This window comes from Malania oleifera, chromosome 4, assembly GCF_029873635.1.
Source record: "Malania oleifera isolate guangnan ecotype guangnan chromosome 4, ASM2987363v1, whole genome shotgun sequence".
Lineage (NCBI taxonomy): Eukaryota > Viridiplantae > Streptophyta > Magnoliopsida > Santalales > Ximeniaceae > Malania > Malania oleifera.
The window spans coordinates 75,401,267-75,473,355 of record NC_080420.1 but is presented as its reverse complement, the minus strand read 5'-3'; the positions used below and the strand labels follow the sequence as shown (position 1 = coordinate 75,473,355).

General features: G+C 36.4%; 1 protein-coding gene across 2 annotated transcripts; it reads left to right on the top strand.

The window, feature by feature from the left end:
• Positions 1–21,648: 21,648 nt before the first annotated feature.
• On the top strand, positions 21,649–49,836 carry LOC131154254 (FAD synthetase 2, chloroplastic). 2 transcript variants are annotated; one of them, XM_058106908.1, is made up of 5 exons: positions 21,649–22,056; positions 34,216–34,268; positions 43,259–43,394; positions 49,037–49,212; positions 49,315–49,836. In XM_058106908.1, exons 1-5 carry the CDS (start codon positions 21,788–21,790, stop codon positions 49,824–49,826), a joined length of 1,146 nt encoding a protein of 381 aa, XP_057962891.1. In that variant the 5' UTR covers positions 21,649–21,787; the 3' UTR covers positions 49,827–49,836. The 2 variants fall into 2 exon arrangements, with proteins under 2 accessions (XP_057962891.1, XP_057962892.1); XM_058106909.1 differs by having other exon boundaries at positions 21,655–22,056; positions 49,342–49,836.
• The last annotated feature ends 22,253 nt before the right edge of the window (positions 49,837–72,089 follow it).

Sequence of the window (72,089 nt, the reverse complement as noted above, 5' to 3'; positions counted from 1 at the left end):
GGTGTGGTTTAGGTGGTAGTGCGGGTTGTAAGAGTGCCTTTTACGAGGTCAGGTGTTCAAACCCTCTTGGACTCGTTTCCGCCCCTGGACTCCTGAATTTACCGTCCCTTTGGAGTTGTGGGGTCAACTTCAAGGGGCGCAGGATTAGTCACGTGGACCGTAAAACGGACGCGTGGATACCCGGTGCGTAATCCAAAAAAAAAAAAAGAATGCTATATAAAACTATGTAAAGGAATAGGTTGTGTTAACATGAGTTACCTCATATAACATTTTTGTAATTTTAACTTTTAAAAAATAAAATTTTAAATTTAAGTTTATCTTTTTTTTTTAATACTATGTTTCATTAGTTACTTGAATTTAAAAATATTAAACTATATTTTATTTGTTTTATGATGTGTTTAGTTATCAAATTTTAATGAGAATTACATCTAACAAATATTTTTTTAATATTATAATTATTAGCCATTTTTATTATTTATTAGTAATTTTTATTTTTCATATATTTATTTTTTGAAATAAAAAAAATATCCTTTTTGTTATACTGAATGTCAATTGATTGATTTAAAGTGATTGGACTAAATAGACCAATTAATTTGAGAATCACTCACTTAGTAAGTTTTCAATACATTACGTTAATCAACTTTTTTCAATTTAATTTGTTAAACATGTATCATTTTATCATGACTAAAATTAATTTTGTTTACATACATAATGATTAACTAACGGTCAACTAATGGAATGTTTATTTTGTCAATAAAAATAAATTTCAGGGAGTTCTTTGATAATTTTTGAAAATATAGGTAATAGAAGGTCATTTAAAAAAAAAAAAAAACTTAAGAAGCGTTGTTTGACTTATCCTAAATTTTTTTTAAAAAAAAAAAAAATTAGTTTGGGGCATGTGCACACAACTAGTGCAAATTGAGGTAAGCCCTTCAAACCCACATAGGAGGCACCAAACTAGAGCAAAAATATTTAGTATTGTTATCTTTTCTAGTTGAAAGCACATTCCCCTTTCTTGATTAGGTTTTTAACATCCCAAAATATACATGTAACTGTCCATAAATACTTTTAAAAAAATCCATATAATTTCAATAATACCTTTATAGCTACCTATAAAAATTTTAAAATATTCCATAACTACCTATAATTATTTTAAAAATAATGTGTTTTTTAGAAATATACTTTATATATTAGTTTATTATGATTTCATTATCACTCAAAAGTTTTTTCATAATTTTTACTAGCCATGGTGTCATGAGCTAAGCTATTTTCCTATAACCACTTGTCTCGTATGCTTGAGATGAGTTTTCATCATGTAAATACTAGTGTAGGGTTATTTTTTAGTATTTGTTTCATTGTATGTCAAATAAGGCAATATGACTCCTCAGCCACTTTGATGTTTCTTAGTGCGGGGAAGAATTTTGTATGTAAAGCTCTTTAGGGGAGGGTGAGTGTTCATCAGTCTTGTAAAACTCACTAGCTATTGTCAACATGTTTAGTTTACTTTCCCCCCTAGCTAAACACACAAAGTCAACGGAGGTGTTGCTAATGAATTGCGTTGCTTCAATGTTTACTTCTTGCTTGTCACTACTTTTATGATTGCTTACTATTTCTACTGCTATTTGATTGAATGCCAATAAAAGTGTTTCATGAATGAATGTTGGTAAACGATAGTCTAGCTAGTTAAGCAAGAGTGTTTTAGCTAGTGCCGCACGACCCTTTCACAAAGGTGTGAAAATAGTCAGCTTGTGACACCTGGTATCAGAGCAAAGTTTAGTCGCTATGTGAATTCAGTTCCCTTCGTTATGGGATTTGGAAAGTTTTGGTAAGTGACTATGGCACCAAACAATGTTAAGAGAATCATCGTGGTGGAAGCATAGGCTGAGACAACAACCAACAATGTGGTCGCAGGAGGTGGCCCAACTGAGGGAACTTGTTGATGAAGTGATGGGATCATAAAAGCATCAAGAAAGTTTAATAGGTGAAATTTAGGAGGACGTTCACCATTCAATGGAAACTTTGCAATCGTGGAAAGCTGATAAGGATGCAAAGATGAATTTGATGGTTCTTGATATGGGGAACTCAACACTTCGGGAGTTAGCAAGACCAAGGTACTAGAACCCAAGACATATGGCAGTGCCCATGATGCCAAGGAGTTGGAGAACTTCTTGTTTGATATGGAGCAGTATTTTCGTGCTGTGAGGATGGTCTCAGATAATGTGAAAGTGGATACTGTGACCATGTACTTAATTAGTGACGCCAAATTGTGGTAGTGTACCAAGTATAATGAAATTGAACATGGAAGTTGTGTATTGGATAATTGGGCAGGCTTGAAGAGAGAGCTCAAGGCCCAATTCTTTCTTGAGAATGTTGAGTATAATGCCAGGAAGAAGTTGAGAGACCTCAAGCATAGTGGGTCAATCAAAGAATATGTGAAACAATTTTCTACTTTGATGTTGGATATGAGGGACATGTCGAAGAAGGATAAGCTGTAACGCCCCAAAAATAATCATTACAAGAGGATGTAGTGAATGTAAAAAAAAAAAAAATTTAACTAAATTAAATTAAAGTAAACGAAATTAATTAATTAATAGGTTAATTAGTTAATTGATTAATCAAATAAATAAAATTATCATAATAATAATAATAATAATAATAATAATTTAATATTATAATATACATAAGAATCCTCAAGAAGTTACCTGAGGATTCAATTGACTTGGAATTCCAATCTTCACTTTGCGCTCAGAAGCATCTCTCTCCCAGCGTCTCTCATGCCGTTCACTCATCTCTCAATCCTCCGTTCCTCCTTCCCTCTCTTCTCAATTTCTTCTCCAATACTCGATTGATCGAAAAATAGAAAATACCACTGAGATCATATCTCTGCCACCGACATTTTTACCGAAATGGATTTGTCATAGGAGCGATGTAGGCATCACTACTAGGGTAAGGTAACCTCTCACTCTCTCCTCAATTTTCCCCTAAATCTCCATCCAAATTGACCATTGAACACCACCACGGGGTCCTAACTCCGATCCTCGTCATGTTAGCTGGAACAGATTTTTAAATTGAGTTTCCTAGGCACCACTCCAATGCTAGGGTAGGATAGTGGAAATATATCCGTTAATTATTATTAAAGTTTAACTGGCTATTGGGAGTGTGTGGGCCTAGAAAATATTAAAATTATTATTATTTTGGGAGTTGAGTTGATTAATCTATGGAAAATGTGAATTTTAGGGTTTTGAGCGTCGAACGCCGCGGCGTAGAATTTGGGTATTTTAGTGAGATCTCAGTAAGCCAGGTAAGGGGAATAAATTATAGCAGTCTTTTCTAAAAATTACTTGTTGGGAAATATGAGAAATTGAAATATGATATTTTACTTGAAATTATTATGATATGAATATCAGATGAAAATTGCGTGGCATATGGTTTATACTGAAATGTATTTGAAATTTGGTTAAATGATTTACATTGAGAATAATGAGGTTATGAAATGTATATCGAAATATGAGATTTGAAATGTGGAAAATGATGAAAAATTAAGCAGAGATTTGTATACTGGAAAATGGAAGAAATATGAAATGTTGATATTTTTTTACTGAGATATGTGGAAAAACGTGAAATGAGATATATATATATATATATATATATATATATGCATGTATGTATGTATGTATGTATGTATGTATGTATGAGATGAAGTGTGTATTGAAATGTTAAGAATAAAATAGAAGAGGATAAGAATCTAATGTGAATACCAAACTGTGAATATTGATATATGAATATGGAAATGGAAATATTGCAATGTATATTCTGTAATATGAATATTGAGATGTGAAAATTGAAATGTGAATCCTGAAATGTATATACTGGACTGTGAATATTGAAAATGGGAATATTGCAATGTGAATACTACAATATGAATACTGGAAATGTGAATATTGTAATGTAAATGTTGTAATATGAATATTGAAATGTGAATAATGCAATGTGAATACTACATGGTGAATACTGATATGTAAAAGTGGAAAGGTGGAAATGAAAACCCTAATGGATGGATTGTGATAATGAGAATGGTATCGTTGTTAGTGGTGATTATATGCAACGATACGGACTCGTGGAGCGTGTGGCGTGATAGTCGAATGAGCCAGTGTGGAGGGTAGTTTTTGCCCCTTGGAGTTCGGACCAGGGTGAGAGAGGTCATTCATACTACAGATGGGTATATGGTATATTTATTTTGATCTAACCGGGTAGGCCATCCGTAGTTAAGATCCAATCTTCGAGCTGCACAACCTTGACCATAGGGGAAAGCATGATGTGGAGAAATATCCTCAGGGCAGCCATGAGTTACAAACACGATATGCACTGGTTACCGAGGGCACACATGGACTGGATGGTGAGATGTAAATGGGAAATGAAAGAATGATGAAAATGGGAAATCAAAGAGTGTGAGTTAATAACATAAATAATTAAAGTGAAGTAAAACACTCCGCTTTAGGGCTTACTGAGTAAGGTGAGTGCCCTAATAAGTATCAGTTGTAGTCGAACCCGAGTTAATCGAGAAAGAATACAAACGATATTAAAGCAAAAGGGAGCTACATGTATGGGCATACAATCTCCCCTATTCACGGGAACTTCACTAGTAAACATGGGTTGCATGTGAATGAATTTGAAAATGGAATTAAAAGCTTATGAAAGTTTGTATTTTATATCTATATGATTATGAGCATATATCAGTTTATTTTCGCAGATGATGTGATGATTTAAAAGAGTATGTCATGATATAATGAAACTCATTTTTCCAGACATTGTAAATAATTTATTCCTTTTTACTGAGATGTGTCTTACCCAAATATCTGAACATTTCAAGAAACCGAGATAGACCAGGTGATAGAGCTTTGAGATAGAGGGAAGCTGGTACCCTGATATATAGGGTGAGTGTATGAACTAGGGATGTATATTCCCCTAAAGTCTTATTGTTTTTGGGAATGCATTAGGCATGTATATATGGATGGGTTTGTAGAGTATGTGTATTCGTTGTGGCATGTAAGTATAATGACTTCCGCTGATAGGGTTGTTTGTATGACTACTTACCTGGTATCCTCTTTGGGTGGTGTTATGTAATTACGTTATCAGAGTTTCTGACGTGGTCGATGGTTGAGTATATGTGATTAATAATTATTATTTAATGGAAAAAAATTGTATGAAAAATTAGGGAATCACACAAGCTATTCTATTTTCTAGAGGGGATGAAACCATGGGCAAGAACTAATAGGAATGGTGTATTTCCAAGAGAGGGGTGAATTGGGTATTTAAAAATTTTTTCCTAGATTAACTTCAAATCACAATTAGTATAGCACAACTTAGGGTCTTTCTAAGAGATAACCAATTCGAATATTAATATTTGGAAGTATTTAAATCATGCACAACATTCACAATAAATCAAATTTCAACATACATGTGCGGGAAAGATAAATAGTAAAGAGAAAGAGAGACACAACATTCGTTATCGGGGTTCACCCAATCCTGCCTACATCCCCGCCTTGAGCCAGCAGCCCAAGGATTCCACTAATGCTCACTTAACAAGTGGAGCGACACCGATTACAACCAGGTCATTAGCACAGGGCTGACCTCAACCTTTACATCCAGGTCAATTAGCGGGGCTGACCTCAACCTACACCTTACCAAGATGGTGCACCTAACTTTCCTAACCAGATCTAAGCCAATCCATGACTTTCTTAACCGGGTCTAAGTCTATCTGGGACTCTTCATAGGGCGAGTCTCCCTCTTCAGGCCATGCTTGGAATACAAATATATTTAATAGAATTTTCATACAAACAAGTGCTTCTAAACTAAGCAGGGATGTATAACATTAAAATCTAATTTGCACTCTCATATGATTTTGAAATGAAGCTCATGTAGAGTATGAGTTTTCTCTCAAAATATTTTTCAAGTAAAACTTGAGAGTTTGAAATTGATTTTCTTTTCTTAAATGATTGACCTTTTCAAATTCAAATCAAAAAGGCTACCAAGAAAAAATGAAATATGCTTTAGCCTTTTTTCAAGAAGCTTTTCAAGCCAATATATATTACTGAATATATGCTCAAAGCTCTTGAATAATCCAAAGAGTTTCTTCAAAAATATACTTCAAGATAAGTAGGAGAAATTAGGATTTTGCTACCAAAATGATTGACCTTTATAAAATAAAAGAAGAAGCCTCTCAAGCAAGTATATATTAAATTGATATATGCTCAAGGCTCCCTCTTGTATAACCCAAAGAAATTCTCCAACAAATATATTTCAAGATAAGAGTAGGAGAATATTAGGGTTTTCTTCAAAATAATTAACCTTAGTAAAATTAATCCCAAGAAGGCATTCAAGCAAAATATATGAGTAAGAATATTAGCCCAAGCCTTCAAGACATTATTCATAAGAAATTTCTCCAAAAAAAATATTTTTTCCAAATAAAAGAATATGGGAGAAATTTAATCTTTGAAAACATGAAAAATAGAGAGGCCTTCAAGCAATATACATATAGAGAATGTTATATGTTCAAGCCTCTTCAAATATAATCCCAAAATATTTTCCCCAAAAATGGTTTTCAAAAGAAGAGTATAGGAGAAATTTTAATCTTCGAAAATATATCACAAATGAAAGAAGAATGCCATCAAACAATATATATGTATATAATATATGCTCAAGCCTCTTCACATAAAATCCCCAAGAATATTTTCTCCCAAAATGATTTTCAAATAAAAGAAGAATAGAAGAAAAATAAGAATTTAAAGAACAAATGGGGTATAGAAGTGTGGGAGAATTAAAGAATGATAAAATAAATTAACAAGGGGATTCTCCAACATTTTTTAAATTTTTTGGGGTTATATTTATAGGAAAAAACCCCTTATGACCGTTATATAGCCGTTGGGACCTTAAAATATTTTTTTTTATTTTAAAACTAGCCATTTTTCGGAAGTTTGGATGCTTTCCTGAGAAGGTCGGTCGACCAAGCTCAAGGTTCGGTCAACCAAGGCTTGAAATCCGCGAGCTTCGGTCGACCAGCCTTGAGTTTTCTACGCAAACACTATTCAATGTTTTAGCCATAACTTTTTCTATACAACTCTAAATTAGATGTTCTTGATATCAATATAAATCTAAAATAAAATCCCACAACTTTCATGTCTAACACATTTTAAGATAAGAAGTTTTGGATTGAGAAAAATGCCCATCAATGAGATAGAAGAAACATGAAGGGGGTTTTTCTATTATAGACACCTTTCAGTGTTTTAGCCATAACTTTTTTTGTGTAACTCCAATTTGGACATTCTATGTATCAAACGAAATCTAAGGGAAAATTTCACAATTTTCATGTTGAACATAGTTTGATATGAGATCGAATTGAGTGAGAAAATGGCTCATTTCTAACGTTCGGTCGACTGGCTAGTTGACCGACTCCTTTGAAAAATTTAGTTTTTGCCTTCTTTTTACTTTAAAACCATTAAAAAACCTTTTTATAAGTTAGAAATTTTATGAAAAGGGTTTTTCATGTTACTTGGAGGTCTTATGATCAATCTAAGGTCAGGTAGAGCTTCAATTTAAATCATGTAAGATGCATGCACATTCAACCCTAATTACTATTACAACCCAAAAAATAAATAAAGTCTTCGTGTCTTCTGCTCCTCAATGCTCTATGGAATATGCCGATTGGTGTTCTTCTCAGTGCTCTTTACGGCTTCCATTTTACATTCATCACTTGTACTTACAGAAATATAAACCTGTTCACACTGAGTTACACAAGTGGGATACTATGGTTTGTCATTATCAAAATAGTGATCAGACTCAAAAGGTCAACAGGAACTGAACTTCATAAACAAAGAGTTCAGGTCTTGTCTACTACACAAGCTACTGCAGAACGCTGGACTGACTATGTTGTGGATAACCCTGCTTCATCCAAAGGGTTTGGCAAAGAGGAAAATAGTGGAAAGTCTTTCAAAAAAGGCAAACCCAAGAGTGGGGGAGCCGACTATAAAGCATCAATCTTAAAGGAAGCTTTGTTGTCTAAAGGAATCAACACACCCAATGGAAAGGGGAAGATTAAAATTTCTTTCTACTTGCGTGGAGGCCCTCACAAAGTTAGTGAGTGCCCACACAAGGGTTTACCCAATGCCTTACAAGCTTCCACTTCAAGACAAGTGGTGGAAAGCGATGGGGAAGATGACGATACACCGAGGGGTGGGAGCAATGTGTCAGGTGAGTGCATTGGAAAAGCAAGTGAAAGCTTCAAAAGTTACACAAGAAAAAGGATTGATGTTTGTGTACTTGAGGATCAATGGGAAGAGTACCCGTGCTATGGTGGATACCGAACTCATAATTTTGTTTTGTAACTAGAAGCGTGGAAACTCAACTTATCTTTGGAGAAGGATAGACACATGAAAGTAGTCAATTATGTAGCCCAGTCTACTCTGGGAGTAGCCAAGTAAGTGATTGTGAAGCTTAGACAATGGAAAAGTCATGCGAATTTTACAGCGGTGTCATTGGATGACTTTCCAATCATTTTAGGAATAAAATTCTTAAGGGGGAAAAGGCAGTGCTAATGCCTTCTATTGGATTCCTATGTCTGATGGGAAATCACCCTTACATGGTGTAAATTGTTACAATGAAAGGAGACGATGGAAAGTCCCTTTCAGCCGTGCAACTCAAGAGGGGATTGAGAAAGGGTGAGCAAACATATCTAGCCATGGTGGTAGATGAACAAGTAGGCCAAGAGGTGATGCCTACAACCATCCAAGCGGTGTTGGATGAGTAAAAGGAGGTGACGCAGGATAAGATACCTCATAACTTGTCTCCACTATGGATTATGGAGCATAAGATCAAGTTGTTGCCAAGAGTGAAACCATCTGCTAAAAGGCCATATTGGATGGTGCGTCCAGAGTTAGCAGAGTAGAGGAAACAACTTGAGTTGTTGAAAGTGGGATATGTTCGCCCTTCCAAAGCACCATTATGAAGAGCATCTACATAAGGCGTTTGACAAGCTGAAGGGAAACAATTTGTATGTGAAGAAAGAGAAGTGCTCTTTCTCTCAGCGGAGCAGCAAATTCCTTGGTCATATGGTTGAGCAAGGTCATATACGGAGGGGTATGGAGAGAGCAATTCAAGAATAGAAGATCCCCATGACAATGAAGGAGTTGTGTTCCTTTCTTAGCCTTGCCAAATATTACAAGAAGTTCGTTGAGGGGTATTCGTGGAGAATGACTCCAATGACAAGACTACTGAAGGAGAGGTATTATTGGTCACATATGTGGGATGATGTGGTTCATTATACCTGAACTTGTCTCACTTGCCAACAAGACAAAATGGAGTGGAAGAAAAGTGCAGGGTTGCGGAAGCCTTTACCAATACCATCCAAACCATGGGAAAGTGTCTCACTAGACTTCATCACCAACTTTCCTAGAGTTGGAGATGCAAGGTTTATACTTGTGAGTCTAGACAGGTTTTCAAAGTATGGGGTACATTCATGGCCACACCAAAGTATTGTTTGGTAGAGGAGACAACACAATTGTTCCTTGTGAATATTGTGAAGTATTGGGGTGTTCCCCAAGACATTGTTTGTGACCGAGATTTAACATTCACTAACAACTTCTTAATAGAACTTTTCAGGATCCTCGGTTCACATCTTGACATCTCTTCGAGTTATCACCGACAGAAAAAGTGGTATGACTAAGAGATTCAATGGGCTACTAGAAGAGTACTTGCACCATTTCATCAACGACAACCAGAAGAATTGGGTGCAACTATTTGATATGGCTCTATTTTGTTTTAATGCCCAAAGGAGCTCAACAACCAACAAGAGCCCTTTTGAGCTTGTTATAGGTTAGCAGCCGCAATTACCTCACACACTAGGCAAGTCGCATAGAGGAAAGAGTCCTAGGGTATACATTTTCACTAGAGAATAGAGACAGAATGCAGAGATTACCCAAGTCAATCTGGAGAAAGCTTCTAAGCAGATGAAGAAGTGGGCAAATTAGGGGATAAGACCGCAACACTTTAACGTAGTGCATTATGTGTTTCATGTCAGCTACCTCAAGTTGTTCAATGACGATACTGACAATCCGAGCAAAAGTTAGTCAAACAAAGCAGAATTAAAGACAGTGCAACCTGATAGACGTGAAGTTAAAGATATCCTTACAGACAGAGAGTTCATATCCCTAATGAAGAACTAGCAGGAGTTCTTAGTGAAGTGGAAAGGTCATGGTGATGAAGAAATCGCTGAATTTCTGCGGAAGAAATGCAGCCGTTCGTGGAGAAAGTTGAAGCGTTCCTAGCACTAAAGTCTACAAGGATGTTAACCGCATAAGTGGAGGAGTGTCACAAGTTAAGCTTGTGACAAGGCATTATGCTTACTTGTGACTACTTGTCTCGTGTGCTTGGGATGTGTTTCCATCATGTAAATGCTAGTGTAGAGTTATTTTCTAGTATTTGTTTCATTGTATGCCAAATAAGGTAGTATGACTCCTCGGTCACTTTGATGCTTCCTAGTGTCAGGATTAATTTTGTACGTAAAGCTCTTTAGGGGAGGGTGCATGTTCATCTGTCTTGTAAAACTTACTAGTTATTGTCAATGTGTTTAGCCTACTTGCCTCCCTCACTAAACACACAATGTCAATGGAGGTGTTGTTAATGAATTGTGTTGCTTCAATGTTTACTGCTTGCTTGCCACTGTTTTTATGATTGCTTATTGTTTCTGCTGCTATTTGATTGAATGTTAATAAAAGTGTTTCGTGGATGAATGTTGGTAAACAATAGGCTAGCTAGTTAAGCAAGAGTGCTTTAGCTAGTGCTGCACATGCAGAGACCCAAAAAAAATTTATTCATGAAAAATAATAGTAATAATAATAATAATAATAATAATAATAATAATAATAATAATAATAATAATAATAATAATAAGAGGAGAGAATAAGGAAAAGAAATCTTAAATAGGGGGAAACAACAGGGATTTGTCAACAAACCTAGGGTCTTTGTTGACGAATGTCCTATAAATTTTGTTGACGAATTATACGTGTCTCGTCGATAAAGAGATACAGAGAGCAGGATTTCAGGACATCAGGATTTGTCGATGAATCTAAGACTTCGTTGACGAACTCTCTTCTTGGTTTGGTCGATGATTCCACATGTCTCGTCAACGAAGACACATGGCCAGCTGTCTATAAATAGTGGAAAAAGAGGTTTTTATAAGAGAAAAACAGATTTTCTCTCCTTCTCTCTCTAAAATTCGAAACCCTCACCTTCTCTCTACGATTTTGGTCCCGTTAAAGCCAGGTTTGATGATCAGGAACCGCCATGAGGTTCCCAAGAAGATTCTCTACAACTTAGGCGAAATAGATTTTTAGTTTGGAGTTTTGAGGCACCATCCCAAAATCAGGTAAGTGAGGTATTTTAGAGTTTTAAAGCTAATTTGGAGTATATAGAGCTTAGGGAATGTTAAATGTCAATATTGTGGAGGTTGCGTTGAATAATTTGGGAAAAAAAAATGAATTTCAGGGTTTCGAACTACGAACGCCGAGGAGCGTATGTTTTAGGGTGTTAGTGGACCTCTTAGTAAGTCAGGCAAGGGGAATAAATTATAGCAGTTTTTTTTAAAAATTATTGGTTGAGAAATTATGAGAAATGGAAATATGATATTTTACCTGAAATTATTATGATATAAATATCAAATGAAAATTGCGTGGCATATGATTTATACTGAAATGTATTTGAAATTGGGTTAACTGGTTTACATTGAGAATATGAGATTATGAAATGTGAATTGAGATATGAGATTTGAAATGTGAAAGATGATGAAAAGTGATATGTACTGAAAAGTACCTTATAAGAAATGATGAAATATGAAATATGGAAATGTTTTATTGAGAAATGTTGAATAACGTGAAATGAGATATGTATATGTTATTATGAGATGAAATGAGTATTGAATTGATGAAATATCATTGAAATGATGAAATGAGTTGTGAATACTGAAAATGTGAAAACGAGAAATATGAATATTACAATGTTAATGCTGCAATGAGAATGATGAGATGTGAATACTGATATGTGAATATGAAAATGTGAATATTGCAATGTGAATACTGCAATATGGATATTGAAATATGAAAATGAGAAATGTGAATATTTGCAACATGAGTATTGCAATATGAATGTGAAATGAGAATACTGGAAATGTGAAAAATTGCATTGTTAAATACTGCAATTATGAAATATTGAATTGTGAAATGAGAACGTTGATGGATGGATGTGTTATGGAAATGAGCACGGTATCATTGCTAGTGGTGATTAAGTGCAACCACACAGGCTTATGGAGCGTGTGGCGTGACAGTTTGAATGAGCCAGTTTGAAGGGTAATTTTGCCCCCTGAGTCCAAATCAAGGTATATGGCAGGCTATTCGTACTACAGACAAGTATATAGTATGATTATTTTGATCTAATTGAGTAAGCCAACCGCGGTTAGGTCTAGCCTTTGGGCCACACAACCCTAACCATAGGGGGAAACATGACATGGAGTATAGAGAGTGACCTCGACCTTGTGGTGAAGCATGGCGTGGAAAATATCCTTAGGGCAGCCATGAGTTACAGACGCAAATGTATTGATTACCGAGGACACTCATGAGCTAGTTGTGAAATGGAAACGAAATGGAAATGGAAATAAAATGGAGATGGAAATGAGAAATGATATAGCGTGAGTTAATAATATAAAGTGAATTAAAACACTCCGCCCAAGGGCCTTCTGAGTTAGGTGAGTGCCCTGATAAGTATTAGTTGTAGGTGAATTTGAGTTAATCAGGTAAGATTACAAACGATATCAGAGCAGAGAGGAGCTACATGTATGGAGGTGTAATCTCCCCTATTCGCATGTGTATGGATTTGGAAATGGAATTAAAATTTTATGAAAGCTTGTGTTTTGTATCTATATGATTATGAATATGGAATTGGTATATTGTTTCTCAGAAGATTTTATCACTGAAATGAATATATGTTATGATATAATGAAACTCATACTGCCACACACTGTAGATAATTTATTCCGTCTTACTGAGATGTGTCTCACCCAATCATTTAAATATTTTAAGAAACTGAGATAAACCAAATGATAGAGGTCCGAGATAGAGGGGAACTGATACCCTGAGTAGACAGAGTGAGTGTTCTAAGCTAAGGATGGAGGATTCCCCTAAAGCATTTTGTATTTCTTTTTGGAAATGTAATAGACATATATGTATGGATGAATTAACACTCTGGTATGTGTATTCATTGTGGTATGTATTTATATAAATTGACTTCCGCTGTTAGGGTTATGAATATGATAATAAATGTGTACTCGGTACCCTCTTCTGTTCGGGTTATGTTTTCGCAGTATTAAAGGTGTTGTCATGGCCGATATGTGATTATATGTTTTATTTACATGGAAAAAAATGGTATGAAAATTTGGGGCATCACAATTTGGTATCAGAGCCTAGGTTGCTAGGTTCTGGAGACTTTAGTAAACAACGGAATACAATACTAGAGTCTAGGATTGGATTTTGATGAAAATAGTGGATGGATAGATTGAGATATGAGTTAGTTATTGTTAGAGGATGAGATTGGAATTTAGGGTTCTATCTTGCGGCCTAGAGGCAGGAGTTTCGTGGTTATTTTTGTGTTTTTCCTGGGATGACAATTTCAGGAAAACCATAGATACTATCGTCGGATCTTGTTTCTAAGTGGTAGGATTGAATCTTAAATGAGGATTGAGTATGTTAAGAGAAATGTCTGTAGCGGGATATCTATTGGATTTTAGTATGCTAGGTGTGCTAGTGAGTTACGATGAAAGAGTTTTAAAACCATTTTATACCATTTGCATAATGGATCCAAGGAGTAGTAGTGCACATGCTGGGGGTGATGATGCAGGTCCTTCCAGTATGAGTGGCAGAGATCCTGATTTTGCACTCTGTAGCGTCACTCTGCAGGTGATGGCAGAGATGGCTAGAGGTTCAGGGGAGTGGAGCTGCACAATTGAGCAGTTCACGCGTATGAGACTCCCATCATTCTCTGGAGGTGCTAACCCACTCGTGGCTGAGAACTGGGTCTAGGATATAGAGGATATGTTGACAGTTCTTCTGTGTACAGATGAGTAGAAAATACTGTTTGTGACATTTAAGCTGACAGGAGAGGCAAAGCGCTGGTGGAGATCAGCGAGACCGTTAGAGAAGTAGAGACTTGACTTTGTAGCAGTGACGTGGAGCCGCTTCAAGGCAATCTTTTTCGAGAGATACTTCCCTGCTACCGTTAGAAGTACGAAGGTAGCAGAGTTTCTGCATTTGACGCAGGGATTGATGACAGTACAACAATATGCAGCTAGATTCATTGAACTGTCATGGTTTGCTCTGTATTTAGTATCAGATGAGGAAAGGAAAGTGAGGAAGTTTGAAGAGGGCCTGAGATAGAGTTTGTTTGAGCAGGTTATAGGTTTCCGAGTTCAGAAATTTGTAGAGGTAGTGGATAGAGCTGCAGAGATTGAGGGTGGTCTTTAGAGAGGCATTGCAGCACAAAGTCAGGGGAAGAGGTCTGTGCCTTCAGATTTTCAGGCAAGGTCCAGTCGAGAGTCTTGGAGGAGGCAAGATAGCAGAGGAGAATGGAGATAGGTAGTGGGAGATTGGGTAGTACATGGCAAGAAGATGCCCCCTTCTTGTCCCATATGCTATAAGACACACCCAAGAAAGTGTTAGGTCAAGGAGATTGTTTGTTATCAGTGCCATCAACCTAGGCATATAGTGAGGGACTACCGAGCACCGACAGTTGTTGTGCTTGCTTATAGACCATACCGACGAGATCATTGGGCACCCCGAGGCGGACAGTAGAGAAATACAGCCCCAGCACGAGTTTACGCGCTGAAACCGGGAAATGCTGAGGTGGTAGGAGATATTGTGATAGGTAAAGTTTCAATTCTGTCATTTACAACAACTACTTTTTTTTTATTTAAGGGCGACTTATTCTTTTATCACCCAAAAGTTTGTTAAATTTATGGGTTAGAAACACAACAGTTGGGTGTCACTTTGTTAATGACTACGTCGATAGGGGCTGTGGGAATATGTGAAAGGGTACTAGAGAACAGTATGTATTCAGGGGAAGTCTTTATAAACTAATCTAGTGGTCTTGGATATGCATGTGTTTGAGGTAATACTGGGGATGCACTAGCTAGCTACCCACTATGCCAGTATAGACTATAATCAGAGAGAGGTAGTGTTTAGACCTCCAAGAGGACAGGAGTACAAATTCGTGGGGTCTTATGTGCGCACCCCACCACAGTTGTTATCTGTCATTCAAGCAAGGCGGTTGTTATTAGAGGGTTGTCAAGGATATGTGGCCTGTGTGAAGGAGATATTAGAAAAGGAGTTGAGGTTAGAGGATATCTCGATAGTAAGGGATTTTCTCGATGTTTTCCTTGAGGATTTATTGGGACTACCTCCTGATCGTGAGGTAAAGTTTACTATTGATCTAGTTTCGGGGACAACACCGATTTCAAAAGCGTCATACAGAATGGAACTAGAAGAATTAAAAGAATTGAAGGACCAGTTGCAAGAACTGTTAGACCAAGGATTTATTCAGCCCAGTGTGTCGCCCTGGGGAACGCTAGTATTGTTTGTAAAATAGAAAGATGGGTCGATGATAATGTGCAACGACTACCAAGAAATTAATAAAGTGACTATCAAGAATAAGTACCCACTTCCCCATATCGATGATTTGTTTGACCAGCTACAGGGGACATTAATCTTCTTGAAGATAGATCTACGGTCTGGGCATCATCAGGTGAAAGTTAGACCAAAGGAAGTCCAAAAGATAACATTTAGGACTCGGTATGGCCACTATGAATTCTTGGTTATGTCGTTTGGACTGACAAATGCTCCTACAGTGTTTATGGATTTGATGAACAAAGTTTTTCACCAATATCTTGACCAGTTTGTGGTAGTATTCATTAATGACATATTGGTGTATTCAAAAAGCCCAGAGGAACATGAGAAACATTTGAGGATAATACTATAGGTACTGAGAGAAAGAAGATTGTATGCGAAACTCAAAAAGTGCGAGTTTTGGTTGGAGTAGGTTACCTTCCTTGGACACGTGGTATCCAAGGGTGGTATTTCAGTAGATCCGAGCAAGATTGAGGCGGTAGTAGATTGGGTGCAACTGAAAAATGTGCAGGAAATAAGAAGTTTCCTCGGATTGGCTAGATACTACCGCAAGTTTGTTGATGGTTTTTCTAAATTGTTGGGTCCTTTGACTAAATTGATCAGAAAAAGGTGTAAAGTTTGAGTGGACCAATGAATGTGAGTAGAGCTTCTAGGAGTTGAAGCAACGACTCATCACTGCATCAGTGTTGATGATTCTTTCAGGTAAAGAGGGTTTTATGATTTACTATGATGTATTGCATAAAGGGGTCGGTTGTGTTCTGATGTAGCAGAGGAGAGTGATAGTGTATGCCTCTTAACAGTTGAAAGAATATGAGAAGAATTACCCTACCCATGATTTGGAGTTAGAAGTGGCGGTCTACGCACTAAAAATATGGAGACATTATCTCTATGGGGGTAGGTGTGAAATTTTCACTGATCATAAGAGCTTAAAATACTTTTTCAAGCAGAAAGAATTGAACATGAGGTAGAGGATATGGTTGGAGCTGATGAAAGATTACGACTGCACCATCAGTACCACTCAAGAAAGGCTAATGTGGTAGCTGATGCCTTAAACCAAAAATCAGTGGGTGCATCAGTATTTGCAGTGACGATTCAGTATCCGGTCCAGATGGATTTGGAAAGACTTGGAATAGAACTCGTAGAAGGCGATCACTAGGCATTTATTACCAATTTGGTGTTGCAACTGACTCTACAGGAAAGAATTAAAGCTACTCAAAGAAGTGATGCAAAGTTGGTAGAGCTTATAGAGAAAGTACAAGATGGCCAGAAGGTAGATTTCAGTATCTCAGATGATGGTGCCTTGAGGTTCCATACCAGGCTGTGTGTACCTGTTGACCCTGAGATTAAGAAAGTTATACTAGAAGAGGTGCATCGATCCTTGTATACGGTACATCCTGGTAGCACTAAAATGTATAGGGATCTTCAGGACTCTTTTTGGTGGAGTAGTATGAAAAGAGAGATCACCGAGTTTGTAGCCCAGTGTTTGACATGCCAGGAGGTGAAAGCTGAGCATCAGAGATTGGCGGGATCATTACAGCCACTTTATATTCCTGAGTGGAAGTGGGAGCATATAGCGATGAATTTTGTTGTAGGATTACTGCCAGCACTTCATGGACAGGACGCCATTTAGATAGTTGTAGATCAACTTACGAAGACTGCCCATTTCCTACCTATCAGAGTTAATTACTCCTTGAATCGATTAACAGAGTTGTATATACAGGAGATAGTTAGAATGCATGGCATGCCAGTGTCTATAGTATTAGACTGAGATCCACAGTTCACATCTCGTTTCTAGAGGAGTTTGCAGGGAGCCATGAGTTCTCAGTTGTCATTTAATACAACGTTTCATCCTCACACAGATGGACAAACAAAGAGGGTGATACATATATTGGAAGATATGCTATGTGCATGTGTACTGGACTTTGGAGGCAGTTGGATTAAGTTTTTGTCATTGGTTGAATTTGCATATAATAACAGTTATCAGGACAACATTGGGATGACACCATTTGAGGCATTATATGGCAAAAGGTCCCGATCTCCATTATACTTGGATGAAATTGGGGAAAGATAGATATTGGGGCTAGAGCTTTTACACTAGACTCATGATAAAGTTAGACTTATCAGAGACAAGATCAAAACAGCACAGAGTCGATAAAAGAGTTATGCAAATACTTGCCGACGAGAGTTAGAGTTTGACATTGGGGATCACATGTTTTTTAGGGTGGCACAGTTAAAAGGAGTTATGAGATTTGGAAGGAATGGTAAGTTGAGCCCTAGGTATATTGGACCATTCCATATTCTTGAAAGAGTGGGTCTAGTAGCCTACAGGTTGGCGTTACCGCCAGTTTTGACTAAAATTCACGACGTATTTCACGTTTTCATGTTGAGGAAATACGTTCTAGATCCCTCCTATGCGATTAGTTATGAGGAACTAGAGCTCGACAATACTTTATCTTATGAAGAAGTGCCAGTGCAAATTTTGGATTGGAAAAAACAAAAGTTACACACAAAAAGCATACCACTAGTAAAAGTTCTGTGGTGTAATCATGCAATAGAGGAAGTTTCTTGGGAATTAGAGGGGCAAATGTGCCAGAGATACCCGCACCTGTTCAGTGTGATTCAAGGTTGAGGTATGTATTTTGATTTAAATAATATAGTATAGGATAGGTAGTGCTTGATTTGGTTTATGAATGATTTTGGGAGAGTTTATTTGGGTTATTGCAATTTCCGAGTACCATAAATGTAACCACAGTATTTCTCCATCATAAGTGAGGGTAATTAATAAAATGGTGGTGTTTTTCTTTAAGAATGAAAATGTGATAAATGACAAATTTTATGGACGAAATTTTATAAGGAGGGGAGAATATAGAGACCTAGAAAAAATTTATTCATGAAAAATAATAATAATAGAGAAGAGAATAAGGGAAAGAAATCTTAAATAGGGGGAAACAACAGGGATTCGTCGACAAACCCAGGGTCTTTGTCGATGAATGTCCTGTAGATTTCGTCAACAAAGTACATGTGTCTCGTTAATGAAGAGATACCGAGAGCAGGATTTCAGGACATCAGGATTCATCGATGAATCTAAAACTTCGTCGACGAACTCTTTTCTTAGTTTCCTCGATGAGTCCACGTGTCTCGTCGATGAAGACACATGGCCAGCGATCTATAAATAGTGGGAAAACGAGTTTTTACGAGATAAAACGGACTTTCTCTCCTTCTCTCTCTAAAATTCGGAACCCTTACCTTCTCTCTATGACTTTTGCCCCGTTAAAGCCCGGTCTGACGATTAGGAACCGCCATGAGGTTCATGGGAAGATTCTTTACAACTTAGGCGGAGTAGATTTTCAGTTTGGAGTTCCGGGGCACCATCCCAAAACCAAGGTGAGTGGGGTATTTTAGAGTTTTAAAGTTAATTTGGAGTATATGAAGCTTAGGGAATGTTAAATGTCAATATTGTGGAGGTTGCATTGAATAATTTGGGGAAAAAAAAAATGAATTTTAGGGTTTTGAACTATGAACGCCAAGGAGTGTATGTTTTAAGGTGTTAGTGGACCTCTTAGTAAGTCAAGTAAGGGGAATAAATTATAATAGTCTTTTCTAAAAAATATTGGTTGAGAAAATATGAGAAATGAAAATATGATATTTTACCTAAAATTATTACGATATGAGTATCAAATGAAAATTGTGTGACATATGATTTATACTGAAATGTATTTGAAATTGAGTTTTACATTGAGATATGAGATTATGAAATGTGAATTGAGATAAGAGATTTGAAATGTGAAAGATGATGAAAAGTGATATGTACTAAAAAATACCTTATAAGAAATGATGAAATATGAAATATGGAAATGTTTTATTGAGAAATGTTGAATAACATGAAATGAGATATGTATATGTTATTATGAGATGAAATGAGTATTGAATTGATGAAATATCATTGAAATGATGAAATGAGTCGTGAATACTGAAAATGTAAAAACAAGAAATGTGAATATTACAATGTTAATGCTGCAATGAGAATGTTGAAATGTGAATACTGATATGTGAATATGAGAATGTGAATATTGCAATGTAAATAGTGTAATATGAATATTGAAATGTGAAAATGAGAAATGTGAATATTTGCAACGTGAGTACTGCAATATGAATGTGAAATGAAATACTGGAAATGTGAAAAATTGCATTGTTAAATACTGCAATTATGAAATATTGAATTGTGAAATGAGAACCCTGATGGATGAATGTGTTATTGAAATGAGCACGGTACCGTTGCTAGTGGTGATTAAGTGCAACTACACAGGCTTGTGGAGCGTGTGGCATGACAGTTTGAATGAGCTGGTGTGAAGGATAGTTTTGCCCCCTGAGCTCGGATCAAGGTATATGGTAGGCTATTCGTACTACATACGAGTATATAGTATGATTATTTTGATATAACCAAGTAAGCCAATCGCGGTTAGGTCTAGCCTTCGGGTCGCACAACCCTGACCATAGGGGGAAGCATGACGTGGAGTATGGAGAGTGACCTCGACCATGGGGTGAAACATGACATGGAAAATATCCTTAAGGCAACCATGAGTTACAGACGCGGATGTATTGATTATCGAGGACACTCATGAGCTAGTTGTGAAATGGAAATGGAAACGAAATGGAAATGGAAATGAAATGGACATGGAAATGAAAATGGAAATGAAAAATGATATAGCGTGAGTTAATAATATAAAGCGAAGTAAAACACTCCGCCCGATGGCTTACTGAGTAAGGTGAGTGTCTTGATAAGTATCGGTTATAGGCGAACCCAAGTTAATCGAGTAAGATTAAAAACAATATCAGAGCAGAGGAGAGCTACATGCATGGGGGTGTAATCTCCCCTATTCTCGGGAACTTCATTGGTAAACAATGGTTGCATGTGTATGGATTTGGAAATGAAATTAAAAGCTTTATGATTATGAATGTGGAATTGGTATATTTTTTCTCAGGAGATATTATCACTGAAATGAATATATGTTATGATATAATGAAACTCATGCTGCCACACACTGTAGATAATTTATTCCGTCTTACTGAGATGTGTCTCACTCAATCATTTAAATATTTCAGGAAACTAAGATAGACCATGTAATAGAGCTCCGAGATTAAGGGAAGCTGATATCCTGAGTAGACAGGGTGAGTGTCTTGAGCTAGGGATGAAGGATTCCCCTAGAGCATTTTGTATTTCTTTTTGGGAATGTGTTAGACATGTATATATGGATGAATTAACACTTTGGTATGTGTATTTGTTGTGGTATGTATTTATATAAAATGACTTCCGCTGTTAGGGTTTTGAATATGATAATACTTGTGTACTCGGTATCCTCTTCGGGTCGGGTTATATTTTTGTAGTATCAGAGGTGTTGACGTGGCCGATATATGATTATATGATTTATTTATATGGAAAAAAATGATATGAACAATCGGGGTGTCATAGCACGACCCTTTCACAAAGGTGTGAAAATAGTCGGTCCGTGACAAGCACATATCATGTGTGTACTATATCTCTCTATTTTTAATTTTTTTTTTAAAAAATAACAATAATTAAATGGTATAAAGTCATTTTGGAATAGTCGTAGATAATTATAGGAGCATTTTGAAATAATTTTGAATAGTTATAAGGATAAATTTAACATAATTATTAGGATTATTTAGAATCGTTGTGGGTAGATAAAAGAATATTTTAGAATAATTATTGGAAGTTATAGAGATAAATTTGATATTTTTGGAAAAAAGATATTAAAGGATGAATCTTTTTTATGGTATTAGAGATTAGAGATTAGAGAGTAAAGATTTTATGATAGTTACGAATGGTCAAAAGGAATATTTTAGAATAATTATGGGTAGAAAAATAAATTTAATATTTTTGGAAGAAGATACAAATGCTCAGCCTTTATAGTATTAGAGATTGGAGATTAGAGGAGATGAAAAATGAAATGAATGGATAAAGTTTTGGAATTTCACACAAGCCTGCCTCTCCTTCGCCAACTAGTAGTTCTTTACCTGGACGAGGGCGAAGATGATCGAATACCAGCATGATGCGGTTAGACCACCGTTGTTTCATGATGTCGACGGGGTCTGCCTCTCGTATCTCGCAGCAGCACTTCCAAATGGGCTTAGGGTTTTATTCTAGAACGTCTCATCTTTCCTCTTTTACTGTGAAACCCAGTTCTGGGTTGCTCGTGTCTCATGCCCATCGAGTGCAGCAGCGAATGATTACTTCCACCGGTGATTTCCGTCTTCCTGTTGGCTGTCTTCAGTGCAAGTCGCCGCGAGAAATTCCCTTTCTTTCCGACAGTTCGAGGTATTATTCCGTTCCTTCTTTTCTTGTTGGGTTGCTAAAAAATAGAATTCCTGTCACTGTTAGAAATCCGACAAATTTGATTGATTCATTCATTTATTTTATTTTTTATTTTTATTGCATGAAAGACGTTTATGATTCCAATATGGTATTGTGAAAATTTTTGCATGAGTGTGACACGGGAATTCATTTTTTAAAATATTACTATTTTTTCTTTATTGTTGAAAATCTTGCATTATGTTGGAAATTATGGTGGGGTTTGAGTTATGGAAATAATCTCTTGCAAAAATGTAAGGTAAGAATATGCAGTATGTACTATAGACCCATCATGGTACTCCCCTCCCATGGATCCTACCTATGCATGAGCTCTGTGCATATGACTGCCTTTTTATGCTTATCTGGTTAAATGGGAGTTTTTTTCTGTTTGATTTTTGAACAAAATGCCAGTGGACATTACAGTAGGTGTTATCAAAGCGAATGCCCAAGAAGCAGTCTCGAGGATCCCAGTTGATCTGCTTCTATTTTCTAGCTATTTACTGCCCTTTTTTTCATTTCCAATGATCTCTAATGGTGCTGAGAGAACTACTAGAGTCCTCTTTTGTGTTTCTATATTCCAAAACCTTGAGCAGATGGTGGCTCAAGAGAGAGAAAAGAGAGAATGGCCAAATGAGAAGAAAGAAAGGGTCTAGGGTAGAGCGAGAAAATAGGAGGCCTTCCAGGATCCAACTGATTTCTCTTTTAGGCCCATATTGCTCTTATCATAGATATGGGAACCCTTATCCCAATCTAATTTTGTTTCAAGAACACAGAATTAGATAAGGTTTATCCCATCACAAGGACCATCATAATCAAAGTCAGTTAACTCACCATCTGTCTAACATGATGCTACAACTCCATAATATTTCTTATACCTGATCGTTCAACCAACTGGATCCAACATTTCTAACCCCTCTATAGAGCTGTGTTAGCCTCTCATGGATGCATTTAGTCTTATGATTATTATCAAAAAATGAATATTGAGATAATCACCCAGGGTACAAGTCACATATCTTGGGGGTGAAACCAATGACTTTTCTTTAGATCCTCATCTAATTCGATTTTTTCATAGCTGCTTTTCTAGACATGGTCTGCCGGATCATATACATGACCCTCAGCTTATGTGCTAAGTTTTTTTTTTTGATAATAAAATAAGGCATATTAGATAGAAAGAAGAGAAGGTACAATGTGTGGGGACAGGAGTCCACCATATAAAAAGAAGAAAAGCAAAAAAAAAAAAAAAAAAAAAAAAAGATCCCAAAATAAAACTAAACAAAATTAACCAAGAAATTCCCTTTTCAAACAGAAACATTGTCATTTACTGAACTCTTCAAATTTGATAATTTTGTTTTGACTCTTCACCTTTTGATTTCTATCACCATCCAAACACACTTCATTTCCTCCAATGTCACTCAGCTTTAATTCCATTTCATCCAGAAGATTTTGAGCTTGTAGCTCCTCCATAATCACCTCCATTGGTGTAGGCACTAGGCAGAATTCCATCCCTATGCTGAAACTTATTCACCAACCCATCATCATCAAAAATAAAAATTCCCCCCCAGATCTTGCAATAGGGGGAGGGGGGTGGATGGACATTAGATAAATCCTATTCAATCATAAGAGTAAGAAATGTACCTGTATTGTTCTCAAATCTCATCCAACAACCCCCCAGCAGAATCAAAATCACTATTATCATCACTTTTTGAATTGGAAAAATCCCTCATTTCTTACCTCCTTAACTTTTCTAGTCTCATTAGAACCTCCAACATTCTTCTCAACATGAGGCACTTCCACAATGCTGAACTCTTCTTTAGAATCTCTCCTTAATAACTTTGTTGTTGACTCACCAGATTTTTCTCTTATCTTCAAATTTCTTCTTCATTTCAGCACCCAAACTAGCCACCTTTCAATGAGAATAAACCTTGTTACCTTCAAATTTATCAATGTAAAGATGACAATTATCAGATTTCTTGCCCAACCCTGCTTCTATTTTTAATTTTTTCACACCACTTTCTAATATATCTTCAGAACTACATGCAATTTTATTACCACAATCTTGAAATGAAACCAGTCTTCTAGCATCCTGAGCTTCCTCTGACTTTTGATCATTTCAATTCATATTTTTAATAGCTGTAAGCTGAATAAAATTTCTATTAACTGGTGGCTGTATAAAAATTATGGTATTGGAGGGTATATCTTCCTACTTTCCAATGACCGTATTCTGTGATGCAGGAGTAGTGTTTTTGGCCTGTTCATTATCTGGAACCAACATGGCAGATCTTGGGCTCATAGGAGGAGAGCCTCCCTTTGGATCCAAACTGAAGTCCAAAACAACCTTTCCTAAACATTGGGCCTGTTCAAATAATTGGCCCAATTTAGTAAAAAATCAAATATCTCCTTTTTTAATTACCTGGGCCAGGCCCGAAATGAGAAGCATGCATCCCTGCCGAATTCTCTTCACTGCCTCCTCCCTGAATGCAACCCTACATAAAGCCTTAGCTTCATGGCCGGCTCTTCCATTAGGCAGCTGAGGTGCTTGCCTTTTGGGGCCCCCAAATTATTTTTTTTAATATAATAATATATTTTGGGAACCTAATTTTTTTTAATTAAATAATGTTAACATTATTTATTATGCTCTCTTCCCATACATTGACTTTCCAACTGACAAATAAATGAAATTGTATTTTAAAATGTAAAATAAATGTAATTTAATTCTTTTTCTTTTTTCAAGTCTCATTGACTTCCTAATTAATAACTTTATTATATTTTTAACTATCTATTACTCTCATCTCTCTTTCTTAGCCTCTCTAAAAAAATCTTTCCCTCTCTCACACTCTCTCACTCTCATCTCTCGGTCTCTCAATGATTTTTGCTCCGGCTATTGTGTTCATCATTTTCGGGCCTCCGATTCTTTGTAATTTTCATCAACCTTAATTTTGAATATAAAACTTTAATTAGTGATTTTGCATCTCAAAAAGTTAGAAAATTTAATTTCAAATAAAAATAAAAATTATATAAAATATTAAAGGTTCTTGATTAAATGATTCGCCTAGGGTCCTATATTGTGAAGAGCCGGCCCTGATTAGCTTCATGACATATTTCTGAGTCCCAAAAGGTACAAGGTAGGATGTGTAATGTTTGTAGGTCCAACATAGTGATGAAGAAGGGATCCATTTAATCACTTCAAATATTGACCATCTCCTAGCACATACTAATGAAATGTATGCTGTTGCAGAGCTTTTGCTCAATGGGTTTTGTCACTCTCCAATGCTTTGTGTGAGAGGGCTGACGTCACATATGCTTTGTGGCATTACTGATTTGTGACAACCATTATCAATAAGCAATCAAAACACAAGGATGAACAAAACAGTGCAATAATAAAATGCATAAGATAATTCAAAACCACCTTAGTCTGAACAAGTCAAATATTACAGAGGACCAGACCCTTAACATTTGTTCAGAATACATCTTCACTTATAGGTTTAATTAAAGATCAACAACATCCTACTAGTAGAGATGCGTCCAAGGGGTATTTGATTTGGTTTGCATTGTCTTCCAACATTCCTAGACGTCCCTAATATCTCATTATTTGTTTTGGGCTTGGAATCTGATGCCTTGGTAATCTAACACTCCCTGAAATGAAGGATTCCATCAAAACATGCAATCCCATTCCCATGCTTTTGTTTCCTTGGAGTAATTTTAATAGGATCCCATTCCCATGGGATCTTATTTTTTTGGGACTAAATTGCCCCTATTATTTTGGCTGGTTGGACATTAATCACTCATAATATAGTATTAATACATGTTATTATTACACTTATAATAATAAATTATTTTAATAACAAAAATAGAAATTATATTATAATAATATCACATAGAAATTATTTACAGTTTTTTTTTTTTAAATTTATGATGGTTGAAATTTTTAGGACATGGATTTAATTTGGTACTTATATTAGTAGTTTTATTTTGGATAAGAGTGGTTATTTTTCACATATTGTTTATACAGAAGTCAAGGGTATGTTGGCAATCTTTTGAAATGCATGCCATTGTCCCCTGTTGACTCAAACATTAACATTGGCATCTTGTGACTTGTGTACATTCTGGGAATCTTACAATGTGAACCAAATAATATTATTCTCATGTAGCAGGCATCCCATTCCTAGTAGTGAGATTCTAGGAAATGTCATTTTTGTGAATAATGAAAGAATTATACTAAAGAAAGAGAGAAAGAATACAATCAAGAAAAGAAAAAAGGAAAAAAGAAAAAACAGAGAGGACAAGATATCCTCCATTTAAAAAGAATTAAATAAAAAGTGAATACAGAAGGTAGAAACACAGCAACTCAAGACAATAAAGCTCACCAATCCTGCTGCATGTCTACCAAGAAACATCCCATAAGAATCCATTAGCCCGAATGCCAAAGAGAACACCAAGAAAACCACTCTGCTCCAAAGCATCTTAGTGGAAGTTGGAAGCCCTATAAAAATTCTGGCATTTCTTCCCATCCAGATGCACCAACTAATAGCCAGAACAGTGCACCTCCATATAACTTTCCTCTCCTTTCTCGTACTAAAACTGCCAAGCATAGTATTACAAAATGATACAAAGAAGCCGGGCAAACCCAATTTTCTCCAAATATTTCAAATAAATTATTTCAAAGTCCCCAAGTGGCACGACAATGTAGAAGAATAAGTGAGAGCAGTTTCCTTGTTCCTGTTGCAGAGAACACAAATATCGGGAGATAGGGCTTTGTTGGGTCTTTGCAAAGTAAATCATTAGTGTTCATTCTCTCAAGAATGGCAGTCCAGGAAAAGGCCTTGGTCTTTGAAGGAACTTTACCTTTCCAGACTAGAGAATAGAGGCCGAAGGGACATGGATGAAATTAGAGAAAAATATTTGCATGAGAAATCCCCAGAGGAATCAAGATTCCAAATACGATTATTACTGTCCACCTGGACACAAAAGGAGTCCAGCATAATAGTTGAAGAAGCAAGCTGTTAGCTTATCTCTCATTGAGACTCCTCCCAAAGTGGAAATCCCACTAAAAGCCCCCCTCTTGGAAAATGAGGAAGGCTGCTATAGAGACTCATGAAGATTAGAAAGATCACACAAATGACGGAAAGCAATAGCCATGGGCACATTTCTAATCCAACTGCCCTCCCTGAAATGGATTCTTTCCCCATCATCTGCAACATAATGGATGTTAGAAAGAAACACCGATAGATTTGATACACAAATTTCAAGGGAGTGGAATAAGTGATATTAATTCCTGCAAAAGCTACCCACCGCTTCTAACTTAGTTTCTTAAAACAAAACAAGATCAGGGGAAATCTTATCGAATACATCCTTATCTTATAGCACTTAGCCACATTACCTGATCCTTTAATGGTCCAACTCAAAATATTCATTCTTACATCGTACTACCCCCCACCTCTCTTCCCATTTACCCCTTATAGTTAGTAGAAGTTGCCAATTTATGCAATTCCTTCTCAATTTTTTTTTTCTTTTTTTCTCTCATAGGTTCCAGGGGATTTGTAAACCTTTGAATTTTCCCCTAGAGGATTATCTAAATTACACCCCAATTTATTTAACAACTCCTGCTGGTCTCAGTTGTCTCTCTCATCACCCAGTGGTTCTAAAGTCGAGGGTTTAGCTTTAGAACCTAGGAATCTTCGATAGAAGTAATTCTTTTCAAAAGAATCTTTCAAAGGCAAAGGCAAAATACCTTTTTTAGATTTAAGAAACTTATTACAAGCATCTGAAAATTTGTGCTTGATGGAGAGGCCAAATGAGGAGACACAGAATTACCCAAAGGGATACCCACAGCCACAGTTCCTTCAACCTCAAGGCGACCTGGATCTGTTTGACTCCCAAGAAAATCAATACCCTGAAAATCAGGTAGAAGAAAAAATAGGGTTACCTACACCTTTTGTGGAACCGTTTGCTCTGATTCCCCCATTCCATTTTTAGTTGGACAATCCACGTCCTCCACACAGTTCTGAGTCCCCCAAACTTATCAAAGGGTATGATTACAGGTATTTATCCTCAAACTCATGGATCTCTTCCAATAGGAGGTGATTTTCCTTCTCATAAATATCATCCAAGTCTTGGTCATGGTCAGAAAAGTCATCACAGAGTTCAGTTACACTTCTTCTGCTGGCTGGCTTCTCCAGAACTGGAGGTAGCCTGTGGGATCATATCACTTCGTATCCCTGCCTCAATGCGTTCAGGATTTTCTTCAGAGCGTGTCAAATTCACTATCTTTGGGCTAGAAACTTCATTGCTCTCAGGAATTATTATCTTCCCCTTATCTGCAGATCTAGAGTTGAAATTTCCATCCTCCCCTGAGTTGGCATTTCCTGAACAATCTTGTGCGAAATCTCTTCTATTGTGTTCAGAATATGGCAAAATAGCCACCAGCTGCCAAAATTTTGCCCCTGTGCATGTGAAAGGATTTGGGTTCTTTTCTCTCTGCAGTGTGCGTTTCATTCCCTTTGGAACCAGCTTCTGACAGTCTTTTCTTTCCTTTTAGAACCAGCTTGGGCTTTTGTATGAAGGTCTTTATCTTTCAAAACAGGCCCAACTGAAGAGGTTTTCTATTTTTTGGAAAAAAAAATTTAAATTTTTCCTCATCTTCAGGAGACTAATGGCCCAGGAAAAATGTATTGCATTTAGCTCAGCTGAAAACCTTTGTTACTTTATTCTTTGGCCCATCACGATGCACATTTCCACACTGATAATCCATGATAACACTAAATTCAGGTTCACTTGCAATATCCTCTTTTCTATGATCATGTGTAGCTCAGTAACGACAACAATCTCTGTTTCATCTTTTGACAGGCTGTTTTGATGTCCTCTTTTCTATCATAATATGTCTGGTCCATGTCAACAACAATTTCTGTTTCATCCTTGATGGTCCATTTTGAGATTGGAAGTTCGTATTGTCCAAAATAAGAACTCTTCTTGTCTTGAGATGGAAGATGATCTCATCATAACAGTCAGGGAAGAATTCTGACTAACAAACTTTTCATTCTAAACCAAAGGAAGATTTCGATAATGTTATATTCTATCCCACCACTTAGCTGCATAGCCAACTATCTTATAAGATGCAAATGCTACCCTTTTTGTTTCTAGTGTCTCATTGTATTCAAAATAAATATCAAGATAAAACAGCCAACCTATGAATTCTCTTTTGGAAAAGTTACCACTGAAACAAGGAATATCTTAAAGAGAAGGCATGGAAGCCTGTGTAACATTTCTCAAATTCGTATCTTGCCAAAAATTGAAAATGATGGCCTTAAGTCAAATTTATTCAAGTTTGAACATATATTTTTGAATTTTTTGCTGATACTCTAAGAGGGTTCCACTAATAAATTTGAGAAAGGTGCTGCAATGATTTTGTCCTAAAAATATGTGTACAATCAAAGTTGTTCTATAAACAAGATTCCAGTGCTGAAGACTCCACTAATAAGCAGTATTGTGGAATATAACACGCAATATCAGTCGAATATCTTCAGAACATTTTCAAATTGTCACAAAGGAAAACCAATATATCGCGGGAAATATGAAAATATTACAGCTGTGTCTTAATCTGAAGGCAGAACATGAAAAAAACATGTGCATCCAAAGACATGTGGCACAATAGATAACATGGATGTTTCTTGGTACATAACAGAGAAGGGAATTTGTCCCCCAAGAACAATGTTGTCTTATTGGGTTGTAAGAAAGGGCATCAGTCCAAAGGGTTTAAACATGCATATGAAATATTAGAGACTGCTATGTCAAGGAAATGTCTACATCTCTGTTCAGCTACTCCATTCTGTCAAGGGTATACATATGATGTTTGATGAATAATTCCTTTAGCCAAGCAAAAAGAAGACCGAAGCTCATTTTGAACAGATTCAAGTGCATCATCAGATAAAAAATTGAGTACAAATGCTGTATAGAAGATTTATTTCCTCGTAGAATTTAGCATATTGTTTAAAAAATTCAAACATGTCTTTTAACAGATAAATCCAGATCATATGCTAAAAATCGTCGAGAGCACAAAATGTTGACAACCAATCAAATTCTTGGCTTTACATGGACCCCAAATATATGAATGAATAAGAGAAAGCAATGATTTACTATGGGACAACTCTAGATGGAAAAGATGTCCTATGCTTTCCTAATTGACATGTAGAACACTCAAAATGAGAAATAGACTTGTTGCAGTTTTGAAGGGATGGATGACCTAGATGGACATGCCATTCATCCAAAGAAACACCATGAGTAGAAATTGAAGCAATTGTATGACAAGAATTGGATGTACCACCACCACCACCACCACCACCACCACCACCACCACCACCACCATCGGAATAGTACATGCTGTTCTTAGGCTTAGTTTGCCCCCCTGTGGCTTTTTCCTTGACAGAAAAAGAAATTTATTGATAGATTAAGAATGTATTATCAGGAGAATAGACATATCCTTATCAAACTGTGGGAAACCCCTGAGAACCAAAAAAATAAAAAGCACAAAAACAATACAGGAAAATCAGCATGTCCTAATTAGTCAACAAAGGATGCCAATTGTGCTAAATATTAGAGAAGCACATCCCCCTTGCAGGTTCCATTACCCACACACCATAGAGTAGCCAAATAATGAATTTTCTCCAACACCAACAAAAACAATGTCCTCTTTGCTGAGAATATGTGTGCATTATGTTCCTTCCACATATCCCAGAATACTGCAAAGACAGCACAGTTCCATAATGCTTCCTTCCTTTTTACTACTAAAACCAACAAAAGAGATGGTCAAAAACTGCTGCACTGTCTCTGGACATACCCAACTTTCCTCAAAATAACTAAATAGCTTGTTCCAAACACTCTGTTGCAAAATCACAATGAAAAAAAAAAGCTGTGGAGTAGATTCTGAGCAATTAAAACAAAGTGCACATGTATTTGGAGAGAGAGAGAGAGAGAGAGCCTTTAAAGGCCTCCTAATCTGCAGCAAATTATTGGTGTTGATCCTATAAAGCACAACCAACCATAGAAAGCTTTGATTTTAGGGGGGACTATGGCCATCCAAATAGTTCTGTTGAGCAGAAAGGAAAATCAGAGCTAGTAAAAAACTCACGATAAGATATGCAAGAATAAAACCCCGAGGGATCCAAAGACCAGGATTGACTATCGGCTTCCGAAGTTACCTGGCAATTATTTAACAAGATTAACAAGGAGGAAATTCCTCCGTTTCCCATCATTTAAGGATCTCGTAAAGTGAAAATCCCAAGAAGATAAAGAACCACTTGAATCAATGACAAAAGAAGAAATAGAGTCATTTTACCCTGAGCTTAACTGAAAGGGGCGAGGGGAAATGTGGAGAACAACATTCCTCAACCAAAGGTTTTTCCATAAACGGATTTTACAACCCGAAGTCAACAAAAATTTAGTATGGGGAATAAAGATAGGATAACTTTGGGAAATAGCTTTCGATGGACTTTATAAAGAACATCGAAAACCCAAATCAGTATCCTACTCATTCTCATCAAGTCCAAACTTGCTTTTAACAATTTTATGTCACAAGGAAGAATCTTCTAATGGGAACCGCCAAAGGCATTTGACCCAGAGAGCGGTGTGTTTTTAGCCACCAAATTTCCAAGACCCAAACTGCGCTGGTAATAACCCCCCCAGTCCACCTCCATTTCCCTAACCCAATTCTTCCTCATTTTCCCACTCACTATCCTATGAAAAATACTAGAATTATAATCACCATCTCTTATCCATTTAAGTTTTGTCTTCTGCCTCTAACTTCTCATTTCCTTTTCACCTCCTCCAGTTTGTTTTTAGATGAAGACTCCTCCCTTGAGGGAGTAATTTCTTCTTCCTTTCTATACAACTCATCCAAATCTCCTAAAATATTAGTCTTTTTAATCCTAATATCTCCAAACACTTTCCTATTCCACTCTCTCAGTTTTTCTTTCAACCTCTTTAATTTATTCATAAATCTAAACCCCTTCCATCTCCTTTCGACAACCTCACTCCAAGAATTCCTTACTAGAGGCTGGAAAGAGCCATGAACCACATGTTTTCAAACCTGAAGGGTAGCTCCCAGGAAACCTTCCATGACTCCCATAATATAGAAAAGTGATGGGATGTGGGTCTAGGTAAAACATCTTGGGAGAGATTAAATAACTCCTCTCTCTCATTGGAAAATAAAAACCTTTCAAGTCTACTAGCTACCACCCTAGCCCTGAAACTGACTATGAAAAACTAGCATTGCCTAAAGAAATATCCCTCAAACCACACTCCTAATAACCAAATCAAACTTCTGCATAGTTGCAATAATCCACCTCCCCCTTCTCTCGCAGGAACCTCACTGCATTAAGTTTGCCCCCCCAACATCTGCCTTGGGGAATAGAAGCCAGTAACAACGTCATTCTCGTTCCAAAAAGAGCCCCTAAGAGCTGGCCTAGAGGGGCCATATAAAGAGGAAACCCACCATTGACCCCGATCTTTCACTTCTAATAGGACAGAGAGTACAAAAACCCCTAACTATCCACTTTGATAATAGAATGAGTATCCCACAACACGAGAATTCCACCTGCCAACCCCTGACAGGGTACAAAAACCAAATCCTTACAATGCCGTCCCCAAAGTCCCTGTAGCAGCCTCCCCATCAATTGATTCAAGCTTAATCTCCTGGATCAAAACAATATCGGGAGAATTCCTGAGCAGAACTTCCCTAATCAAAACTTTTCTTCCTAGCAACCCCTAGACCCTAATGTTCCAATTGATAATCTTCAAAATCTTACATGCTTACCTCCCTTCTTGATACCCCTTTCCACCCCATAATTAAGGAAGAAGCCAAATTCTTTAATTCTTTCTGCATTTTTTTTCCCACTCTTAAGTTTTAGGACTCATCCGCGAACTAACCTAAACTCCAGAAGGACACTAATTTCAAACCCATGTCCTTTGGGAGCTCATTTGGGTCTAGAGAGTCTCTCTAACTAGCCCCTACGACAAAAGCAGAGGCACGAAAAAAAAAAAAAAGACTGAATAGGAAGGGGAAGAATACCTTTTCCAGGTTTGGGAGTATTTAGTTCTCCTAAAGGAACTTCTGCCTCTTCATAATTACCACACCCCCCGGCCCCATCATCGGATGGAATTGTAAAAATGTCTGCCTATCATGATTAGGCCCAGGAACAGGGGATAAAAAGCCCCTCTTTGATAAAAACTAGTATGGTTTGAGTAATGCTTAACAGTACCTTCTAACCCTTGCCTACTGTTGGAGGACAATCAAGAACTCTCTCTCCATATGCTGAACTTTTTGTGAGGCATTTTCATTCTGTTTTAACATTTCTTCCATTTCATTCACAAGATTCCTCTTGGAAGTTCAGCCCATTTCAGCTCTCCTTCCATGTCTAGATCAACTCTCAACACATCAACTAGCAAACCATTCTCAGAGTCACAGGAGCTGCTTAAGTCATCTTTAGAATCTGAACACTCTTTGTCATCACGACTCCCTTCCCCAAGTGCTCTCTCAACTGATGGAAGCTGAGAGTCATTATGAAAGCCATTCTCCACTCCCTTGCTGCTATGCAGATCCTCTTCCAGATGGTTACTGACATCTCCCCCCCCACAAAAAAAGAAGAAGAAAGTTTTGATGTAGAATCTTCAAAAAATTCATTCTTCTCCTTCAGTCGCATGTTCTTGTGAAGATTATCATTGGATCTGCCTTTGTTCGAACTGGCTTTAGTTAAAGGTTGATAAGAAAAAGGTTGATAAGAAAATTGTTCTTTTCCTTCAGTTGCCTTTGTTGTAATAAAATATATGCAATTTTAGCTACACCATATATATTATTGTTCATTTGGTGGTTGATGACTGACAAGGTTGGTTCCAGTAAGGATTAGATACTAATAAATTACAATAGTATGTTTTTTTGTTTGTTCTATTCAACTTATGTTTTTACATGTATCATTCATGAAAGCTTTCATATCCATTACATGTTCTAGAATTAGGATACTCCTACATGGGTGTTTTTGTTTTTGTACAATGAATACACCCACATGCACACATACATATGTATTCTTATATATCCACATGCTTTTTTAATTATTTACTCATCCTTTTTCTTGTGCAAAGTCAACAGGAAGATGATCTAGAGCTTCATTCTGAAGGATTGCCCTCCGTTAGAGGTTCTCTTTCTAATCTTTCTCATATTTTCCATTTTATTAGTGTTTATGTGTGCTGAATAATTGGGAGAAATGGAAGACCTACCACGATGATAAGTCTCTTACTCTATTTATGATATATGTCAACTACATACCAGTGATCATAATATCCTCACTAACTCTCACTCATTACAATAGCACTAACACGCAAATGATGCTTTTTTTTTTTTTTGGTCATTTGGAAGCCCATACTGGGCTTGGGATACACAACTGGAGGTAGCACATCTCACATCCCATATCCCTTCTCACCCCTCCCAAGAGTCAAACTCGAGACCTCCAACAAGAATGTCTTAAGTTTTGACCATTGGGATGTCTCCTAGGAGACACACAAATGATGTTAGATAACTAAAATAACTATTAACACTCCCCCTCAAGATGGATCATAGATATGATATGATTTTAGCTTGTTACAGATGAATTTAACAGGAGCACCCCAAAAGCTTTAGTAAACACTAAGCAAGTTAGCAAGCTGCATATCAGACATCACATAAGTGTTTGTAATGACTTGTTGCACATGCTTCTCCTGAACAAAGTGTCAATCAACTTCAATTTGTTTTTTTGTCTGCTAATGGAACACTGGGTTGGTGGCAATATGAATAGTAGCTTGATTATCACACATTAGCTCCATAGACCCAGAATGTGGAAAACCCAGCTCTTCCAACATTCACCCAAACAAGCTCACATGTAGTGTGAACCATGGCCTTATATTCAGACTCAGTATTTAACTTGGCCACTATCGTTTGTTTCTTACTCTTCGAGGAAACCAAATTACCATCAACAAAGATACAATACTTAATTGTGGATCTTTTGTTGGAAGGTGACAATCTACTTCTCTGTATATCCCTGAACATGAGTGTGACCCCCATCTTGATGTAAGAGACCTCTCCAAGGTGCACCTTTGAGATATCTCAAGATGCGACTAATTGCATCCTAGTGACTTTGTTCTTAAAGAATCGAGAAACTAACTCACAATTCTTGTTGTGAAAGATATGTATGGTTGAGTGATTGTGAGATAATTCAACTTTCTAACAAGTCTTTGGTACCATTATGGGCCAAACAACCCTTATCCAATACTAACTTATTGTGGAATCCATGGGTGTATTAATAGGTTTGAATCCCAACAGCTCAGTCTCGTTTATAAGATCAAGAACATACTTCCTCTGTGACAAGATGGTTCACATATGAGATCTTGATACTTCTATACTGAAGAAGTACTTCCATGGTCCTATGACCTTGGTATGAAATTTTGTAGGAAAAGCTTTAGGTCCTAAATGCCTTGATCATCATCCCCAGTGATTGCAATGTCATCCACATACACAACAAACAAAATCCTTCTAGATTGATTATGATGACAAAATATAGAGTGAACTGCTGCACACCATCGGAGGCCAAATTCAAGTACTGTGGCACTTAATTGGCCAAACCATCCACATAATGATTTCTTAAGCTGATACATTGAGCCTAATTCCCCTTGAGCAACAAAATCAGGTGGTTGCTCCATATAGAACTCCTCTTGAAGATCACCATTTAGGAAAGTATTTTTCACATCTAACTAATGTAGAGGCTAATGACAAGTAGCGACTAAGGAGATGAAGAAACGTACTGAGGCAAGTTTAGTGATTGGGGTGAATGAGTCTGAATAATCCAAACTGTACACCTTAGTGATTCCCTTAGCAACAAGGCGGGCCTTCAAATGAGCTACAAAACCATCAAGATTGGCTTTCACATTGCACACCTAGTGACAACCAACTACAAACTTGTCAAGAAGAAGAGGTACCAAATCCCTAGTATCATTATCATGTAGTGCACGCATCTCTTAACCATTGCAGTCCTCCAGCTAGAATGGGATTGGGCACAGGGCTTTAGAAATAGATTTTGGAAGAGCAACTGAAGATAAGAGTACCAACAAAATAGAAATACAAGGGTGAAAAGAAATCAAAACAAACAAAATTAGGTATAGGATGTTGGGTACAAGCGCTTTTACCTTTCTAAACAGTTATAGGTGGATCAACATCATGGCAAATAAAATCATCTGACGAGGGAACTAGAGGTGTAGAAGAAGCAACTGGAGGAGGCTTTCCTTCCTTAAGTCGTTGTGTGTTTACTTGAAAGTTTGGATGATCCAAGCAGCAAGGACTCAACTGGGTCAAGATGTAGGAGGATTGGGCACAAATAGTAGTTTGGGATTTGGAAAGCAAGGTAGAGGAAGAGACTCATGAAGGTTAATAGAACTCAAGGAATTAGAGTAATATGGTGTAGACTCAAAAAAGGTGACATCAGTAGAGGCAAAGAATCAATGTAAAGTAGGGCTTAACATCAATATCCCTTTTGAGTATAGGAATAGCCTAGAAAAGGTACATTTGCTAGTGTGAGGATCTAACTAGCCGTTCTTGGAGTTAATTGATGGACAAAGGGCACACAACCGAATATTCAAGGAGGAAGGGAGAACAAAGGAGTTGGAATATGAGATTTTACCACCAAGGATAGAAGATGGCATTTTATTGATGAGGGAGCAAGCTATGAGCACAATGTCACACCAAAAAGCTTTGGGTCCATTCATAGATATAGTAGGTTATGAGTGACTTCGAGAATATGTTTGTTTTTCCACTCTACAACTCTATTTTGTTGTGGAGTGTAGGCACAAGAGGACTGATGGATCATACTAGAATTGGTCATATAGGTAGTGAATTGGGTACAAAAGTACGCCCTAGCATTATCGCTACGAGGTATCTTAACTAGCATATCAAAGTGAGTTTTTATTTGAGAGCAGACGACACAAAAGATATCAAACAACTCAGAACGAGATTTCATTAAATACAACCAAGTAATCTTGGAGTTGTCATCAACAAATGTAATAAAGTACTAAAACCCAACTTCGACGTGACACAACTAGGGCAACAAACATTGGAATGGACTAGCAAAAAAGGACTAACTGCCTGTTTGTTGACCTGGGAAGCAAAGGAAACATGATGATGTTTTCCTAGTTGACAAGATTGATACTCAAGATTAGACATAGAAAGGTAAGAACTAGCTGTTTCAACTTGTCCAAAGATGGATGACCTAGGTGACAATGGATTTGAAGTGGTGTAGCAGCGATTGTGCAGGCATTGGAGGAGAGACCGACTCAAAGTAGTAAAGCCCATGAGCCTCACATCCTGCGCCAATTGTCTTTGTTGTCTTCAAATCTTGAATAACCACAAAATTAGGAAGAAGGTTAGAGAACAATTTAGTGACTTTGTAAACTTAATAAATGACATGAGATTGAAAGGGGATTTAGGAATGTACAAAACAGAAGAAAGAGAGATGAAGGGAGTATGATTTACTGTTCCTATCCCCTTAATCGTAGTAATGTACCCATCAGCAAGGGTAACTTGAGGTAGAATTTTAGGATATTGGAGAGTAGAAAAGAAGTTGGTGGCACTTGTTATATGGTTAGTGGTAGTAGAGTCGATAATCCAAGGACTAGTAGGAGAGGTACCGGATGACATACATGTAAGATTACCTTTCTAGGCAAAGGATGCAATGTGATAAGATGCTTGTTGAGATGATTGATATTGTAGAAACCTTGAATACTCCTTTGAGATAGTCAAAGTACGTAGTTCACTTAAACAAGTGACTAACGAGGGAACCATACTTTTGGGATTTGCAAACTCCATCCCAACACTCATAAACCTACCGATCATACAACAAGAAGAAGAAGTAGCCTTAAGTCCCATTAGGTGGGGTCGTCTACATGAATCCTGTTAAAATGTGGAAAAGAAAACTGAATATTCCACTCACATGTGAAAAGATTACATTCCCTTTGAATAGATGATAATTCTCATTAATTACTAGGGATATTTACAACCTATTGAAAATATATTATCCTATTTAAAATGGAAAGCCGTAAAATAGGAAAGACTTTCTACAGAATCGGGTAACATGCTACCTATATACCCTAGGATTGTGGAACCAAAAATAGCTAACAAATCAGCTGATTTGTTAGCTGTAAATCTCCTAAAGATCAGCCTCTAATAAAGGCTGACAAATATCTAATAATTCTACAAATCCTTCTCTACCAATTTTCTCGATTGAGAGTTTTTTCCTCTATTAGCTTAAGGGCCGTTAAATCCTTCCTCACTACCTCATATCAAGTTATTTTAGGCTAGAAACAATAACTAACTCCTTGTCCAAGGTGCTCTACTAGGTGCTTTAAATGCCCAAACCATCTAAATTGCCCCTTCTTTATCTTGTTTTCAACCGGTGTTATGCTTGAATTATTGTGTATGTGCTCGTTTTTTTTATCTTTTAATGTTAAACCACTTATCCACCTTAACATTCGCATCTCAGCAACTTTTATTTTTTGTATATGTTGTTTCTTCATCGCCCAACATTATGAACCATAAAGCATAGCTGACCTAAAAGCTGTCTTATAAAACTTTCCTTTTAATTCTAAGGGTATTCTATGATCACGCAACACACTTGACACACTCCTCCATTTTACCTAACTTGTTTTAATTCTATGTACGACATTTTCTTCAATTTTCCCTTTAGCTTGCATAATAGATACAAGATATCTAAATCTATTAGTACTATTAATCTCTTGATTATCAAGTTTAATCTTCTCTCCATTGCTACTCCTTACATTATTGAAATTACATTTCATATATTTTTGTCTTATTCCTATTTATCCTAAACCCTTTAGACTCTAATGTGACTTTCCAAAGTTCTAGCTTAAATTTCACTCTGCTACTACTATCATCAATCAACACAATATCATCTACAAACAATATTCATCAAGGGATCTCATTTTGGATATTCTTAGTTAGTTCATAAATTACAAAAGGAAAAAGATAAAGACTCAAAGTAGAACCTTTATGTACACCTATATGATTGGAAAATCTATAGATTCTTCTCCTATAGTCCTAACGCTAGTTATTTCTCTATCATGCATAACCTTAATGACCTCATTATATCTACTGCAAACCCTTTCTTTTCTAAGATCCACCAAAGAACTTCCCTAGGTACTTTATCATGAGCTTTCTCTAGGTCAATAAAAATTATATGCAAGTCCATCTTCTCTTCCCTAAAATTTTCCATTGAACTTCTTAAAAGATAAATAACTTCTATTGTTGATCTCCTAGGCATAAAACCAAATTGATTTTCTAAAATTTTCGTTTTTAATCTTATTCTATGTTCAATTATCCTTTCCCATAATTTCATCATATGACTCGTAATCTTAATTCCATGATAGTTATTACAATTTTGAATATCGCTTTTGTTTTTGTACAAAGGTTTTAACATACTTTTTATCCATTTTTTTGGGCATTTTATTGGTTTTTATAATAGTGTTGAATAGATTAGTTAACCAAATAATCCCTTTATTCCCTAAACATTTCCAAACTTCAATTGGTATTTTATCTGGTCCTATAGATTTCCCACTTTTCATCTTTTTTAATGTCATTTTAACTTCAGGCACTCTAGTTTTGCGAATATATCTCCTATTTTTAGTCTTATCCTAATTTGTAGCTTCCAAGTTCAATCTTTCATTTTGGTTTTCAATAAAAAATTTAATAAAGCATCTCCACCGCCTCTCTTTTATGTCTTCTTCTCTAATTTAGACATTATCATTTTTGCCCTTTATACATTTTACATCACCTAAATTTTTGCATTTTCTATCTCTAACTCTCGCAGATTTATAAATGTCTCTCTCCTTTTGTATCTAGTTTAGTATATAAAGTATCATAAGCTCTGTGCTTAGGTTCACTAATAGATGATTTTTTTTTTTTTTTTGCATTTTTTCTTGTTATTTAATATTTTTCAAGATTTTCTATATTTCTACAATATTTCCATATTTTATACCAATTTATTTTTGACTTAACAACTTTTTGGACTTCTTGATCCCACCACCAACTTTCTTTACCCGAGTATCTTCCTTTGGACTCACCTAAAGCCTCTTTTGCTATCCTTACAATAGAATTTGCCATTTTATTCCAAACGGTATTTGCTTCTACCTTATCCCCTGCTGTCTAATCACACACTTTAATAATTTTATCTTTGAATTTTACTATATTATCTCCCTTCAAGTTCCACCATTTAGTCCTCTTCTGTTGATTTATGCTATTTCTTCTTTTTCATTTTTTGATATGTATATCTAATACTAAGACTCTATGTTGTGGAGCCAAACTTTCACCTGGGATAACTTTACAATCTTTACAAGATAGACAACCCTGTTCCTAGTTAAAAAGATTAATTGCTGGAACAATCTGAACAACCACGAAAAGGTGACCCATCATGAATGAGTCACAAATAAAACTGTACAAGGCTGCCACAGCACCAAGAAACTTAGACACAGCCCCAAGAAACCAACACACAGCATCGGAACAATTGGAGCAACCACGAACAAGGCGACCCACTCTGTATGAGTCACAACTAAACCAGCATAAGGCTTCTGCAGCGCCAAAAAACTTACACACAGCCCCAAGAAATCAGCATACAGCTCTAACAGTACGAAACAACCATTAACAGAGTGCTCTGAGTGAACAATTGAAAAAGTTGAATTTTTTGAAAGAAAAATACATGATGACCAACTTGATGTTATGATGTATGGAGGTATTTTTAGTACATTCTGAAAAAAAATGGGAGCAGAAATCTTGCTCAAAACACTCATGCGCCAGTGCATGGAGTTGGAGCTGCCTGCTTCTGGCTGGCGTGTGGGGTGCTCTCCAGCTGTGACATTTCACAGGGCAGCAGATTGGCAGGTTCTGAGGGTGGCTATGTGGTTATTTTTGCAAAATATTAGGTTTTTCTTGGAGTTTCTGAAAGGTCAGAAGCATCCAGGATTTTTCTGGCGACTACATTATTTTCCGGCAGCCCCTGGACTTCGCTTCTGGTCTTTGGTGGTGCAGATTATCCTTCTACAGCAGCAGGTTTGGGGTTTTAGGTCGGATCTTGCTTTGATACCATATTGAATAATTGGGTAAAATGGAAGACCTAACACAATGATAGGCCTCCCCCTCATTTATAATATATGTTAAGTACATAACAATGACCATATTACCTTCACTCACTCTCATTAACATAGCACTAACACGCCAATAGTGCTAGATCACTAAAATAATCATGAACAATGCGCTTAATTAATCGCTCACTGTTGTACTTGAGCCCTTTGTAAGCTATTGTTTTTGTTATCTACTCTACTTGCTTTTAACCCCCAATTAGACAAAGGAAAGAATAGAGGGACCCAAAAAAAGGCAACCATGACTCGCTGTGCAGCTAATGAAATCTCAAATTCTCATCAATACTTGTAGGGTTATGGCAGTGGAACAATGTGGAAAGGAACTAGCGTTTGCCTCTTCTTAATCACAGGAAAGTGAGGTCTTTTTTGGTTAAGTTCTATTATGTTGATTTTAATGGCCAAATTTAATAAATTTTCTGCTTTACAAATCAAGAGAACTACTTCAAAACTACTGACCAAACAATAATCAAATGTACTGACATGGGAGACGTAGATTAGCGTTTCAATTTGGCCAATTAAATGATCCCTTTTTTTTTTTTCGTTCCTACTTCAATTGTTGCTTTCCAGCACTCTTACCTTTCTTTGCTACAATTTTATTTATTTGTTCTTTTTAAATATGAAGAAGTTGCACTCCTTCCTTTCTTTGCAAGAAAATTTAATTTTTTTTTTTTTAAATTACCTTTATAAGTTGAAGTAATTTTCTTTTGGAATATTTCAAGTGTTTGACACATTCTATCATCTGACCACACCTCAGAATTTTTGGTGTGTCCTTGCTACATATGTTGACAGTATTTGTTCTGTTGGATTTCTCAACAGTATCTGCTATGGCGGATGCAGGGCATAAACATCCAAGCAAGGTAATTCCATAACTAAATTCAATTTCCCCCAAAGAGCTTATACATAACCTAATATATAGGTGACCAGCCTTAGAAACCAAGCAAAATAAATTGAGACCAAAACACCGCTTTACTAAAATAAAAATAGATTATTAGAGTAAAATAAAAATTTTGAAAGATAAACTTCAATTAAAATAACTAAAATTGTCTAGGATTCTTGAAATTCCTAGGTGATCAATAGGAATGTCATCAGTGTGGCAGCACATATTGTACCACATCAATAGCATTGATCTTTTCAATGAACTCTTTTATTAATAGGAACCATTTCACTGAATTTTTAATGAGAGGTAAGTGGATGAACTTGTCAATTTGATGGTGACTTTTGAGTGACTCTTTTGTTCCTCTTGGAGTAAATCTCGTGCTTGGCTTGGCAATAATTGTGGTATTTCCTTCAAAAAATCTTTTTTGGCTTGTTTAATGAAATCCCCAAATTCTCTTCATCTAAGATGGTGTTTGGAAAGCTAAGATTCCATCTATAAGATTGAGGCTTCATTTCGACTTTGGTGCTAAGGTGCCCTTTAGGAAGGATGTTCTATCTTCTAGAAAATCTTTTGGACATGGAGGAATAATTCCATTAAAATGGTAATTAGGCCATCGCTGGTGGCACTTCTGCAAGGCAATGGAACCTTTGATGTTGAGAAGCTTCATCTAAAGAGAAGTTGCTGAGAAAATGAATGACACACTGAGGAGAATCTCACACCAAGTGAAAATGAATGGAGGGAAGAAGGAAAATCAAATACAGAGACTAAGGAGGACTTTTAATTTCCCTTGAGGATTTGAATGAGTGACTTGGTTGATATGCAAGGAGATTAGAGACCTTTTTTTTTTCCTTAATTAGTTTTATTCTTTTATTTTATTTTATTGCCTTGCTCCCTTCCGACATGTCCTCATATATTGATTCTTCTAGCTTAATAAATTTCTCTGTTTATAAAAAAAAAAAAGTTCATTAAGCAATAGCTGTAAATGGCTATATGATCCAAATAGTGAAATATTCTCTGTTGATGCTTATGATGATTTGGAAGTCTTAAAATATGATAAAATATTTTTGTTCATCTTTTTAGGAGGAATAGTTGCGCTTGGAAAATTTGATGCCCTTCACATTGGTCACCGAGAACTTGCAATTCAAGCATCCAAAATTGGACCTCCATTTCTCCTGTCATTTGTAGGCATGGCAGAGGTACTTGGTTGGGAATCCAGGTATGGATATTGTTATTTATTTTCTTTTTCTTTTTATGTAAGGAAGAAGCACTTTATTTATTTATTTTTTAACGAAAGAGGGAAGATGCCAAGCTAATGAAATGACATAGTGAGGAGAACCTCACATCAAGTGAAAATGAATAGAACCAAGAGGAAAAAAAATATGAAGATATTTGAACGAGTGACTTGGTTGCATAGCATAATATGAGTTTGTTAAGTGAGAGTTTGTCCAGCTGAATTAGTGTCTTAGCTCCTTTTTTTTTGTCTTGGACTTCTTGTGATGTGACCAAGTAGTAGACATTGGATGAATTTTGCTCTTTTTTTGGTGGTGGGGTTGTTGCTGCATGATCTAAACATAAGCATAATGGTACTTCAATAAATGTAGAAAATGAGATAAAGCAATATCCAAAACAAAGCTGACTAAATTAATGTATGATATTTTTATAATATCATTTTTTAATGCTACAATTTTTATTGATCATGTTCAATTAGTTATCAAAAAATTTAAATAGGTAAATTAATTGTTGAATAATTTTTGTTTTTTGAAAAATAAAAGACCAAGCTTTGTGGGCACACCTTCCCTTGAACTAGAATTATATTTTCCTCTGCCCATTGTCAATTACTAGTGTGTCTTGTCTCCTATTATGAAGTCATGTGCATAGTACCTGGTTGTCTCTTTTGTTTTTGCTGTGAACAAGGATGGTTTATCTTCTTTTTACTTTAATTGTTTGTTCTTTCTTGCATTAATGATGATTTTGTTATCTACAACAACAACACAAAAACCAAATCTTAAGTCCCACTAGGTGGGGTTGGCTATATGAATCGTTTTTCGTCAATTTATGCGATCATGGACCATATATTTTGACAAATTCAGGGTTATAAAATCCTTACTCACTATCTCATTCCAAGTTATTTTGGGTGGCTTACGTTGCAAGTGTCCAAACCATTAGAGTTGTTCCTCTCTTATCTTATCTTCTATAGGAGTTACACCTAACTTACCGCGAATATGTTTATTCCTTAATTTATCTTTCAGTATTATATCACTTATCCATCTAAGCATTCTCATCTCAACAACTTTTATTTTTTGGATATTCTGTTTCTTTGTCGTCCAACATTTTGATCCATATAACATAGCTGATCTTATAGCAATCCTATAAAACTTCCCTTTTAATTTTAAGGGTATTCTACAATCACAAAGCATGCTTGAAGCATTTTCTCTATTTTACCCAACCTGCTTTAACTTTATGCATTACATCATCTTCAATTTCTCCTTCAGCATAATAGATCCAAGGTATCGAAATCAACAAGTGCTATTTATTTCTTCATCATCAAGTTTAACTTTATCTTTACTATTCCTCCTACAATTACTGAAATTACATTTCATATATTTTGTCTGATTCTTATCCTAAAGTCTCTAGATTCCAAAGCTTCTCCCCATAATTCTAACTCAACCTCTACTCCGCCTTGAGTTTCATTAATCAATACAATATTATCTGCAAATAACATACACCATGGAACCTCATTTTGAATGCTCTTGGTCAGTTGGTCCATCATCAAAGCAAAAAGATAATAGTTTAAATTTCTTACACTAGTCATTACTCCATTGTACATATCCTTAATGACATCAGTATACCCAAGGTCTTAAATTTCGATTTCGACTCAAATTTCGAAGCTCCAAAAGTATAGAATTTGATGTCAATTTTGATTTCGATTTGAAAAAATAACGGAAATTAGTAGTAAAACATGGAATTCTTTGTGAAACTTTAGACATGGTTAACAGGCATAATAATGTAAGCTTTAGGACTAATATATTTCAAGTTAAATACATCTATGTTGTGTATGAGGTGAAAAAGTTGTAATATAGTATGTGTTGCAAACATATTTGTAAAATAATGTACATTAAACATATTCAGTTAATACAAATGAAATTTATAATTCTTTTAAATATTGTTTATAATACAAATAATTATAATTTAGACATAAATGGTTAAATAAAATGTTGTTGTAAGTCTATTTTTCCATATAATTTCAAAAGCACTTGTAATAATATGTTTTTTGATAAAAATAAATTTAATAAATTAGGAGAGAAATTTCACTCACTTTTAAATCTCTCCTTTGAATTTTGAGGAAATTTCGTTGTTTAGTTAAAATTTCAACAAGTTTTACTAAAATATAGAGATTTCGATAAATTTTGAATGATTTGTTGAGATTTCGATGAAAATTATATAAGAAGAAAATTGATTGCCATTTCGATTTCGAGGGTGATGGAGAAAATTTCGATAATTTCGTGGAAATTTAAGACCATGAGTATACCTACTGCATATACCATTTTTCTTTAAAACCCACCATAGAACTTTCATAGGTACCCTATCATATGCTTTCTTTAAGTCAATAAATACCATATGCAACTCCCTCTTCTTTTCCCTAAACTTTTCCATTAATCTTCTTAAAAGATATATATCTTCTGCAATAGATCTCCTAGGCATAAAACCAAATTGATTTTCTAAGACTTGTTTTTAGTCTTAATCTTTGTTCAACTACCCTTTCTCACAGTTTCATCGTATGACTCAAGTTTAATTCCATGATAGTTTTTACAATTTTGAATATTTCCTTCATTTTTGTATATAAGTATTAAAGTGCTTTTCCTCCATTCATCAGACATTTTCTAGTTTTATAATTGTGTTAAATAAATTAGTTAACCATATAATTCCGTTACCATCTAAGCATTTCCAAACTTCAATTGGGATGTTATCCGGTCTTATATCTTTTCTATTTTTCATCTTTTTTGTGCAAACTTAAACTTCATTAACTCTAATTTTGTGAATAAATCTCATATTTTTAGTCTTTTTCTCATTTGCCAATTCTAAGTTTTAAGCTTTCTATGTGGTTTCATTAAACAACTTACTAAAGTAACCTTGCCATCTTTCTTTTATGTCTTCATCCTTAATCAAGACAATATCATCCTCAGTTTTTATACATTTTACATTTCCTAAGTCTTTACTCTTCCTCTCTCTAGCTTTGGCAAGTTGAAATATATCTCTTTTCCCTTCTTTTGTATCTAATTTATCATACAAACTATTAAATGATTTATGTTTAGCTTTACTAACAGCCTTCTTTGTATCTTTTCTTGCCTTTGTATACCTTTCAAAGTTATCCATGTTTCTACATTTTTACCATGTTTTATACCAAATTATTTTTGGCTTTACAGTTTTTTGGACATCTTTATCCCACCACCAACTTTCTTTGCTATTTGACAATCTTCCCTTTGATTCACCTAAAATCTCTTTTACTATCTTTTTAATAGAGTTAGCTAATCTACTCCAAAGAGTATTAGTATTTATCTCATCCTCTATAGTCCAATTCCCATCTTTGATCATTTTATCTTTAAATTTTGTTATATTTTCTCCCTTTAGGTTCCACTACCTAATTCTCTTACACTGGTTTATTTTATCATTTTTCTTCCATTTTTTAATACATATATCTAACACTAAGACTCTATGTTGTGTGGTTAGACTTTCACCTAAAATTACTTTATAATCCTTGCATGATAAACAATATACCCTCTTAGTTAAAAAAAAAATCTATTTAAATTTTATTTTGTCCACTTTTAAAGGTTATTAAGTATTCTTCTCTCTTCTTAAAGCAAGTATTCATTATAATTAAATCATATGACATAGCGAAATCTAAAATCATCTCCCCAGGCTCATTTTAGTCCCCATATCCATATCCTTTATGTATCCTCTTATAACATTTATTATCCTTTCCAACGTGTCCATTTAGATCTCCACCTATGAATATTTTCTCAGTCCCTAGTATGCCTTGTATAATATTATTCATATTTTCCCAAAATTGTTTCTTAAGATTTTCTGTTAAGCTTACTTAAGGAGCATAAGTACTAATGATATTTATTATCTCTTAGCCTAATACCATCTTGATTTTTATAATTCTATCCCCTACCTTGTTTACATCAACGGCGTTTATTTTTAAGTTTTTGTCTACAATAATTTTTACTCCATTCTTATGTTTTTCTTTTTCAGTGTATCAAAGTTTAAATCCTGATTTATCAATTTCTCTAGTTTTTTCCCCCACCCACTTAGTTTTTTGAAGGCAAATTATATTAATTTTTCTTCTAATCATTGTGCCCCCAATTTCCATGCTTTTACTCGTAAGTGTCCCTATATCTAAAAAATAGTAATGGGCTGTCCATATTAATGAAAAGATTGTTTGACATTCTAGAAAGAGATTTGGGAGGCTTATTTTTACCAAATAATGGGGACCAAAATGAAAGCTCAAGAAGTGGATTTACAAAAGGGAAGGGTCCAAATTTTTTGGGTATGTTGGGGAGGCACCAGCCCCCTAACCACCTGCTAAAAATACCAGAGGGGGTGGGAGTTGGCGACCTATGAGTGACCTCACAACTTGAGCTACATCTGAAACCTTCATTAGGTAAATTCTGAACGAATTAGGAATTAATAGTCTAATTACCAATTTAATTAATGGCATGGAGATGTCACCTACAATGGTTATTAAGATTATTTTCTTTAGCATTCCCAAGAAGAGACAAAATTTGACATATGAGTAACCCTTTACAATTGGCTTGACTAATGCAAAATCAATAAGACAATATTGACTCCTAAAAATGCCATTGAACGATTTTGTACATTTCATTTTCTCACCCTGTTGATTTTTGCAAATGGCTGTTGGATATGTGTAATATTTCTTAAATAAAGGGCTATATTATGCTATTGATTGCATTTTTCCCTAATCTTACTTGCAGCACTGCTTTAATCAATACCTTGGTAGAAAATTACACTGCTTTTGTTCAAATATTAGCTCAGTTTACCACATATATGGTTGATTCCGTTTTGTAAAATTACTGTAGATGAAGCTTGTTATATGTCGTTATTGGCTATCACCTATAGTGTCCAACATTAAAATTAATAGGACACTTAGCAATAAGAATTGTAACTGAATTCATTTTGGAAGAAAAAAATGACACTGATGATATTTACATTCCTGGTTTTCTAGAGGCATTGAGGGTGGAGGTTTATGGAAAATCCATAATGTTTTGTTGGTGCTGTGTTTAATAAACTGTATCTTATTGCCAACACATCACCTTATAAAATAGCGCTACTACGGCCACTTTTTCACTCATAGCAAGCAATGTAGCATCATTGGGAATTTTTTCTTACTTATTCCTTTTATTTTATTTGCATTTTTTTCGGGATAAAGGATGTGTGGTTTTTATTTAAAAATCAGATTAGAGAGGTAATCAAGTTAAGGGGAAAATACATATTTAATATTAGGAAGACAAGTTGATAGAATGATTTTTGACATCATGGATAAGAATATGCCTCTAATATGGCTTTGTTGGTGAGAACCTGGCAACCCGCTTTTAATTAATTCAAGCACGCTTAACAATTCCCACATTCCCTCCTTTTTTCGCCACAAAGTATACCTAATAGTGCTGCATCAGTAAAATATGTGAACCACCCCACGCTGTTTTTCGATCTGCAATTCCCTTTATTTACTTGCACATCAGTTTTTCTGCTAAATATTTTACTTAGTCCAATAAATTACTTTGATAACAAATATCAAAAGAAAATGTTCATGACAATTTTATGCAACCTTTTTGACAATAGGGCCCCAATAGTTGCCAAATGTGATCGGAGACGGGTTCTTTCCTCATGGGCCTCGTATTGCGGCGGTGTGGTTCCAGGGGAGTTCGAAGTTGAATTTTCAACTGTTCGACATTTAACACCCCGTCAATTCATTGAGAAGTTATCAAAGGAGTTTGGAATACGTGGGCTTGTAGCAGGTACATTTTTGAATCAGGATGTTATTTCTTAAGAATTCCTTTTTTCATAAGAACATTGCTTGATTTTGTTGAAAGAGAATGTACCATAATGGGCTATGATAGGTCAAAACTATCGGTTTGGATATAAAGCTGCTGGTGATGCATCAGAGCTGGTGAGGCTGTGCAAGGAGTATGGTCTGGGGGCTTACATTATAAATTCTGTTATGGACAAGTATCAAGACTCAAAAAATAGAGGCTTTGTGGATTCCAAGGAGAGGGGACAAGTTTCATCTACTCGAGTTCGCTATGCTCTCGCCAAGGGAGATATGAGATATGTTTCAGAGCTTTTAGGCCGGCGACATCGTCTTATGTTAGTCTTCAAAGACGAGGAAGGATTTACTTACAGGAAACATAGCTTATCAGCTCCTAAAACCTGTTTGTTAAACCAACCACCTAGTAATAATTTTTATGAGAACTGTTCTCTTTTGGTTGCTGGCAAGACAATAGGACCATGCGGAGTAACAATTGGTACAACTCAAATTCATTTGGAATCAGATAACATTGATAGTTGCATTCCTGTAATTTCTCAGGATTCCAGTGTCTTGGGTATTGAATTTAGTGATTTGAGGATTTGATGGCATTGAATTCTTGTTTTGCTCTAATTCTACTTTCTACACCACCCCACCCCCCCAAAAGAAGCAATACACATGGTGTGCTTGCCTCTTGCCAATGCAATCTATTTCAGTTCATTTAATACATCAGTTCAACTAGGCCTAGATATTTATCATTAGAAAATGAGGATAGAGCTCTTCTAATTTCATTGCCCTCAAATCTTTTTACTTAATAAAGTTTTAGCACCCTCATCCTAAGAAAAATTCAGCACTACTTTCACAAAATCAGCATTACATTTAATAACTTCCTCATTCCTTTTTCCCAAAAGGTTTGAGTAGAAAGATATAAGCACTACAAAAATTCCTTCAAAATTCAGAAACTTTCTTCCATTTGAATCAATCAAAGATTTATAATGACAATACTAGTACAATGATTTGAAAGCCCTGGTGAAAGGAATTTTGAACTCCTCCGTGGAAATTTCAGAAAAGCCTAAAGTGAAGCAAGAGTCTTGTCCTATTTTCTTGCTACGAAGCATTCCCCCCTTTTATAGACCAAGTCTATTGAGGTCCAGTAGAAGGCATATCATCCAATCTTGTTCAGGAATTTTAATTACAAGTAGTGATGCCATTTGAGCTTTTAAAGGCTTGTTTTATAAAATTAATATCTCCCAACAACAACCAAGGATGATATTTTTATTTTGTTGGCTAAACTTATGAGAACCCTCCAAATCTATCTTCTTTCAACATGACTATTAGAGTGATATATGAAGGAGAACCAATACATAGTAGATTCAACAAACAAACACACAAAAATATGTTGGGAACACTTTATAACTTCAATTACATTGATAATATTTGGATTAAATCCAATCCAAATTCTACTTGGCTTTAGAGTGATTATAATCATGTAAAGGGCACCATTCTTTATGAATAAATCTTGAGACTAGAGAAGTTCTCAAGTTTTCCCTTGTGCTCCATAATACTAGTAACTAGCACTTTGAAAACTTGATATAATTTTTTATTACAATTTGTTTTATTTGGTAATTTAGACCTCTGATATTGAATGGTATTATTTTCAACATTCTTGTTTATTTGTATTTGACTTATATTGAACTTTTGAAGTTCTACCCTTGTTAGCTTTTTGATTCCCTTAGAGACATTAATAATCACTTTTGACTCTACTTTTTTTTTTTTTTTTTTCACAGTTGAAATTTCTTGCCCTTGATTTTTCCTTTATTTTGTGGAGCAATGTCTTTCAACTTTAAACTAGTGCCATTTCAATTTTTTTCATTCTCCTCCATTACCTCCTTAAGAATATTGAAAATTTTTTTTGTCAATATCTCAAGGCTGATATACAAATATTTGAAATTTTCGAGCACTGGCCTTCTTCAAAGATCGTCTTATTAGCATAATCTACATTTGATTTCAAAACCTCCTTTTCTTTTATATAAACTATTTGGGTAAAATTAGTAGTTCTTAAGTTTGTGTTGGTAGCTTCTACTATCTCTCTCTATCATTTCCTTGGCATTTATAGCTTTTAAGCCTTTAACATCTTTTGTACTAGACACAACATCAACACAATCTTTCACAATCTTTCTTCCTCCAAATATTCTTTACCATGCATTTTTTTTTTTGAGGAATGGCCAAAACTCAAGCAATTCTAACATTTATCTAGTTTCCAAGCATAGTTTTTGTTTATTTTGATAGGATCCCCTACAAGCGATCTGATCTCCACAAAATCTGAAAGACTATCAATTAAGTCTATCTCTATACAGATTCTTGAGTAAGTAAAATTTCCATTTTCTTTGTTACACCATCAAGAAAAAAAGGAACTCCAATGGCACTAGCAATATAATTCAACCTCATAGATGTCTAGTAAACTGAAGGGATATAAAAAAAATTAACACATATTGGGGATTTTATTAAGTTTAAACTTCTTGTCTTCTTCTGTGGGATTCCAAGGATAGATGAAAAGCAAATTATTAAACCATGGACCATTTTCTAGGACCCAAAAGTTACCTTCTTTATTCTTAAATTTGAAGATGTACTCTCCAATAGCCAAGGAGAAAATTTCAATCGTGCCAACCTTATCCCAAACTTTATCAATTACTAACCATACATGGGAGTAAGGTGGTGATTTACCACGAAAATTCCCAACTATTGCATCTTTCCACTCATCAAAACTCAATTTGAAGACATTTTCAAGTGGATTTACTACAACTCTTGCATTTGTGGCAATTGGTTTGAAGCATCGTAGACTTGATTTAGAAACTATATGATGTGAACCCATGAGATCGAAATCCCTTGAACCCACAAACAAATTGAAAACTTATCCAAGAAATCCAAGAATCAAGTCAAGATGATCTAGACTCGTTGAAATCTTGTTTCAAGAACTTAGATTCGGTGAGAACGACACAAAGGGTTTGCCTTTGATAAGTTCTTAGTTCAATCAAGAACAAGTAGAGAAAACTAAAAATTCTCTATGAAGAAAAACTTCATTCATGTTCAACTTATAGAGAATGCGGTTACAAGTATGTTTTTAAACCCCTCCATGAAACCCTAGGGCCAACTAAGGCCTACATTAATTAAAAGACATGGGCCGATCATCTCAAGCCCAAAACACCATAAAATACACGCCTATAGCTAATCAAATAAGTCCATTTAATGAATTTAATAGGCCAAAATGCCTGCAACCATAGAAACATAAAATAGGCCCACATGCCTATACTTAATGAAATAAAGAGTCTACACTAAACCACTAGGCTATGCCGCCCCTCCCCCTCTATAGCTTGTATCACATAGATTAAAGCTGGTTCTTCTTCTTTCAAGCCCATCTTGAATGTTGGGGTCTTACTCGATAAATTTGCAAACTAGACTCAAGTGGATTGCACCAATCCTTGCATTGGTTCCTTGATCTTCTTAGCTATTGACCTTGTGATTGGCACATTTGGAACTTGCAAGGGATCTTTAAGACTCAATCTACCATGGTGCCCATCATTCCCCCTCTCCTTAAAAGGATTTGATCTCGAATCGCCACCTGCATCAAAGTGAGAATATTTGAAAAATTGAAAGTAGCAGAGACATTATACTCTCCTAGAAGACCCACTTTATAAGCATTATCATTTATTTTCTCAAGGATTTGAAAAGGTCCATCTCCTCGAGGATGCAATTTATTCCTTCTATGGGTTGGGAATCTTCTTTGCGCAAGTGAACCCAAACCTAATCTCCAAGTTCAAAGTTGACATGCCCTCGCCCTTTATTGCCTTGGGAAGCAAAATTTTCGTTCTTCTGCGCAATTTGAAGTCATACCCTCTCATTGATGGGGATCAATATGCCATACCCCTTTCTTTTGCTGATTTGGTGACATGTGGTTGACCTCCCGATGTCCACTCCTTTGCTGACATGGTGACACGTGGACGACCTCCAAATGTCCACTATTGTTTATATCTATTTTGTAGGAACACATGAGATCAATTGAAGATCATCTACTTCTTGTGATTGGAAGACTTTCTTTGATGGAAGACTTTGTTATCTTGCTGACTTTATATTTTTCTTGGATACGCTATTTCAAGATTATTAGGGTCTTAAAGACCATATTTGAAGACCCAAGTGAAGTATTGAAGCAAAGTCCACAAGACCTATGTGGGCCCCACACAGCCCAATGACCCCTATACAAATTTGACCTTCCTTTTTGGCACAAATTTGAGTTTCAAATTTGAATTGTAATAGTGGAAGACAACTAAGCTTGAGTTGTGTTCCAATGAATTGGAGTTCCTTGTTTTTTAGTAAGTATTAATTGTGTTAGGTTGAGAGTTGTTGTGAGTGTTTAAATCTTTGTCTCCTATGCTAGAGTTTAGGTTGTCTTTTAGTGTAAGAGTTGTTGAGAGTGTTTAATGCTTTGTCTCTCACGCTATGCCTATATATATATATATATATCATTCTCATTGTAATATGAAGAAACTTGAAGTTGAATATAGAAGAAGCATTTCTTTGCTTGAACTTGTAAAGTTTGTTCCTCTCCCTATAAGTGAGTAGTGCGAGGCTACGGCGTTCTCTCTGGAAATTAAGTGGTGAAAGACCACTAATCTATTTAGTGAATCCATCATCCCCTCCTCTATCTAACACTCTCATGACCTCCATCAACACCACACGACCATCACCAACATGCACCCACATGGTCACTTCCCGACACTCCATAGCTGCGTTTGTCTTGGTGTTTCAAAGCTTGTACGAAGGATTTACAATGTGATCTAAGTACGTGTGGAACAATGTCAGGTCATCCAAACAATTCTCTTGGCAATTTCAGCACTTGTGTTTGAATCCTTGTTATATTTTGTGAACCCTTGCTTGTAAATTAAATCACATATTTGAATAACCCTTTTGAATCCATAAATTGCAACATTGGGCCCAGGAGAGATGATGGGGATCAATATGTCATACCATTTTCTTTTGATGATTTGGTGACACGTGGACGACCTCCCGATGTCCACTCCTTTGCTGACATGGTGACACGTGGACAACCTCCAAATGTCTACTATTGTTTATATCTGTTTTGCAGGAACACATGAGATCAATTGAAGATCATCTACTTCTTGTGATTGGAAGTCTTTCTTTGATGGAAGACTTTGTTATCATGTTGACTTTATATTTTGCTTGGATATGTTATTTCAAGATTATTAGGGAATTAAAGACCATATTTGAAGTCCCAAGTGGAGTATTGAAGCAAAGTCCAACTCAAGACCTATGTGAGCCCCACACAGCCCAATGGCCCCTATACAGATTTGACCTTCCTTTTTGGCACAAGTTTGAGTTTCAAATTTGAATTTTAATAGTGCAAGACAACTAAGCTTGAGTTGTGTGCCAATGAATTGGAGTTCCTTGTTTTTTAGTAAGTATTAATTGTGTTAGGTTGAGAGTTGTTGTGAGTGTTTAAATCTTTGTCTCCCATGTTAGATTTTAGGTTGTCTTTTAGTGTGAGAGTTGTTGAGAGTGTTTAATGCTTTGTATCCCATGCTATGCCTATATATATATATATCCTTCTTATTGTAATATGAAAGAAGTTGAAGTTGAATATAGAAGAAGCATTTCTTTACTTAAGCTTGTAAAGCTTGTTCCCCTCTTTTTGAGTGAGTAGTGTGAGGCTACGGTGTTATCTCCAAAGATCTAGTGGTGAGAGACCACTAAACTATCTAGTGACTCCATCATCCCCTCTTCCACCTAACACTCTCACAGCCTCCATCAACACAACATGAACACCACCAACATACACCCGCACGGTCACTTCCCTGACACTCCATAGCTGTGTTTGTCTTGGTGTTTCAAAACTTGTATGAAGGATTTACGGTGTGATCTAACTACGTGTGGAACAACGTCAAGTCATCCAAACAATTCTCTTGGTAATTTTAACACTTGTCTTTACATCCTTGTTATATTTTATGAACCCCTGCTAGTAAATTAAATCACATATTTGAATAACCCTTTTGAATCCATAGATTGCAACATTGGTACTTGCTAGTTTAAATCACTTGAATGAATATTAGTTGGCTAACATAGAACTTATATTCTTAAATCTTTGAAATAGCAACCTTTCAGTATATAACTTGATTCCTTTGTGAAAGAACCAGTTGGAACTTAATTGCTGGACAAGTCATACACCTTTTCAAAATCCTTGTACATGTGAACTAAAACATGATTTATGGCATTTATGTTTGGTTGATTTAATTCTTAAGTTAAAGTGTTTTGAGTGTATGCGCTTGTGTGAGGGTTGAATCGTAGGACATAGGTCGACCATTCCCGTCCTATATCATCTTGGTATCAGAGCCTAGGTCGAATTAGGTGAATCCTCTAAGTCCCAACATATTCATTTTTCTGCCGCCAAATGAATGTGCAATTTTCTCTATCAAAACCTTCCCATCATCAAAATGTTTGAACAAAAAAGGTGTGTAAAATTCTCTTAGCTTTATTTTGAAACTAAGATTGCCCTATTTGGGTGTTTTCTAACAAAAGTTATGCTCTAAATGCTGAAAGGCGTTCGCGGGTGAAATTGCCCATCCATTTGCAGCTTGTAGGATTTCAGTTTGTTTGAAACAGTCGAAGGTTTAAGGAAAATAGTCGACGATTTTTCCCAAAACAACCCACCTCTATTCTGAATTTTGGATATTTGGAACTTAGTTAGGTTAGGTTTAGGTTTGACCCTACTTTGTATGACCAAACACCATTCTAAAGGCTTCCCTAGTGTTGTACGTACCTTTCCCCAAACCCTAGGATGTCTACTCAAGTCGGAAATCCTTACCAAGGTCATTGGATTAATGTTGAGAGAGCATGTAGAGACCCAAATAATTACTGTAATTTAATAATAGGAGGAGGAGAGGGAAAAGGAATTAGAGAAGAAAATTTTACAGGGTCTCGTCGACGAACACAGGGGATTCGTCAACGAGAACACATAAGGGGATTGTCGACGGGGACGTGTCACGTAACAACGAGAAGATACCGAGAGGATAATTCGCAGTTCTTAATTTTTGTCGACGAGGAGTAAGAATTCGTCGACGGATTTTTTTCTTGACCTCATCGACGAAGTGATGTGACTCATTGATGAAGGCCAGGGTATAAATAAGCCTAAACCTTATTTTAAGATGAAATTCATACGTAAATCACTCTCTCTCTCTCTCTCTCTCTCTCTCTCTCTCTCTCTCTCTCTCTCTCTCTCTCTCTCTCTCTCCAATATTTCGGGCCAAATTCTCACCGGTTCGATGATCTAAAGCCACCACGACACTCTTGGAGAAGTTCTCTACAAATCTACTGGAGCGGATCATCGTTGGGGCTACCTTGGAATTCATCCTAAATTCAAGGTAAGGGTTTTTATTTGGAATTTGGCTTTTTCATAGTTGTAAGAAATGTTATACACGGAGAAATACTAAAGTTTAGTTCTGAGAGATGTTGTTTTCAGGGTATTGAACGGGGAACCATGCGGGTGCAAGACTAGTTTATTTTAGGGGCTTTTTTCAGTTGTCTAGTAAGGAAATAAACTAAAGCAGTAATTCTTCATGAAAATTATTATTAAATTATTAGCAGATTTATGTTCATAAAGCATGTATTATATCTGAGTATTTTTGAGTAAATGTATATTTGGGAAAATACTGTTACTACACTAAAATGTATGTTTTTAGTATAAAATTCTAGAAAATATGATTTCAGAGTAGAATGTATGGTTTTATTTAGCATTGTGTGGCATGAATATTATTTTACACAAATTATGTCATGTTAAGGTAATTTTACAGATAAAGTATATTTAAATGATTATCAGGAATTATAAAATAATACAATACATTATGATTGTAGAATACATGATAAATGATATATTTATTCAGATTAATATGTATAAAATGTTCAACGCAAGGCTGTGATTGATAGCCAGCGCAAGGCCATGTATTATGTATGATTTCGGTGTAAGGCCGTATTTATGAATGATTTTGGCATAAAGCCGCAGATATGAAAGTAATTGGCGCAAGGCCGCATTTATTTATGTTATTACAGAAAATGCTATCAATCTATTTACATTAAATAGTATATTATTATCTATTATATGTTATTAGCACCCAAATGATAGTTCAGTTCAGTTTCGGGAGCACGATACCGTAGCTATACAGATCAGATTATTACAGTTCAGATTTGTGCTAACCACCCCTACAAGTAGAGTGGGTGGGAGATGGATAGTCGATGTGACTTTCAGTGTAGAGTTGTAGACGTCCACCTGGAAGTCCGGACCAGAGTGTGGCGGACCCATCGTACTTATAGACATTTTTGACTTGGCAGTGGTCGGCCAGTTATTGTCAGGTCCTGCCTTTGGGTTGAACAACCTGTCATGGGGGTAATACATGACATCAGCTAACTATACATTCTGGGTAAATTTCAATATTATTAGTTACATCAGAAAATTCATGAATAGTATGATTTATTAGAATTACGAAACTATACGTTTACTCAACTATGTTATGATCAATGTTTTTATAGTATATGAAATGTACTGTATATCTATTATAGCTTAAAATATTCATGTTGTCACACAGCTGTATTTAATTTATTTTCCCTTATCGAGAGGTGTCTCACCCCAATTTAAATAATTTTCAGGAAACCCAGAAGGACCGGCGGATTGAGGCCGCCGTTGAGTTAGTTGTGCTGCCCAGTTAGGGGGGGGGGGTAAGTTTTGAACTAGGATCATGAGATTTTTGTTGTGGGATCCTAGTCATATTTTTGGATGTTTTGGGGATTGTATATAAATATAGTATTATTGTTGATTGTAGTTAACTCTGGTATTATGCACTATATGGTTTAGTGAATGTAATTTATATTTACTGCTGCTTAGGTTTCTGCTATGTATGACATGTATGTCCCCATAACCCACGGGTTCGAGTTGACTATATTATCTATGATTTATTGTGTAGTAAGTTAAGAAGGTCGTTGTAGTTTGGTATCAGAGCCTAGGATGTTAGGTTTTGTAGACTCTAGAATGCAGCAATAATGGTACCAGAGTATAAGATAAGGGAATTTGAGATCTGATTTTGTAGTATAGATACAGGATTTCCGTGATGGTTTGTGTAATTTTCCTGGGGTGACGATTTTAGAAAAGCCATGGTAAACTATCGTCGGGTTAGGTATCTAGGTTGCAAGATTGAATCTTGAATTAAGATCAGAAGAGATGAATTAGTTAAGGATATTTTATACTAGTTGGATGTTATGTTATGGTAATAAAGGTCCTAAGTTAATTTTATTATTTTTCAAGATGGACCTTGGAGGCAATAGTGCCCATACTAGTGGTAATGAGGGTGCTGGGCCCTCAGGCGCTGCAGGTGGTGATTCAGATGCAGTATTGTGTAGCGTGGCTCAACAAGTCATGGCTGAAATTGCTAAGAGCTCTGGAGAATAGGTTGGTTCGTCTACAGGCCACGATAGCTCGATTGATAAGTTTATTAAGATGAATCCTTCGATTTTCTTAGGAGGAACCGATCCTGCAGTCGCTAAAAACAAGGTGCAGGAGATTGAGAAAGTGTTTGTAGTGCTACAGTGTACTGAGGATAAGACGGTGCTGTTTGCTACATATAAATTGACTGGAGAGGCCGAGAGATGGTGGACGACAATGAAACTCCTACAGTAGCAGAGGACAGAACCTGTGGAGATGACATGGGAACAATTTAAGGAGATATTCTTCGATAGGTACTTTCTAACCTCGTCCAGGGAAGCTAAGATAGAGGAGTTCTTGAATCTGAAGTAGGGACAACAGACAGTGTAGCAGTACGTAGCGAGGTTTATTGAACTATCTCGCTTCACCCCGTACATTATTCTAGATGAGACGAAAAAGGTAAGATAGTTTGAAAGAGGTCTGAGGAGAAAAATATATAAGCAGGTGTCAATTCTAAAGTTGCAGGATTTTACTGAGTTGGTGGATAGGGCCACTATAGCAGAAATTGGAGAGCGATTGGAGACTGAGGAGCAGAGACAGAAAAAGAGATCCATGCTGTCTGGTTCCTAGCAGGGGTCTAGGCGGGGTTCATGGAAGAGAGGTGACTACTACAGAGACTGGGAGCAGGAGACATGGAATCGTGATTTTCAGGGTATGCAGCCACTTCTAGTTTGCCCGACTTGTGGGAAGAGGCACTCGGGGGAGTGTCGTGCTGGGCGAGATATTTTCTACTAGTGTGGGGAGCCAGGGCATGTGATGAGATATTGTAAGGCTCATATTGGTGCTGCTCCCGCTCCTAGACCTACTCAAGGAGGCTATTAGGTGCCACGTGGAGGCCAGTAGAGGAATATGGCTCCAGCCAAGATTTTTGCTTTGACACCGGGTGATGCCGAGACAGCCGGTGATGTGGTGACAGGTATGGTTAGTATGTTTTCGTTTAAAGTCATTACATTATTTGATTCAGGTGCCACACACTCATTTTTTTCTTTGGGGTGTATTAAATTATGTGGGGCAAACACACAATTATTAGATATCAAACTATTAGTGACTACATCGACTGGGTTAGCATTGAGGTGTAGTAGGGTGCTTCGTAGCTGTCCAGTTGATATTCATGGGAGAATTTTGTCTGCTGATTTGATAGTGCTGGACATGCATGAGCTTGATGTCATATTTGGCATGGATTGGGTAGTAGCTAACTTTGCCAGTATAGATTGCCATTTGAGAGAAGTGATATTCAGACTCTCAGGAAGACCAGAATTTAGATTTATAGAATCACGAGTGTAATCTCTACCTCAGATGATTTCAGCTGTTCAGGCGAGGAGACTGCTCCTGAGTGGTTGTCAGGGATTTGTGGCCTTTATAAAGGAAAGATTAGGGAATGAATTGAAGCTTGCTAGTACGCCAGTAGCGAAAGAATTTTCAGATGTTTTTCCAAATGAATTACCAGGTTTGCCACCTGATCGTGAGGTAGATTTTCCCATTGATCTTCTTCTAGGTATAGCGCCGATCTCTAAAGCACCTTATCGAATGACACCAGCAGAGTTGGTAGAATTAAAGAATCAGTTACAAGATTTGCTTAATAAGGGTTTTATACGGCCTAGTGTATCTTCGTGGAGAGCTCTAGTGCTATTTGTGAAAAAGAAAGATGGGTCTATGAGGATGTGTATAGGTTATAGGGAAATTAATAAGGTGACAATCAATAACAAGTATCTTCTACCTCGTATTGATGATCTATTCGACCAACTCCAGGGTACACGGGTGTATTCTAAGATTGATCTCAGATCAGGCTATCATCAAGTAAAGGTAAGGGCAGAAGATGTATCGAAGACGGCCTTTAGGACTAGGTATGGGCATTACGAGTTTCTTGTTATGCCATTTGGTCTGACGAATGCTCCTACAATATTTATGGATTTGATAAATATGATTTTCCACCCATATTTAGACCAGTTTGTTGTTGTTTTTATTGATGATGTACTAGTCTATTCGAGGAGTTATGAGGAGCATGAGATACATTTGAGGCAAGTTTTGTAAATGCTCAGGGAAAAGAAGCTATATGCCAAGTTCAGTAAATGTGAGTTCTGGCTTGAGAAAATTGTGTTTTTGGAGCACGTTATCTCAAGGGACGAAATTTTTGTGGATCCTAGTAAAATTGATGCGGTAGTGAATTGGGTTAGACAGAGGAACGTCTAGGAGATTGAGTGTTTCTTGGGGCTAGCTGGTTATTACCATCGTTTTGTTGAGGGATTCTTAGCGTTATCAGGGCCTCTAACATAATTGACTAGAAAGAACACCAGATTTGAATGGGATGATAGTTGTGAGCAGAGTTTTCAGGAATTGAAGTAGAGGCTTGTCACGGCACCAGTACTGGTCATCTCGTCAGGGAGTGAAGGTTATGTTATCTATAGAAATGTGTCCTTGAAGGGACTTGGCTGTGTATTGATGCAACATGGTAGGGTGGTAGCGTATGCTTCCAGGAAATTGAAAGAATATGAAAATAACTACCCTACCCATGATTTTGAATTGGCTGCAGTAGTACATGCATTGAAAATTTGGAGGCATTACATGTATGGTGAGCAATTTGAAATTTTCTCTAACCATAAGAGTTTAAAGTACTTCTTCACTTATAAGGAATTGAATGTGAGACAGAGAAAGTGGTTGGAGACAATTTAAGATTTTGATTGCACTATTAGTTACTACCTAGGAAAAGCAAACGTGATGGCTGATGCACTGAGCAGGAAATTTGTGGGATCAGCGTTGACAACTATGAAGATTCAATATCCAATTATAATGGATCTGGAGAAACTCGACATAGAATTAGTCGAAAGTGACCCTCAGGCATGTATTGCTAGTTTAGTGGTGCAGCCTATTTTGCAGGAAAGGATTAAAGCTGCACGGAAGGAAGATTCAGAATTAGTAGAGGTGATGGTCAGAGTACAAATTGGTCAAGGAGAGGAATTCTGATTTAAAGATGATGGAGCCCTGCGGTTCTGTTCCAGATTGTGTGTTCCTGCTGATGCTAATATCAGGAAGACCATCTTAGAGGAGGCTCACAAATCTTTATACACGGTTCATCCTGGCAGTACAAAAATGTATAGAGATCTGCGAGAGTTTTATTGGTGGAGCAGTATGAAGAAAGAGATCGCTGAATATGTAGCATAGTGTTTGATGTGCCAGCAAGTAAAAGCTGAACACCAGAGGCCGGCAGGTCAGTTGCAGCTGCTATTTATCCCAGAGTGAAAGTGGGATCATATATCCATGGATTTTGTTTCAGAGCTGCCATCGGCATTGCATGGCTAGAATGCAATTTGGGTGATTGTAGATCAGTTGACTAAGATCGCCCATTTCCTACCTATCATGATCAACTATTCCATTAATAGTTTGGTGAAAATTTATATTCAGGAGATAGTCCGTTCTCATAGAGTGCCAGTGTCTATAGTCTTAGATCAAGACTTACGTTTCATGTCACGTTTTTGGAGGAGCTTGCAGGAAGCTCTAGGCTAGGGTCTTAGTTATTTTTCAGCACGACATTCCATCCTTAGTTAAACGGATAGACTGAGAGGACGATTCAGATATTAGAAGATATGCTTCGAGCATGCATGCAAGACTTTGGGGGTAGTCAGTTTATGCCGCTGGTAGAGTTTGCGTATAATAACAATTATCAGACCAGTATTGGTATGACACCGTTTGAGGTACTGTACGATAGGATATGTTGTTCTCCTTTATATTGGGACGAGATGGGTGAGCGGCGAGTTGTGGGACCAGAGTTAGTGCAACAAGCGTACGATAAGGTTTGGCTCATTAGAGATGAAATCAGTGCAGCTCATAACCGACATAAGAGTTATGCTGATAATCGCTGCAGGAAATTGGAATTTGATATTGGTGACCATGTATTTTTTAAAAATAGCTCCATTAAAAGGGGTTATGAGATTTGGAAGGAAAGGTAAACTTAGCCCTAGGTTCATCAGTCCGTTTGAGATTCTAGAGAAAGTGGGGTCGGTTGCCTACAGGTTAGCTTTACCACCTCTGTTGTCCATGATACACGATATATTTCATGTTTCCATGTTAAGGAAATACGTCTCAGATTCTTCTCATGTAATCAGTTATGGAAAATTAGAAGTTAGAGATTCACTAGTTTATGAGGAGGTACCAGTTAGATTCTGGACAGGAAGGAACATGAATTGCGTAATAAGAAGATTTCTCTGGTAAAGGTTTGTGGAAAAATCATGCAATAGAAGAGGCTTCTTGGGAGCTCAAGGAACAGATAAGACGGAAATACTTGCAATTATCCCAAGAAGTTTAACTATAACCAGGTAAAATATAAATAGTTATGCAATGTGTCTTTTGCAGGTACTTGTAGTAACTTAGTTAGTAAGTAATATTTTAGTTTTGGGGGAATTTTATTTTATATATATAATCTCCCAGAACTTGGAATGTAACCACGGTATTCCTTCGCCATAAGTGAGGGTAAGTAATAAAATAAGTAGACCGTTTATTTTTAAAGGGATGATGAATCATATGAATAGTAAATTTCAAAGACGAAATTTTATAAGGAGGGGAGAATGTAGAGACCTGAATAATTATTGTAATTTAATAATAGGAGGAGGAGAGGGAAAAGGAATTAGAGAAGGAAAATATACAGGGTCTCATCGACGAACACAGGGGATTTGTTAACGAGAACACATAAAGAGATCGTCGATGGGGACGTGTCACGTCGACGAGAAGATACTGAGAGGATAATCCGCAATTCTAAATTTCATCGACGAGGAGTAAGAATTCGTCGACGAATTTCCTTTTTGACCTCGTCGACGAAGTGACATGGCTCATCGACGAAGGCCAGGGTATAAATAAGCCTAAACCTCATTTTTAGATTAAATTCATGCGTAAATCACTCCCTCTCTCCTCAGTTAGTTCCTTATCCCTTCTCTCTAAGATTTCGGGCCGTATTCTCGCTGGTTCGACAATTTGAAGCCGCCATGACACTCATGGGGAAGTTCTTTACAAATCTGCTAGAGTGGATCGTCGGTAGGGCTACCTTGGAATTCATCCCAAATTCAAGGTAAAACTATTTATTAGAAATTTGGCTTTTTCATAGTTATAGGAAATGTTGTACACGGAAAAATACTAAAATTTAGTTCTGAAAGATGTTGTTTTCAGGGTGTTGAACGGGGAACCCTGCGGGTGCAAGACTAGTTTATTTTAGGGGCTTTTTTCAGTTGTCTAGTAAGGAAATAAATTAAAGCAGTAATTTTTCATGAAAATTATTATTAAATTATTAGCAGATTTATGTTCATAAAGCATGTATTATATCTGAGTATTTTTGAGTAAATGTATATTTGGGAACATACTGTTATTACACTAAAATGTATGTTTTTAGTATAAAATTCTAGAAAATATGATTTCAGAGTAGAATGTATGGTTTTATTTAGCATTGTGTGGCATGAATATTATTTTACACAAATTATGTCATGTTAAGGTAATTTTACAGATAAAGTTTATTTAAGTGATTATCAGGAATTATAAAATAATACAATACATTATGATTGTAGAATACATGATAAATAATATATTTATTCAGATTAATATGTATAAAATGTTCGACGCAAGGCTGTGATTGATAGCTAGCGCAAGGCCATGTATTATGTATGATTTCGGTGTAAGGCCGTATTTATGAATGATTTCAGCGCAAGGCCGCAAATATGAATGTAATCGGTGCAAGACCATATTTATTTATGTTATTACAGAAAATGCTATCAATCTATTTATGTTAAATGGTATATTATCATGTATTATATGTTTTTAGAACCCAGATGATAGTTCAGTTCATTTTTAGAGGCATAGTACTGTAGCTATACATATCAGATTATTACAGTTCAAACTTGTGCTAATCGCCCCTGTAAGTAGAGGGGGTGGGAGATGGATAGTCGATGTGGTTTTAGTGAAGAGTTTTAGTCGTCCACTTGGCAGTCCGGACCAGGGTGCAGCGGGCCCATCGTACTTACAAACATTTTTGACTCGGCAGTAGTCGGCCAGCCATTGTCGAGTCCTGCCTTCGGGTTGCATGACCCGTTATGGGGGGTAATATATGACATCAGCTAGTTATACATCCTAGGCAAATTTCAGTATTATTAGTTATATTAGAAAATTCATGAACAGTATGATTTATTAGAATTACGAAACTATACATTTACTCAACTATGTTATGATCAATGTTTTTCTAGTATATGAAATGTACTGTATATCTACTATAGCATAAAATATTCATGTTGCCACACAGTTATATTTAGTTTATTTTCCCTTACTGAGAGGTATCTCACCCCAAGTTAAATAATTTTCAGGAAACCCCGAAAGACCGGTGGATCGAGACCGCCGTTGAGTTCGTTGTGCTGCCTTGTTAGGAGGGTAAGTTTGAACTAGGATGATGAGATTTTTGTTGTGGGATCCTAGTTATTTTTTTGGATGTTTTGGGGATTGTATATAAGTACATTATTATTGTGGATTGTAGTTAACTTTGGTATTACGCACTATATGGTTTGGTGAATGTAATTTATATTTACTGCTGCTTAGGTTTCTGCTGTGTATGATAGGCGTGTCCCCGTAACGCATGGGTTCAGTTGACTATATTATCTATGATTTATTGTGTAGTAAGCTAAGCAGGTCATTATAGAGTCACCTATGCCTTGTAGAGAAAGACCTTCCCTCCCTCCACAAAGGCGAGTGAATCGCCTAGATGACTTTTTTTAGGAGACCCCCACATTATGAGCCTTATACCCAATATTGGGATGATGAGGACTATGATGTTGATGACCTTCACATTAGGAGATCTTATCGAAGGGACCATTGTGATCCTTACGAGGGTGTAATGAGGCAAGTAAAGATAGATGCCCCCACTTATGATTGGCAGATTGACCCAAAAGTCTTCCAAGATTAGTTGACTAGGATGAATTCCTATTTTGATTGGTATAATATGAATGACCCACATCGGGTTAAGTTTGCACAAATGAGGCTAAATGAGCAAGCCAAGCTCCATTGGATGAATATTGAGAGGCAGAAAGCGAGGTTAGATCATAGATCCATTGAGCATTGGGATCTTATGAAGGATAGGTTAAAGGAGAAGTATGTACCCCTTAGCTGTAAAAAGTGCCTTATGGATCAGCTTTACTGCTTGCACCATGGTAGCATGACTGTTTTAGACTACATAAGTCAATTGGATGAGCTGTCTATAAGATGCGGTGTCTATACGACTGTTAGTCAACAGATATCCCGATTTTGCATAGGATTAAAGCTTGAACTAAGGAGAGAATTGTTTCCCCATCACATTGATTCCCTTGAACAAGCCTATAATTTAGCTCATGACTTTGAGCAAATGAATAAAGGGCCTCTGGGAAAATGGTTTGGCCCCCCTTCAAATAAGCCACACTCTTGAAGGGTAGAGAGATGTAACAAGTCTCAACCAGCAAGATCAAGTCAAGTTGCCTCCCATGGGAGCCATCCCATAGTCCATGAACTTATGGACAAAGGAAACGCACCCATGACTGGATCCTCCTACCAGAGTTCTAGCAGTGCAGTGTGCTTTAGGTGCCATGAATAAGGACACTTTTCCAAAAAAATGTCCTATTAGGAACTTGGCACTTGATAGTTAAGATGGTGAGAAAAGGAAGAAGGAAAAGTTAGAAACTTGTGAGACTAAAAATACCCCTTCCTAAGAAGGGAACACCACTAGAAGTATTATCCACACGTTCCAAGTTTAAGGATTTTAGCTCTAAGCCACCTAGTGAGTTACCTTCCATAAAAGAGATTGAACATGTCATTATCCTTGTTCCTTATTCATGTTTGCCTAATATACCATCTAAGTCTAGAGTGTGTGAGAAGTTTGATACATTTTCAAAGAATATACATGATCTACACTCTGACATAAGAATGAAAATTAATTTGAATAAGAACATTATAAATCTAGTGCTGACGTACATTGCAAGTTGCATAAATTTTCAGAAGGCGATGTGGTTATGGTCCACATTCGTCCTGAGTGGATTCCATTAGAAAATGTAAGAAAGTTGCATGCTAAAAAGATGGAAGAATTCAAAGTTTTAACGAAAATTAGTTCTAATGATTACATGCTTAATATTCTTATTGATTTTGGCATAAGCACTATATTTAATGTTGAAAATCTAACCCATTTTCTTAAAGCAACATCTTTTGTGGAACCTTCAAATTTTAACCATGCATGTGATCCTACTTCATTTCCCACTTCTCTTGAACCAGAAACCTTAGAGTTATCTTTGCCTCAACCTTTACCCATACCAAAGAAACTTAATGAGATCTTGGATGACAGGACAACATTCCTATGAGCAGGATCATTCCAAAAGTTTTGGGTTAAGTGGAGAGATAAGTCACTTTCCGAGAGGAGCTGGATACTGAAAGGAAACCTCCTTCATTGCAACCTAGAGTTGTATTCCCAGCACATCACTTTTAATTCTATTAGCTTTGGTGCAACCCTAAGAGGGGGGGAGGGGGGATGAATTGGGTATTTAAAATTTATTGCCTAGGTTAACTGGTTTAATCAGCAGTGTAATACGGCCTAGGGTTAGTCTACGCAATCACCAAATAAACATACACGTGCAATAATGTAAAGTGCGAAAAGTAAACAATACACGCAATATTTTATTGAGGTTCGGCCAAATTGCCTATGTCTCCGCCTTGGCTACACCAGCACAAGGATTACCACTAATGCTCACTTAAATGGGTGGAGTGGCACCTAAACAAACCAAGTCAATTTAAGGGGCTGACCTCAACCAACACGCCTTAACAGGATGGCACACCTAGCTTTCCTAACCGGGTCTAAGCCAATCCGGGACTATTCCACAAGGCTAGTCTCCCTTTTCAGGCCCGTGCTTGGAATACAACCAATGTGTATAAAAAGTGTACACAAAAATACGCTTCTAGATAAGCAGATATATGCACTAATACAACTCAATCAATATTGCAAGCACGAATGATATGTAAATATGCCCAGTGCTTTAACGTATGCTAAACACTCAATTAAGTATGAATTTTCAGTTCAGATCTAGAGTGTATATTCAAGAAAGATTTGAAACACAGTATGTGAATAAAACAAAATCAGATCAGGGTTTCAAATATGCTAAGCAAATTAAATCAAACAAACTCAATATGATATTTCAATATACAAAGTATAGTGGATTTTTTTGAAAGACTAGCTTTTTGAAAAGGATTTTTGCACACCAAAAACTAGGTTTAGGTAACTTGCAATAACAATGCAAGAACGACAACCCTCAAAGTATTCCCACACAAGATTTATCAAATGAAATCGGTGGAAGAACTTTAATGCTAAACTCTCAAATAAAATCAGTCAAGCAATAATACAAGTGAGAGTTCTAGCTAGTGAGATTAAGCATAATGGAGTTAGAAATACTCACAACACTTGAATGATCAAGGAAAGTAAAGTTTTGAAGTGTATGGGAGTAGTATAGGCTATAAAATGATTTTTGAATTTGAGAGAATTTTGGCCTTAATGATCTAGCTAATCTCTTGTTAATTATTCCAAATGAAGGGGTATATATAGACTTCCCCAAAAATACGACCATTAAGGACACAAATGGAATAATTATAAAAATTTTAGTATTATTTAATTAAATTAACCCCATTTAAAAAAGTTAACCATGGTAAAAATTATGGGGCAACCCAAGAGCACCAGTCGACCAGAACAAGTTCAGTCGACCGAAGTTCTTGAGGTTCGGTCGACCGGGCAAGAAATGAACCATGAGTTCGGTCAACCGGACTTATATGTTCGAAGCCTTTGCAAGGTTCGGTCGATCGGGACTAAAATGAACTGTTCATTCGGTCGACCGGACTTGTATATCCAAAGGCGATTTTCCCTTTTGCAAGATTTGGTCGACCAAGCTAATTTTGAACAAAGCTAGTCGGTCGACTAGACTGTTGAGTTCCCACACGTGGGAACTCGGTCGACCAGGTTGGTGGAATTTAATTTTCTCTTGGTCGACCAGGAAGTCAATAAAGTTGACTTCAGTAGTGTTTGGTCAATTGAGGTCAAATAAACTATAATAGTTCGGTCGACCGAGCTATGGTCAACTTGTTGACCTGGTCCAAGTTCGGTCGACTGGGGCATTTTGTAAATGGGAGTTTGGTCGACTGAATGTGCACATTTTGTGCATTTCGCTCCTATTTTAAGCACTCAATCACCCATTTCAAATAGTCATTCATATACGTGCATGAGTGAGTGTCCTAGGGTCATTTCAAGGTATTTTTTCATTTTGAGGACACTGAAAAAATTTTTGTGTCAGTCGACCGAAGGGTGATCCCTAAGGTCTTTCTATGGTCTGTGTAGGTACCTAAAGTAGGTTCGATTTGAGCATACCTACCTATCATGCATGATGCAAATTATTAAAAGTCATAGGAGTGCACAGTCCATAATTAAATTTACATCCTAGAATGAAGAAATGAAATAATGAATACAAATAAAACACACAATTCTTCAATCTTTGGAACGAACACGACACACCATCAAGATATGTCTTTTAGTCTGAATACACGTGTACAGTGAACCTATATGCAAGCCTTAGTACAACCATCAATACCAAGAGTATTTGTCAATCAAAACTGGGTGTGACCTATCAGGTCAACAAATTCTTCGGAGAAGAGTTCTTTTGGATCTAAGAGAAATGATGGGGATCAATATGCCATGCCCCTTTCTTTTGCTGATTTGGTGGCATGTGGACGATCTCCTAATTCCCACTCCTTTGCTAACATGGTGACACGTGGACGACCTCCAGATGTGCACTATTGTTTATATTTGTTTTGCAGGAACACATGAGATCAATTGAAGATCGTCTACTTCTTGTGATTGGAAGACTTTCTTTTATGGAAGACTTTGTTACCATGTTGAGTTTATATTTTGCTTGGATATGTTATTTCAAGATTATTAGGTTCTTAAAGACCCAAGTGAAGTATTGAAGCAAAGTCCAACTCAAGACCCATGTGGGCCCCACATGACCTAATAGGCCCCACACGACCCAATGGGCCCTATACAGATTTGACCTTCCCTTTTGGCACATGTTTGAGTTTCAAATTTGAAATGTAATAGTGCAAGACAACTAAACTTGAGTTGTGTGCCTATGAGTTGGAGTTCCTTGTTTTTTTAATAAGTATTAATTGTGTTAGGTTGGGAGTTGTTGAGAGTGTTTAATGTTTTATTTCCCATGCTAGTTGTTAGGTTGTCTTCTAACGTGAGAGTTGTTAAGAGTGTTTAATGCTTTGTCTCCTATGCTATGCCTATATATATCCTTCTCATTGTAAGATGAAAGAAGTTGAAGTTGAATATAGAAGAAGCATTTCTTTGTTTGAGCTTGTAAAGCTTGTTCCTCTCCTTCTGAGTGTGTAGTGCAAAGCTAAAGCATTCTCTCTAGAGATCAAGTGGTCAGAGACCACTAATATATCTAGAGACTCCATTATCCCCTCCTCCATCTAGCACTCTTACAGCCTCCATCAACACCACATGACCACCACCAACATATACCCACACGGTCACTTCTGCGACACTACATAGTTGCATTCGTCTTGGTGTTTCAAAGCTTGTACGAAGGATTTATGGTGTGATCTAACTACGTGTGGAATAACATGAAGTCATCCAAACAATTCTCTTGGTAATTTCAACAACTTGTGTTTGAATCCTTGTCCTATTTTGTGAACCCTAGCTAATAAATTAATTCACATCTTTGAATAACCCTTTTGAATCCATAGATTGCAATATTGGTACTTGCTAGTTTAAATCACTTGAATGAATATTAGTTTGCGAACATAGAACTTATATTATTGAATATTTAAAATAGCAACATTTCAACATATAACTTGATTCCTTTGTGAAAGAACCAATTTGAACTTAATTGACAGACAAGTCATACACCTTTTCAAAATCCTTAAACATGTGAACTAAAACATGATTTATGGTGTTTATGTTTGATTGATTTAATTCTTAAGTTAAAGTGTTTTGAGTGTATGTGCTTGTGTGAGGGTTGAACCGTAGGACATTGGTCGACCATTCCCGTCCTACATCACTCATGAATTGACTTCACCAATTCAACCTTCTTGTGTCCATCCAAACTACTCCTTTCATAAATAGGTAAAGGCATCAAATCTAAAGGAGTAAGTGGATTAAAACCATAAACAATTTCAAAATGAGAATAAGAAGTAGTAATATGCATAGTCCTATAATATGCAAACTCCATAAATGACAAACAATCCTCCTAAGTTTTTAAATTCTTTTGAATGACACCGTGCAAGAGTTGAGTTAGAGTTTTGTTGACTACTTTAGTCTATCCGTCAATTTGTCGATGGCAAGTAGTGGAAATTAAAAGTTTGGTACCCAATTCTCCCTAAAAAAACCTTCTGAAAGTAGCTAAGGAATTTAACATCTCTATCAAAAACAATACTCCTAGGTACACCATGGAGTTGCACTATTTCCTTTAAAAACAAATTAGCTATGTTTGTGGCATCATTTGTTTTATGGCATGGAATGAAATGTGTCATTTTACTAAACTTGTCCACTACTAGGAAAATAGAATCTCTACCTTTTTTTGTCCTAAAAAGCCCCAAAACAAAGTCCATAGATATGTCTACCCATGGTTGACTAGGAACGGGTGTATACAACCTATGTGGTAAAACCTTAGATTTGGCCTTTCTACATGTAATGCACCTACCACATATTTGAGTGATATCTCTTCTCACTCTAGGCCAAAATAAATGTTCATGTAAAATTTCTAAGGTTTTCCTAACACCAAAGTGTCCCATTAATCCCCCCCCCCCCCATGTTCCTCATGCACCAGTAATTCATGCATTGAACAATTTGGCACACACAATTTGCTTTCTTTAAACATATACCCTTATGCTTGTAAAACTGACCAAATGTCACTTTGTCACACGCCATATACACATAAGAAAAATCAGTCTCATTGGCATACACGTCTTTCACATATTCAAACCCAAGCATTTTAGCACTCATAGAAGTAAGAAGTACAAACCTTCGTGATAAAGTATCAACAATAATGTTCTCCTTACCTTGCTTGTAACAGATGACATAAGGAAAGGTCTCGATATATTCCATCCATCTAGCATGTCTCTTATTTAATTTACTTTGACCCTTGAGATGCTTCAATGATTCATGATCAGTGTGGATCACAAACTCCTCAAGCCAAAGGTAGTGTTGCCACGTCTCTAAAGCGCAAACAAGAGCATAAAGTTCGTTGTCATAAGTGGGGTAATTCAGGGCTGCCCCACTTAGCTTCTCACTGAAGAAAGCTATG

Coding starts and splice junctions, on each gene's coding strand:
- LOC131154254 (XM_058106908.1), top strand. CDS start 21,788: ATGATGCGGTTAGACCACCGTTGTTTCATGATGTCGACGGGGTCTGCC. Junction 34,269..43,258: donor AGGATTGCCCTCCGTTAGAG/GTTCTCTTTCTA, acceptor TCATCTTTTTAG/GAGGAATAGTTGCGCTTGGA. Junction 43,395..49,036: donor GTACTTGGTTGGGAATCCAG/GTATGGATATTG, acceptor TTTTGACAATAG/GGCCCCAATAGTTGCCAAAT.